The sequence below is a fragment of the Labrus mixtus genome, chromosome 6, assembly GCF_963584025.1.
Source record: "Labrus mixtus chromosome 6, fLabMix1.1, whole genome shotgun sequence".
Lineage (NCBI taxonomy): Eukaryota > Metazoa > Chordata > Actinopteri > Labriformes > Labridae > Labrus > Labrus mixtus.
This window is the reverse complement of record NC_083617.1, coordinates 25,878,875-25,937,049: the sequence shown is the minus strand read 5'-3', so window position 1 is coordinate 25,937,049 and position 58,175 is coordinate 25,878,875. Positions and strand designations below refer to the sequence as shown.

General features: G+C 41.8%; 1 protein-coding gene across 1 annotated transcript; it reads right to left on the bottom strand.

Moving 5' to 3' along the window:
• Positions 1–27,201: 27,201 nt before the first annotated feature.
• Positions 27,202–54,611, bottom strand: valopa (vertebrate ancient long opsin a). Its single transcript, XM_061040694.1, has 5 exons — positions 53,702–54,611; positions 46,050–46,260; positions 38,482–38,599; positions 35,341–35,574; positions 27,202–28,061 (listed from the first exon to the last, which is right to left on the bottom strand). The coding sequence occupies exons 1-5, from the start codon at positions 54,063–54,065 to the stop codon at positions 27,825–27,827; spliced, it is 1,164 nt and encodes a 387-aa protein (XP_060896677.1). The 5' UTR covers positions 54,066–54,611; the 3' UTR covers positions 27,202–27,824.
• Positions 54,612–58,175: the final 3,564 nt, after the last annotated feature.

Sequence of the window (58,175 nt, the reverse complement as noted above, 5' to 3'; positions counted from 1 at the left end):
CTTATTGTGAGTGGGAGAATATTCCAATATTTAGTTCCTTTGACTGACAGAATAGTTTTCCGAATGTAGTGCGTCTGTATGGGACCTCCTCGGGCTGTGGCCCCTGGTGCCGATCCCACTGGCAGACTTCAGCTTTATAAAGTCCTTCAAAGGAGGAGGAGCAAGTCCGTGCAAAATTTTATATATAAAACATGTATTTTTAAAATGAACAAAATTATGAAAATTTAGTAAATTATGTTTATCTAAAACAGTGCAATGGTGAAACGAAAATGGCTTTTTGTCAAAGATTTTTATGGCCTTTTTAAAAAGAGATGTGTTGTGCCAGCAGCAAGTGACCGTGTGGTTATACAGTATTCAATATGTGAAAAAATCATGGAGTGTAAAAACATTCGAGCAGCATTGATAGTCAGGAAGGATCTTACCTGTCTACAATTGTTTATATTAAAATTTACCGTCTTTGTTAATAGTTTGATGTGTTTTTTAAATGTTAATGTTGGGTCCAATGTTAGGCCTAAATATTTAAACTCATTAGCTAGACTAAGCTCTACACCTTCCAGGTAAACGCCGGACTGCTGAAGGCTGGTTGGCTGTTTAGTGAACATCATGCAGACCGTTTTCTTTGCGTTTAATTGAAGACATGAATCTTTGACCCAGCTTTTCACTTGGGTCATGGCTGTTGTTAAAATTTGTGAGACTTCTTGAGTATTTCTGCCCTGTTTAAAAACAACGGCATCGTCAGCATACATTTGAATGTTTACATTTTTACACACTTCCAGAAGGTCATTTATATAAATAGTAAATAAAATAGGTCCCAAAATACTGCCTTGTGGGACCCCTGTTGGACAGTCAAGGTAAAAGGATTTGGTGCCAGAGATGGACACGCATTGTTTTCTAATTGATAAGTATGATTGAAACCAGAGTAGTGCTTCCTGTGAAAAATTGTTACAGCCTAGCCATTTGAGTTTACTAACCTTGAAAAACTTCAACTTCAACCTTGAAAACAAAATATGTACCGTCTCAGATAATCCTTGAACACTATTTGACCAAAGCCTTTTGAACTTTGGCCCAGTTTTCTATGGTGATACTAAAGACGATGCAGATAAGCAGATTGCTTTCTACTTCACTCTGACCCGGAGGGGAAAACAGTCAGTTATCTGGCATCATGTCATCACCAATGATTCACCCAACAGTTTCATAGCCTGCAGATTTGTGCTCCTTACATCTGCACGTACACTCATCATATTGTCCAAGCTAGAAATATGCAATTAACCGCAGTAATCATAAGAGAACAGCATGGAGGGTCGCTCCCTCCGAACACTCCTCCTTTTAATGGTTTTATGATCGAGTGTGTTTAGATACTGTGCACAGAGTCACTTTTCTGATGACACTTAAGTGACTTTTTAACTTTATGTGTAAGGCCAAATGAAAGGTCATTAAAGGACCGTCCGGGAGAGTTTAAGATGCCGGGAGGAGCAGAGTGAAGAGTCTTATCATTTCATGCTTCATAAAGTCAGAAATCTTCCACTGACAGCAGATCCACAGGGACGTGTTGGCAGGACGGCGATACAGAGACTAGAAAATACCATGACTAGCGCTCAATGGTGTAATTAAATAGTACAGTAATCTCAGTCTGTTTACACCTCACCTCTCTGTAGAAGAAGGAGTATGTTAATATGCGTGTTACTTGTTATTTTTGCAGGTCTGTGCGTGAGGAGGTTGTTATCAAAATGTTGTCATGCAGACATTTTTTTTTTTGAAAAAAAGAAGAATCATTTTTTGTGATTTTTTTTGTAAATGTGTCCTTTATACATGATAACTTGTTGTACATGGAATTAACTGGTGCACATAATGAAATGATCTAAAATGATCTGTGTCCACATTTAGGGCTTCAAGGGCTTTATGTTTTTATCATCCTGATTACATGAAAATGAAATGCAGGGACACAACTGTGTGTGCTTTGTGATTTGATTCATGCATTCTTGAATCATTCAGTTATTCTCACAGTTAGTTTTTTTTAAACCCTGGCCATAAATATGGATGTTGCTGCTTTGCCTAGCAGATTGCACATTTCTCTTCAATTTTTTCTGAACACATTGGGCGCTTATCAAGTGGTTTATACAGTAGTACGGTAGCCTACTGTAAATAGCACAGCGCACATAGAAGGACATATTGGCAGTCTTGGAAGTCGTTTTATGCTACCTACTGGCTACATCAAAATTATCAAAAAGTTGGCCATCGTTACCACAAGCATGTATCATCAACAAACGATGGGTTCTGAGATTTGGAGAAATTAATGAAAACTAATGTCATTAGTGCAGCTCAAACCATTATCTTCTTATGAAACTAGATGCACAATAACGAACAATAGTGATGCTGTTTGATGGCGTCTGACACCACTCAGCAAGTCAATCCCAGTACTCCCACCAAAAGAAACTCGCTCATTTACATTACTGTCATGCCCAGGTTATTCAGGGCAGTGCATGGTGTCTGTCGCTTGCTATTCAGGAAAAAAAAGCGGCTAATGGCTCAAATGGACTTTCATATTTATCCTGATATTTTCAAGGTTGAACTTACGGGTCTTCCTGTTTTGTTTTTCAACATGGTTAGGGCCTCAAGGTTACATATGTGACGCATGTTCAAATGAATACAAAGACTCCGATTAGATAGAAGCAACTACTCGTTCTGCAGTATTTGTTGAGTTGTATTGATCTGTATTCACGCTCTGGGAGCCGTCAGGCAGGAAGACAGACGGGAAAGTTTACTGTTGTGTTGGGAACAGTAAGAGTGAAACAATAATAGGGCTGTTGGCCATGTTTGCCATGTACGTTCTGAAAGTCAACAAGATCTTCCTACAGAGCAGCATCATAAGAAACACAGCTTTGGACATGTCTGTGAAGTACAAGTACAAGATACACGGTGCTTCACTGCACATCCCCTCTTTGCAACGGGAGAAGCACATTCATTCTGTATGTGAGATTTTCATGTTTTTATGACGTCATGTGTTAGGTCAAGAATGAGTCAACAATTTAATTTATGTATCGACCGTTCAAACTCTGAGAGAAGCCTGTATACAGCCGACGAATTAAAGGAATAATCTAGACACACCTCTAATTCTAGATAAATGTGACGAGAAACATGGAATATGCAGAACTCCATACACTTGAACTCTTACTTCTAGAATGATATCTGCATGTTAATGCATCTATCAATCAGTTCTCTTTAAACACTTCTTCAGTTGCTAGTCAGACTATGAACAATGGAAATGCACAAACAAGGAAGTCATCGCTGGGAGTCTTTTTTATGCTAACTGCTGAAGACACCCAGAAAAGTTGGCCGACACTACAAAAAGTCTTTATCCTCATTGGATGAAGCTGAATGGTATCATAATTGCCAAGCATTAATTGCAGATTGAGATTAAATGTGACTTCCTGGAGAAGCATTTATTTTAAGCCGGGCATACACTGTTTGATTTCAGGCCGATTTAAAACAGATTTTTTAACTGTGCAAATAATTTTGTAATTTGGCCATTCTCAGCCCAATGGCGCGTTCTTGTTGTGAAGTGCACAGGAGGGCACAACCACCAATCATGGCCCGATCTGCTGCTCCCGACTGGTCAGATACGTTTCTGACATGAAATTTTGGTCGGAGGGCTGCAAACTGTTCTCTTGCACATTTTTTCCTTGTTGAGCCTTTGCAGACTCTCAGACAGCGTCTGAACACACTGCTGTTGCCTTGGATGCCTGATGCGTCTTCCCCTCCAATCACTAAAGATAAGAACGAGAGAAACGTGGTTAGAAAATATCTGCAGACCAGCTGTTTGGGAATATCTGTTATGATTTAGCTGCTAGTCTGCTTGTGTTTATTGGTCACCCCGAGTGTGTGTGCATGTGAGAGCGAGAGCATTTCGGATAGTGTTTGTACAACTGGATCATAAATCATGAGCTTTGGTTGTGCATCCTAAATGATTCAGTCGCAGTGTGAGCTGACATTCCAGCACATTTATACAATCGTGTGGTGTAAGCCTGGCTTTAGATACTTAAACAGACCAAAATACCACTTAAAGCACTATACATATTGAACTTCCTTGACTTACGACTCTGCATGCAATCCAAAAATCAAGCTGTGAGAGAAAATTGAGACCATGAGAGTGGAGAGGATTTTCTGCAGTTAGCGATAAGCTAATTAGAGGTGTGTCTAGTGTTTATGGCATTGCCATGGAGTGGAGTCTTTGAGAACTGTCTTCCTGTGTAGCAGTCAATAATAATACAGCAGCAGGAGCAGTATTGGATGAAACCATGGGGCAGAGTAATGCTCATTTCCCAACCTTCACTTGCTTGTTTTTGCTTTCCTTGGCCATCAAACACAAATTTATACATTTCAGCATCTAATCCCCCCGCTGCCTTAATCCAGGCGAGGCTTGGACTTCCCTTTACTCGTCTTCAGTTTCCCCATTCAGTAAAACTTTGTATGCTGCTGAGCGCCCATGGAGGTAAATGTGAGGCAGTTAACACGTCCGTCCTCCAAGCAAGGCATTAGCGTTAGGAGAGCTCATATATAAGACATGACACTAACATCCTCTCCACCCTCGGCTTCATATAGGAGCACATGATCAGAGGATAAGGATGGTAAATAATCATGGCAGCCAGATATGAGAACTGTAACACATAAACAAAATGCTTCCTGCTGGAGATGAACACAATATCCTCAAATATTACATTTCCATCTAACCTCCAGAATGAACCAACAGCACCGTGATGCATTTGTTCATCTTCAGCAGGAGGAGTACATTCATACAACACATGACGCTATAGCAGCCAATATATCCTGCTAATCCACACCAGGGAAGCTCATCTTCATTCTCCCTGTGGGCCTGTACATTAAATGAACCATTTCATTAGCACAGATGCTTTAATACGTTAGCCTGGAGGCTGTTGTCCCATGCAGTCACCTCAGATGAAATGAAGCCTCTCCTGATTGCCTCCATCGGTGACCTTCAGATTGCTCACCTCGTGTTTCTGCCGGCTCTCTCTGGGCGTGTTTAGGGAATTATGATTCTGAATGAGAGGGCCACGCTCGAGACAATCTCCTCTCATTAGAAGAGTAAAATAGCTACTTAGTCAAGAAGAAGAAATGTATTTACCGACCACCGACTGTGTTTCTGTGCACACAGCGGTGATTGCTTTCTTATTTTGTTAACTGCTTCCTATTGGCTGTAAGGGTCTGCTGCGTTTCTTCCTCCCTTTTATCCATTTGAGTTCTTAAATTGCTGGTAAGCCTGTGAATCCTAACTGTTCTGTGTGACATGTGTGTCTCTTTCCTGATTGTACTTCCTTTAAAGGTCCCATATTATGCTTTTTCTGGTTTTATATGCTCTTTAGTGTGTTTTCCAAGTGTCCTGTGCATGTTTAGGCACATCTATATGCAAAAATTCAAAGTCCGCGGAAACGCGGCTTCTCCTACCTCCTCCTGTTAGCTGTAGCATTAGCCGCATGTAACGCTCGGTTCTAGCCCCCCTCAATAAAAATTTGTCAGTCCGACGTCATTGTCAGTGTGATATCACTGATCTAAGCCCATTGGCTCGTTGTGGCAAGCCCAGCAGCTCATGTTGCACACTCGTTAACTTCTGTAGCACGCCCACGATATGCCGTAGCCTGAGATAGCACAGTAGTGTTAAGGTGCTAATGTTTTTGCTCCCCTAGGACGGAGCCAGTGGCTGCATTCCCAATATGGTAAAAGAGGCGGGACATTTCCGAGAACCGTGCTGAGCAACTGACCAATTACAGCAGAGCCGACAGGCCGACCAATCAGATCAGACTTGGCACATGTGGGGACTCTGAACGTGGGCACTTCAGAGCCTTAGAGAGAGAGTCAGAAGCGAGCCGGTGCATGGAGCGGCAGTACATGAAAACAGACACTTTTTTCAAAGTTTACCTATTGTGAACATACTTTAGTAGGTACATAGATTAAATATATTAACCCCAAAAAGTGCATAATATGACCTCTTTAACAAGAAAGCCATTTAAAAGAAAGATTCAGCTTCACTTTGAAAGTCTGGATTCTCTCTGCACTGGTTTATCTCGGCCAGTTGAACATGGCCCAAACCAAAGCAGTGACCAAAAATGTGCAAATTTTGCAATGACAGTAGGAAACCCACCTAAGGGGGCCCCATCTGACAGCACTCTTTCTTGTTTCCATGCTAAGCTGCAAATTAATTATTGCTGTGAAAACCAAAGTTTGTAAATGACAGTCAACAAATAATAATGAAGAGGAATTATCCGTCTATAGGAGAGAAAACAGAAACAGGAAAAAAGAGAAAGAGTAGTCACCGTCGGGACACTGGCAGACATGATGGTGATGAACGCTGGTTGGAGGGCCTCCCTATTGATTCTTGCCAAGGGCCCAAACGGACTTCAGAATGGCCAGTGGCTCCATGGACAGAGACAAACTCCTGGGAATCACTGGTTACTGGTTCTGTTGGCCAAGCTGCGACCTCTGGTTTTAAAAAATGGACCCTATAATACAGAGGTGCTAAACACTCAGATTCCTCAAAGATGTCCACTTGAGGCTGGCTGCAAAAGCCAAAGAATCCCAATAAGGTACCATATTAAATTTAGAAGCGTCTCTCATAACATCCAGATATCCTGTCACGTCAATCCTCCATTCAATTAAAAGATAAAGTTGAAGAAACCTGGACATGACTTGAAACATAAAAAAAGTAATGATGTCGAGCCTGTTATCTTAACACAACATTATAGAGGAATACAATTCTTTGAGCTTTGGCGCCTACCGAAGGTCTCTGCGTGTAACTGCATAGTTGTAAAACACAGAAGTGTATATAGCCGTCGGACTTGCAGGCTACTGTTTCGCCAAGCTCTCTAATATTTCCTCTAGTCCAGCTTGCTTGGTTGCTTTCTCTCTTGTCACCGTCCTCTTCCATCTTTCAGCCTCAGCCATCGTATCAGACAGTGCAGAGACAGGCTAACTGGTTCCTTTTTAGCTGAATGCTGTGTGACTTGTGCCATAAAGGTGTACACACTTCTCGCAAGAGAATTCACAGCCCCTGACCAAAGTTACATGCATCCTACATGTAGGGCTGAAAGCAGGCAACTGGGACGCTCTGTGGAAAGGGGAGTGACGTCATTCTCCCCTGTTGAAAGTTATTGTGCCATTAGATCCACTTTGAAACTTCATTCTTTGAATTGTAAAAGGTTACGTATTGTATTGTTAAACTGCAGACCGATTGGCTGACGGGCTGTTCAGCTTCAAGACACATTGCAGCTTAAAAGACGAGGAGGAAGGAGGCAGAGATCGTCAAGCACAGTAAGAGTTGGAGTGCCTGTGGACCAAACTGAGATGTCAGCCAAGACTCCCACATCAGAGGAAAGGCCACCCCTTTTCCAACCATCACCACGTGAGTCTCTGACATTTAGGTTTTTGGATTGCACGTTTTTTACAATGCAGTGACCAGTGAAAAATGAACCGGCCATTTGGAGACACACTTCAGTCAACATACAGTAATACAAGCTTTACGGGACGCAGTTATTCATGTCTGTTTACCCTCTTAGGGTCGTTTCACATTAGGGACTGGGCCTGGATCCGAGTATGCTTGACCCCAAAGTCCTGTTCATTTGATCTTTGTGAACATAAACGTACTGTTCTTGTACTGTACTCGGTGCCCGAGTCTGCTTGAAGAGGTGGTCTCAGGCAACGCCCTCATTTTTAAGCAGTGTTTCAGTCCCCTTTGTTAAGAACGTTAGATAACCTCAAAACCACAAACAGTGGACAGTTAATAGAGACGATAGAGATAGAGAGATAAACTCCAATGCTTCCCTGAAGGAAAGTCAGTAAGGTATTAAAGGTCCAGGACTTTCTCTGCCTCACAGTAAAGAGACATTTCTTTAAATCACTTCTTAAAGGAAACCAACAGAAATCTGCTGAAAGAAAGACGACTAATGTTGACGAGTATGTAGAGATTATTTACATGTTTTAAACTCACATGATACAGACTTACAGATTTCCAGCTCCAAAATAAGAAGAACAATAATAGGAACAACCAAAAACACCTGATGAGCAGGTAAAATGTCAGTCAGGCTTTACACAGTGAGTAAACATTCACATTTTTTAACCAGCCATTACAGTCGATGTAAGGCCTCTTGAACTCTGCAACCGTGCAGCATCTTTTATTCCTGGTGCTGCTCAAGCTCCCTTTGCTTTTTCACTTCTCTGCAGCGTTGTGCAGTAAAATGTAAATCAAGACCCATCCAAACATGCAGAAAACTGATCCTACAGACTAGTGTTGTAGTCAAGACCACACTAACCGAGACCAAGACCCACCCGAGACCAGGGTGCTCCGAGGCCAAGACAAGACCAAGACATTTAGGGATCGATACTTTGTCAAGACCAAGACCAGGGCATAACCGAGACTAGACCGAGACCTTCAAAAAGTGGTCTCTGATTTCGAGTACTCCAAAACTACTACAGTCCAATGAAACACCACCCTGTGACACCGGTCCAATCAAAAAGGAAAATATTCTGTTACAGTTTTTATGTGATAATTGGTTCAAGACAAACACATGTGTCTTTTATATGGAGAAGTTAAACATGTTGTCAGTGTAATAACCTGTACGATTTGTGACTTTAAATCTGTTATTTTCTACACTGACATCTAGTTCCTCTCTAAGTCAAGAAATGGAGTGATGGACATTTGAGCATGACATGGATGGTGAGGAGAAAAATCTAAATTTAGTCACATCGGCAATTATTTCAACTATTCTGTAGAACTCAAGAGAAACAGTAAGGTTGTCATTGCATCAGCGTGGTGATGAGGCCTCCAGGCAGCGCTGACTGACAGCTGGGTCAGTCTCACTGATTATCCAGCCAGCAGCTCGTCACTCGTGGCTGATGGATACGGTCCGCACGCTGTACCTGTGGAGGAGTGGCCCTCAGGCAGGAGGCTCCCCCTCTGGGGATTTAGGCTTCAGGCTCTGGAAAGCAGGCCACCTCCTTCTTCCCCCCTGCTGTCTCACCCCATCTCTCCTCTGCAAGGGCATGGTGAGTCATGAGAAAGCCATGGCTGGACATGCATTTTAAAACAGCTGGGACTCAGTGATGCCTCTGTGAGGCAAACTATCCCAATGAGTGTGTAATGAACCTAAAAGATCATCCTGTCGGGGAAGAGATCCATTAGGAGAGCGGTTTACAAATTATTCAAAATACATTAAAATAAGTCTGCATAATGCATCCACCATGTTATATAAATCCATGCAATAATAACTGAATACATGCTATTGAATGACAGCTAGCAGTCTTACGTAATCCATTTAAAGGTTGTGCCTTATTGTGGTAATTGACGCTTTTTGTGCCGTGATCTTTTGAGTCAGGCTCTAGCTTTAAAATCATGAAGTGTCATCATCTACAACCTTTTGTAATGGTGTCACAAAACAGTGAGTTCTGGATTCATTCGGCCTTAACGAAAGTTTACAAGCTGCACAGTGAAAAATGAATCCAGGCGAGAGCGGTGCGTCAAGGTCAATGTCGGCCTGTTTAAATGCTTACACAGACAATAACGCGCTGTCGTTTACAAGGTATTCTGTTTGCAAATTTAGGTTTACAATATTTGTGAAATATTGATCAACAAAGCAGATGCAGGAGAGAGAGTGAGAGACATGGAATGATTGGATTGTATTAAACATAGATGAAGTCTCAGTGAGGTCACCGACAGGTTTCTGCAGAGGCGTCATGAAGCCCAGTGTCGACGGTGGGTTGCCCCTCATCGTTGTTCAAAAGGTTTTGAATTTGGTAATCCACTTTTTTTCTACCATCAGGTACTCCAGCTCACTTGTCAAAGAAAAACTGGAGGGGCTCAACCTGATGGCTTCTATGATGCAGAGAGTCACTGGGGGGTGGGGTGTCGCTTCTGGGTGTTCATGAGTAAGACAGCTCTGTGGTAGAAACTGTTTCGGAGTATGGTCGTGTGTGTGTACTCTATGATCAGACAGTAAAGAAACATTGAAGTGATGGCTTCTCTGACAACAATGCAGCAGCCAGTATGTCCTCCTTCTAACTTTAGATTCTGCTCCTGAATGCTTTGGATTTGTTTGGACCAGAGAAAGGTAGGCGGTTTTAAGGCACTCCCACGCCGCCGTTTTGGACACCCCTCGGTTTGCCAGATATGAGACCAGTTATCAGGTCAACAGGTGTTGCAGTGATGGAAGCGGGCAAGAGAAGTGGTTCAGATAGAAGTGATTGTACCCGACCTAAAAAGCCTCTACATGTTTCTAATAAGCTCCACGAGCAGAAACGTGCTCAAACTAGGATCAATATTGGAGATGCTTTTGAAAAATGGAGAGAGGTTAGAACACAGAGAGGTTTACAGACCGATGCAGAGCTGGATAAACACTGAAGCTTCAGTGACCAAGACATGGCAACCTGCATGAGCATTGACTCTAGAGAGGAGGGGGAGAGGAGAGTCATCTCTCTAATAATGTTTTGAATTTGACCTGCAGTACCCATTTTAAACACTAGGGCTCAGAGTTACATATTGCCTCATTTTAGGATTACCAGGTACTACAGACTTTGTCCACAGGGAAATATATGTATATGGAAAATTATTTACTGTTTCAAAACCCTCATTTTGGCCCCATACTCTTTTTTCATTGAAGGATAACAGCATTATAGTGCTAAACATGATGTCAAAAAAATCTCATAAAAATGTTTTGTTAGTAATTTAAAAGTTTTTTTTTTTTGTTTGTTCCCATCCTCGGCCCTTTGTTGCATGACATCCCCGACTCTCTCCTCCTAACATGTCATGTCTCTCTTCAGCTGTCCTATCTAATAAAAAAATCTTCTCTGAAAGCAGCTTTGGTAAAAAGTTGCAGGTCTGAGTTAGAGGCTGTATAAGAAAAGAGACAGACTGACTACACGGCCCTGAGCAGGAAAGACAAAGACAGAAGGAAAACTAGGAGGTCCATATGGAAATAAAGGGAGCCCTGATGAACCATTTATTTTGTAGAACCACGACCTTTGACCTCCATCTTTGCTTGTTGTAAGTCAGAAAATAAATGCAGGGAGACTCATTTTTTGCCTCAGTTAACCGTTCACACCTCCTCCAGTGAGCACCACCAGTCTGAGTACAATAACACAAAATATATTCAGACAGCCGCAGGCATCAATTCAAGGTTCCTCAATTAGCCGTAGCACTGCATGCAGCCAGACACTTGAGAAATGCACACCTTGAAATGAAGAGTGACCTGACAGATGGAGAGTGAAACCAAACTTACAGCTACACTTGAGCCCCCCGCGCCCTTGATTTAGTAATCTGAGCAGCAGGATCATTCCCTCTGAGAGCCAGCTGAGCTGTTACCTGTTTACATTTACATGAACACTCAGATATTCATGGGCTCCTGGTGGACGAGAAGTGGGTCATTTTGGAGGCAATCATTTCCAAAACGCCACACACGATAATGAGGTCGAGGTTTCTTCTCAGATGGTTACCACATGGACAACGGTCGGAGCGTACTGTGGCGACTGAAGTCATGATTTTTTTATGTAGTGGTGTCGTGTGTGACTCAAGGAGGAGTTGGTATAGCTCTGCAAATAGAGGACAAACAGCGGTGTCCTCCTTTGTCCCATTTATACATAGAGGTTTAATTAATCACCTGATGGCCTATTTGGCTGCCGTGCTGATAGAAAACCCCAGTCACACTGTTACAGGAGGCTTTAAACATATTGGATTTAAATGTTTGCCTCCAGCCTACAGTCTTCTGCCAACTTTTGAAGTCTTTTGGTTTTCATGTGAAGTTTGTGAACATATCTGAGTGCAGAAAATCATTGTGTGTTCCTTGACCTCTTAATGCAAATTTAAAGGTCACATATTATATAAAATCCTCTTCAACATGTTTCTTTAACACTAATATGTGTCTCTAGTCTGTCTACAAACCCCCCAATGATGAGAAAAGTCCATCCTCTCCGTCTTTTGCCTGCTCCACTTTTCAGAAAATGTGTGCTCAAACAGGCTGTTTGGAGATTTTCCCTTCATGACATCACAAAGGGCAGTAGCTCCTCCCCCAGGTGGGTGACACTCCCACAGCTAGATGTTTGTTCTGCCCTCTGAGTCTGCCTTCTCACCGTAAACAATAGGACATGGAGCGAGAAAACCCGAGCCACCCAAGCCCTTCCAGAGAGGGGGCGTGGTCAGACACATCTCATTTACATATTTAAAGGTACAGACACAGAAACAGCCTGTTCTGAGCAGGGCTGAAATAGAGGAGTTTATAGACATGATCAAATACAGGCTAAGAAGAAGAAAAAATGGCCTGACTTTGAAAATGCCCACAGCTGAAAGGCAGAATTTTGGGTCAGAGGTAAAGGTGTGGGCAATCCTCATGCAAATGAAAGCAAGTCAATGGAATGTGCTCAAGTGATCAAAGTTACATTGTGTGAGTGTTTGTGTGTGTTTGTGTGTGTGAGGGAGAAAATGTACATTCTTCATGTTCTCTCAAGCGTATAAAGTTGTGTCGGATTTAGGGAAATAATCAAGTCCATCATATGTGTGAGACCATCCAGGTCTTGTGATCATGGCAAAGACATTCCAGTGATCAGCAGACTGTGTTTAAATATTTCAAGCTGCACTAATCTATATTTATATAGAATAATTAAAAGCCAAATGTTTTAACCCTGGACGGCAAACGTTGTTCAGAGCGGTTCAGAGTTTTTAAAATCAATCTTATGAAACCTTAAATCACAGGAAAATCTGGTACGATAATCTTTAACCATCAGAAAAAAAAAACTGAACTTTTCTTTTTGTTAGAAGGAGAAAATCAAGCCCGAAATCAGCCGGATCATCTTCTTGTGTGTACCCGCTTTACCTTGTGTATTTGAGTTGGGAGTTGGAGCATGGTGACTTCTGTCTTTATTTCCTGCTTTACAAAATAAGATTCCCTCTCTAAAGACCCCTTAATTAACTCATCAACAACATAAACTGAAGGATTCTATCATGCCTCAAGCCTCCACAATCATGGTGTTTCTGTTCGTTTTGGTATGCAAACTGTGTTTTAGTTCACTGAAAACGCACCAGAAAACCTCTTTCAGGGTGAAGATTTTCAGAAACTGTCTATAAGGTGTTTCTGTGTAGACGAGGAAAATAGAGTTTTGTTCTTGTAATGTCACGCTGTGCGCCGGTTTCTCCTCCTGTTGACGTCATTGTGAGACGCTGTTACTTTTGTTTGATTAGTGCGATGGCAGACGTAGCCAAACTAGTGCTGGTGCTAACGTTGCTAACTGGACTTTCCACATGCTCACACATACACACACAGTTACTCTCCCACTATGTTGACGAGCAGAGATGCCTGAATGGACAACTTTGTTTATGAAATGGTCGTTGCAGAGGAATGGCGAGGAAATGTCCGCATGTGAAGGAAATCGTTTTTGATTTGGCGTGCTCATGACAGCCGTAACCATAAGCCATGTGGATGAAGATGTTTTTTAAGAACTGAGTGTGTGCGGCAGGATTCTTTTTTAAGACAGAGGATGAGAAAATAAGCGCCTACGTGTGGACTCGGCCTGAGTAATTAATGGATGGATGAGTGCGGCCTTAAGCCCGTCATGTGAAGGTGTCATGGTTCACAGTCAGAGTCCCGCCTCTCTTTGGTGATGAAGAATGAACTCGGTGAGCGGCGGCAGCGTCTCGCCTCTCTGGCTGACTGTTTTCTGTCATCTCGTGCCGGCTTCCCCACGATCGCCATCTGTCTGGGTTCTGTTTGAGGTCTCGTAACGGTGTGACGCACTGACTGAGGTCTGTCAGAGATCACGCTCCACAGCCGGCAGCACTAAGAGAGGCCATCAAACACGCTGTGGTTAACAGTCTTCAGGACTCACAGTGTGTCTGATGGGTTTCTTTATTCTGTAAAGTTTGTCTGATTTATTCTACTTTTTCAACTTTTATTTTGCATATGTGTGACTGTACACAACATATTTAAACAGAGTCATGTAATAATTATTGTCCCCTGCAAGTTGGTACTTGTGGTCAGATTTTCCTTGTCTCATCTTCTTTTTGCAGGGTTTTTTGGGTTTCCTCTGCTTTTTGTTCTGCTGCTCTCTGGTTCAAGAATCTTTTTGTCTCCACTGGAAGTTGTAAAGAATAGTTTTGATAGCATTTTAAGTCCAATAATCCTCCTCTAAGCAGAGCAATGGAGAATACTTTGGTTTGTTGTGATGGCCCTTTTTGTTACATATTTAAAGATGATTTTTTTCCTCTAAATGTTCATCACTTTCTGTCATATTTGTAGTCATGCATTGTAACACCTGACTCAATATTTGAAGCCCATGTGAAACATTTTCTTTGCCTTTTTGTTGATTTGGCGCCCCCTGTGGACAGAGTGGTACCTCTTATCTCTCTGTTGATTTTGTCCTGTTCATGTGTAAGCTGTGTTATTACCACAAATCTCCTCCTAAACATACACAGATATCCCTTAATGCAAATTGTAACTGAAGTCTGATTTGGCAGCATGCTTTAAAATCTTTTTCGGACACCTTCTCAGCTGCAGCTGCAACAAACATCACTTGGTAGAAAAAGTCTTATTGATTATGATCTTGTTAGCTTTTAACTGTCAAATAGAAACATCTGTATACATTTAATTATTTGTCATAAATTGTGGAAAACTCCTCTCAGGAGCTTTAAATAGTTTCTTCATTCTCACAATCTCCAATCACACACATCCTCACATCATGCAATGTGACGGGCTCATTTGGAATATATTAATTGAATAACCATTCAAATATAAATCTAAAGAGCTGAGAAATGACACCGGCCGATCTCTGAGGTCGACCTTCCAGCAGGAGAACAATAATTTCCATATCGTTGCTTAAGACTAATTATTTTAGAGCCCCATTAAGCCTGTACTTAAATCCATGACTATCCCAGCCTAAATCAATCACTGACACTTGGATTTATTTTTTCCATCTGAATCACCCAAAGGTACCAACAACACCTCTCCATTAGGAGCGTTTCATCACAATTTCTCTGCCTTCTCTTTTTCCCCCGCTCTCCATCAGATCAAATATTAACGCTGGAGCGGTGACAAAGTGGTGACATCTTATCAATTAATGATGAGTTGAAAAGTGCGGGGGGAAATAGAAAGCTCTAATGTCCTTTTTCATCTGCAGGAAAAAAAAAAAGAAAGAAAAAAGACTGATGTGGAATATTTATACACTAGCAATTAGACCTGACCTTTTGAAGAGAACCAGCTCGGACAAATCAAGTTGAGAAAAACCACATGTGCGTGTTGTGATGTTAAGCTGAGCGGCCTCCTTTAAGACATTTGAGGAGCTAGCATGGCTTTCTATTAGTGACACTGACTAAGCTAACATGACAGTTTTGACTCTTTACATTATTAATTGCATGAGATGATAATTTGCCCGTGTTGTTGTCAACTTGTTGCACTTCACAGTACCTGGTCTTCTGGAAAGAAAAGGTTCAGTTACGTCTTTATAACTGATGGTTCTTCTGTTGTGAAGGCAGTTTATCAACAAGGCCAGAAGGTTTCAAGACTCTTTTTAAAAGTCATAAACAGGACAGTACTTACTTACAACATGTGACGCGAGCGAGTGTCAGCGATCAAATCAGCTCAATTCTTTTGTTTCCTATCGGCTTGTCCCAACTGTTTTCAACCTGGAGCCCTGTTTCCATTTCCCTCTTTTTTGTCGAATAGACGGGCGAGGAAGGAAGAAGGAGGAGGCTCTACGACGCACTCCCTTCTCTCACTCAACATAGCTTGTTAGCTTTTTATACATAGTGGAGATAGTAGTGCATTTATAATAATCCACATCCATGTTGAAATGTACAATGAGTTGTAAGTCATGCTCTTTTGTATTTCCACCTCTTTGAGCTGTGGAGACCCAGATTTCCTTTTGGAGGCTGGTGTGGAGCTGTGCCAGCTCATTTAATGGCTGTTAGTCGTATTAACAGAAACACTGCTGACATGTCGACACAGAAACATAAACCTGAGTTAATTAAACCAGATGTATAGTTTCCTTTTAACCTTTAATCCTTTCCCCCCACATCAGAGACTATTTCAAAAGTACAACCTCTGTATGTATGGGTATTATGAATGATGCTAATGATTAGATTGCGGTCCACTAATGACTCCAAATGTTTTGCTTCATTGCTCACTTTAAATCTGCTCCGTCTCAAGATCTGATTTAGAAGCATAAAGCGCAAATGATTCTCAGCTGCAAACACTCCTAATATTGTTGTCCTGCTCGGTGCAGTACGCTCCTGTTTTGTGTCTGAATATAGAGACAAGCTGCCTGTACCTTTTAGACAATGTATTGTAAAAAGTGAAGGGGCACAATTTAAACAAAGGAAGTGCATGTAAATTGTGTAAAATGACTCAAATCAAAATCCTCAGTGTAAAATGTAAAAAACAAAAAAAAGGGTCCCATTCTTAAAAGCTTTACTTTCATTCCGATGGAGCTCTTTGGTCCACATACAGAAGATATGGGAGGGGAGAGGAGGGGAACATTTTTCAGGGTTTATTTTTGATGCAAAGTGGGTAATAAGAGTTTCACTGTTTTGTCTTTTTTTAAATGAATTTGCACACATTTTTGCAGGCACAAGAGTCTCTTTGTGAATCAGGCCCCAAGAGTCGAAGTGAAGACCTCAATAAAATGTTTTTTAAGTATGGCTTATGTCAGGGTGGATGCAGTCAATCGACACACCATTAGACTACCATATGTACGTCAATGAAAATAAAAGTGTTTCTATACGTCATACACATCACATTTAGACTTTGTGATTTCAGTTTTATTCCTCACATGGAGACTTACGCACGAAGGCTTTTACAAGAATCATGGGAAATTATAAAGTTATGACTATATATCATTCATGCGTTTGACGGGGTAAAAAATTGCTGTCGCCATGGCAAACTTTGTTGTCACTTTGGGATGAAATTAATTTCAGCTGGGGATGATGTGACATTGATTTTTTTTCTTTATGTTGCTGGATTCCGCTCTTGAAGACGACAGCACCTTGGACAAAATGGAAGACGTTTGACACCCGAAGAGATGACGATGGCACTTATTTCCACACAAGACACTTCCAACCTTTGATGTAGAACGACACATATGAAAGATTTTTCTTTACAGCCCCCTGCCTCTCACAATAAGATGTATATGCAATTCAAACACAGATTAGGGGCATACTATTTTGCCATTCCTGATGCCACTTGCAGCCACACTTTCACACTCACCATAAAGCTGCTACTTACACGCACTTAGACATCTTTATGCAACACATTTGCACAAAGTACTGGCAGTGAAAGCCTCTCATGTCAGTACTGTGCTTAAAGCAGGGATCTGTGTTGTTGGATTGCACCGCTGTGTGAATGATGCTCCCCTTGACACGTGTGCAGCATTCTGTCGACGACAGGATGCAGCTTCATTTGGCTGTCAGTGAAGGATCTGTATAGCGCAGGGCTGAGCTGTGAGACCTACATTTATCAGGAGGGGAATAACCACACAGCGTCCCAGCTCCACAAGGCGACCAAACAGCTGTTGAGTTTGATAGGTACCCTCGTAAAATAAGTTTCCAACAATTCAGCTCGCAGCCGACTGAGAATTCCCTTTTGGCATCGAGGTGATGCCTTGCAGGGAAAAGAGAAGTGCTTTCACAGCTATAGAAGAGGAAATAAAGTTTCTCCACTTTCTTTTAGTGGGTGATTCTGAAGTAAAGAGGAGCATAGGGATCCTAAATCACCTGTGAACTGCACACTTGCAAGAAAGGCAATGCATGCAGCTCAGAGTTCAATTGCTCAGTTAGATCTTTGGGGCCCCCGCTGAGAGCTTAATGACACCCATAAAGTCTTTAAATGCAGTTATCAGTCCATTGTTACACGGGAGTCCTGTTATTAGAGGGTCAGTAAAGGACAAATTGCCTCTGATATTTCCCTCCCCTCAGCTTACTGATTGATTTTATTTATTGGCATCTTGGTTTTACTACATCATGTTCCTGTCATGTCTGGATTTTTGTGTCCTTAATTACCCCGTCATGTCCAACTGGGTTCTTGAGGTCAAGCTCTGGTGCTGGACGATCAATCACAAAGTAGATGGTCGCCTGTTCACAGCGGGAGTCCTATTGATTTTGTGATTTGACAGCACCAAGGGTGTATCTGAGGCAGGCTGGGATGAAGGATGGGATGGCCGCTTGTTTGTTAGAAATGAGAAGAGTAGGTTGTCACTGGTTTGGGCAGTCTGGATGAGTTCCAAATATTAAAACATACTTAAAGTTTAGATGGTAGAAATTGATAGTGTTGTTTGGAGAGACAATGAAGTAATGAAATTCTAGTCGTGCAAACATTTAGCCGCATCGTGCCTCACTATACCGTGCCGTCTGTTGGGTAAATATGAACAAGTGCTTAAATCCATATTTAGTACAAGCATTCATTCCTTTCAAATCGCAGACACACTCTGTACTTTTAAGAATACTATAGACCAGCTCCTTATTCTCAAAACTGGCACCTTGAGCTCGTATCTCTCTCTCTCTCTCTCTCTCTCTCTCTCTCACTCACTCTCACATCATATTACTGCAAATCTTAGTTACTAACCACATGGTTTCCAGGGAGCTCCTGAGCTCTCGTAGGTTCCTCAGGATTGATTGTGGACGGCCTGCCTGAACAACCAACCTCCCCCCTCCATTGTTCCCAATCCTTCTTCCTGCATCTTATCCCATCTCCTCCTATCCCAAACCCCGCGCAGTTTCAGTAGATGGCTGTTCGTCATGAGCCTGGATTTGCCCAAGATTTCTGCCTCTTAAAAGAATGTTTTTTCTTGCCACTGTAACTTTTGCTAAAATGATGCTAAGTGCTCATGATGGATTAAGCCGGGTCTTTGTAATATAGTAATGAGAAAGGCCTTTTACATGCTTTTTGTAAAGTGTCTCCAGATGACAATTGTTATGAATTGGCTCTATACAAATAAAGATTGATTGATTGATTGATTCATCTCAAGACCACCATGAGGTTTCTGTCTTTTTTAGCTAATTCTCTCGACTAAAGGAATCAACACTTTCTTCCTTCCAAATCATCTGATTCAAGAGGCTGCCATGTGAGAGGATTTGCCAAGCTCCGTCATGGACGTACTTGTTGAGATTCAGTGCCCTGCTCGTTGATCTCTGTTGATCAGCATCTCGTCTCTCCTCTCCTCTACTCAAGATTTCAATCCATCCTTTGAGGCAGTGCTGACACCAGGGACACCACGTCCATCATACAGAGGAAGCAGTAAATATTTAGAGAGATCGTCAAACCACAAGCCATGAAAGTGTTGGGGCAGACAAAGACGAAGATAAAGAAGAGGATGACACAGTAGACACGGTGTAGAATGTGGACATAGAGATAGAGACCGGAGTCAAAGCTACAGTAACAAGCACACTTTCAAACGTCCACAACACATGCGCTAGAGTTTAAATGCCCTTAAAAGAAGAGCTTTGTGACATGCTGAAAAGACTTGGATGATGCAATTATCCTCTGTAAGGGAAACCTTTCAGCACCAAACCATTTAGTAAAAAAATGTCTCCCCCCCCCCTCCTCGATGCTCACACAGGTTGCCATGTGGTGGATACTGAAGCTTCAGTGTTTATCCAGCTCTGCATCTGTCTGTAAACCTTTCTGTGTTCTAACCTCTCTCCATTTTTCAAAAGCATCTCCAATATTGATCCTAGTTTGAGCACGTTTCTGCTCGTGGAGCTTATTAGAAACATGCAGAGGCTTTTTAGGTCGAGTACAATCACTTCTATCTGAACCACTTCTCTTGCCCGCGTCCATCGCTGCAACACCTGTTGACCTGATAACTGCTCTCATATCTGGCAAACCGAGGGGTGTCCAAAACCACCGTGTGGGGGTGCCTTAAAACCTCCTACCTTCTCTGGTCCAAACAAATCCAGAGCATTCAGGACCAGAATCTAAAGTTAGAAGGAGGACATACTGGCTGCTGCATTGTTGTCAGAGAAGCCAGCACTTCAACATAGCATGTTTCATTAATGTCTGATCATATAGTAAGGTCACTTTATCATTTCAGTCAGCAGATATCTTAATGATTGGTCCTTCCTAATTCAAAATATCTTTTAAGTTTCAGATGCACTGTGTGAAGAACGTGATATTTGAGTCTTTTGCAAGGTGCCTTTTTTTCCACTAAAGCTTGAAATTACAGCAACACTGATCAGAAATTAACTTTATCCAAACTTAATTTTAAATAAAGTTACAAAGTTTTGAACGATCCTTTAACCCCGAATAAAAGACACGAAAAAGCATGAATGCTGACCTTTTGATAAATCTGAATCATAATGTTTCATCATCATCATAAACCAGATAAAGCAGTTAAAACTGATCATAGCTTTGTAAACAGATTGCAGCCGATGTGTGACTTGTTAGATACAGTGAAAGAATCTGTCACTCAGCGGAGACAGATGGACAGGAGCTCCACAGCAGAAACAGAATGTCGGCAATTGGTGTCCATCAGAGAACTCCTGGTTCTGATCCGAGCTAACAGGTCATCAAGCTGGGACCTGGTCAGCCTCGTGAAGCTGGAAGCAGCAGGACAGTCCTGAGTTTTTTGCCCCCAGATGAAAGGAGCACCAGACAACAAGACATGAGGGTTTTCTAACATGTCTGCAAGAGTGAAGGAGGATGAGTGTAACCAGAGGGATTAAACATGTGATCCAGTAGGCAAACTTCAGTTCTCTTTAGCTCCTAAGGCACCTTTATTGTTGTACCGCAGGATTAAAGATAAGGACATTACAGACAACATCACCCAGAAGTTTCCTAGATTGAATTTACTTCTTGAAGGCCTTTCATTAAGTACATTATGGCGAGAAGGTCACACCAGTTGCTGCTGACTGCTGGCTTAGATTTTGCTGGAGAAGATAGGATGGAGGAGTCGAAGAAGAACATCTCAGCGTGCACATCTGTATCAGATATTACACTCTTTACAACAATCTGCACACATTTCCTCATAGTGTCACTTTAATATAGGCCATGTAATGGAGGTTTCTGCTCCCTGATAGCTGCTGTATTAAAGGCTCTGCTCAAACTGTTCATGATATGTGGCACCAACATGCTTGTGGTCAGACATCCATCATCCCAAGTATAGGTTGCGAGTATTGATCGCTTTGTGTGTGAGCAGGAGAGGACCTTGAATGCGTCGATTCAGGAGAGGAGTGATCCTGGGAGAGAATGAAGAAACTTCAAAATACATATTACACACATACATTCTCACACACAGCCCTTAGGACACCGTGAAAAACTCTGATCCTCGACTGCCTGTATGTGAGTGAAAATTGTCTTTTGAGGTGCAGTTTAAGCTTCTCCCTGCTGTGAGTGAGACACTGCAGGTCAACATGTTTTTGCTGATTTCCAACAGGTTTTAGAGAATAAAAAGAAGCATTGATGTCCTCAAATTTACAATAAATAATATGTATATCAATGCAGGTTTTTTCTTGCGATAAACCTTTGAACACATTCTGAATGAAACCTCATTTATGTTCACTTGATGCACGCTGCATGCTTCTTCATACAATATATCACTTGGCCTGCGTTTGATTCCCACCTGTGGCTCCTTTCCCGCAGGTCATTCTCCACTCTCTCTGTCCCAGATTTCTGACTCTATCCACTGACCTACATATCAAATAAATGCATAAAAAAGCCCCCCCAAAAAATGAAAATACAAACGAAAAAAAACCTGACTCTTCTTCTCTGTCGCCCCCCAGTGGTGGAACGAACTTCAAAACTCCATTAGATCTGCAGAGTCCCTTTGCACCTTTAAGAAAAAGCTAAAGACCCAGCTCTTTTATGAACACAATCACACTTCAGAATTATTTTGATGATGATGATGCTGGCAGCGTCAAAGGCGGCATCAAAACAACCATGACCGATGATGACGATGACTATATTGAGCATGGTTTTGATGCTTATTCGCTGATTTGAAGTTGTTTTTGTTGTTGATGACATCTTAACTTTATATATCTTTTAAAATTTAAAATAAATGTGCTCTGCATATCAGCAATAGTGTACATCACTTTGGAAAAAGTGTCTGCTAAAGAAATGTAGAATTGTAGAATAAAAACAACTTTAAAAAAAAACATAATTAAACAATATCCTTAACCCAAAACATAAGTCCGATATTCACAATATACTTTTGTGTGTTTTCTGCCATTGACAAGGTTCATATCTCAAAGATATCCTCCAAGGATTTTATTCCTATCTTACCAGAATTTGGTTACTCTTTAAAATTAACCACTAACAATAAACACTCTGGATTTAATGGACCATGGGGTGACGGCAGCGTGGCAAATCAATGCTCACATTGATAGAAGAGGTTCTTCAACTCAAATTGGTAGAATTTGCTTAAAAAACTTTCATGAATCTTATTAGGATGAAGATTAAGAAATAGCTTACTTTATTAACCCTTCGAGGGTAAATTACATTTTACACTCTTTGTTAAACGTGCTGCAGACACATAGCTGGAGTACACACACATGCACAAACAGGATCCTATGGACATGGACAAATGGAGAGATGTCAGAGTGCGGGGGCTGCACACAGCGGGCGCTTCTGGGCTGGTGGGGGGATGGGTCGCCAAGCCTTGCTCAAGGGCACCTCGACGGTGCTCAGAAAGTGAACTGGCACCTCTCCACCTACCAGACCAATTTCCTGACTTAATGCAGTGGATACTGATTTATGATGCATGCAGGTCATTGGATAATACTTTCCATGCAAACAGTTATTATTTCAATTATCTCCTCTCCATTTGATTTTAAGTTTTGTTGTTGACGACTGAAACCTGTTATCATTGCAAAAAGTTAATTTATGAGATCAAAGCTTGAGTGACAATTTTTTTTCTGTCAAAGTCTTCAGTAAAATAAACTCTGGCTTCACTTTCTGTCCTTACCACTTAAAAAATCATCAGCTCCTGTGTGTAGAATCTAAATCTTTTTTCTGGGCTTCCTCTGCCAAGTCTGTTCGGATTGTCGACTGTGCATGAAAATCTGGTGAACACACGATCCGCAGTGGGACAGCTGTGATCCTCCAGAGATTTAGTGTGAAATGAGGCATCGGTCCACCTGTGCTGGTGCTTAATGGAGCACAGGAAGAGGTGGAGAGAGCCCTCTCTGACCACCCCATCAATCAAATACTCCCAGCCTTCATCATTGTTTTTAGGAAAAAGAAACAGAAGTGCACAATTGCTTTTCAGAAAATATACTTTAATACAGACATTTTCATAACCAGCGTGCATCTATGACTTGCATGTCAATCAAACTCCAGACAAAAGTACTCGTGACACAAAAAACATTGAACAGAACAAGCCTGGACATGCCTCTGTAAGAACAACACAACAAACACGTGGATCAGTTTTATATTCAGGGCTGTTGTCAAAAGAAAAGTCAGAAGCTTTAACTCATTTCTACATGTGCAAAATGTTTCCTCCCTCATCAGCATGCAGTGCAGTCCGTTATCTGTGCACCAAAATGTAACAGTGGCAGCTGTGTTTGATTTATATCCTGTCTCATCTTCAAGGTGAAGTCACTACTTCCAAAAGCTGCAACACACCTACTGTACCCACACCTGACAACGGGTCTGTGTGGGTGTGTGAGTGTGTGTTTCAGAGCGTGAATGTGTTCCTGCACTTCGGAGGGAGTGTGGTAAAAAAAAGAAAAAAAAGTAAAATGAATTGATGCTGACGGGAGAAGATGTGTGTGTGGACACTTCAGCTGAAAGTTTGGATTTTGTTGACACACTGCTGGATAGTTTATGAGATGCTGACCAGCTGTGATATTGATGCATGGATATTATCTCAGGTAGGCCTCGCTGTGGCTGCAGATTTTCCAGTGAGACATCCAGAAACGAGCATCCGAAAAAAACTCAACCAACAACTTCACAAAAAAACTGGAACATCTTTTGTTGATTTTGGCAGCTGTATTTTTCTCATAAGGTGTGTAAGTTTTTTTTTTACACATGTTGTATCTTACTGCAGCATCAAGGGATGCTCATGGGGGATAAATCTTTAGGTTTCAATATTTAACTTTTCTTTTCAGGCTTGGTGAAATGACATTTTAGAAATAGTCAATCAAGTGGTTGTCTCCCATTTTCTGTCCCTTGAGGCTGCTGTAAAGATGCTTTTGCTTAGAGATTGATTGTAATAATGATTTTTCCCTCACACAGAAATGTATAATTAAGACCTCAAGAGAATATGACAAACAGGAAACACTCCCACACAATTTGACCTGAATGAAATTTAGCACTAATGCAATAAAGGCTAAAGTGCTCTCTTCCAAATAAAGATTGAACAGACCTGTGGATTGGACATTTAAACATCAATAAATAAAGAACACATTACACAGGATGTCAAAAGACAAAAAAGGAAACTTTAGACTGCATTAATCCTTAAGTGTCTGCTTGAGACAAAGACTGATTACGCAACAAGTGGACGTAGCCCATCAGATTCAAATGTGAAGCCAATTATGCTGAAGTGACTTCGGCCTGTATTTTCACAGGTGGCCAGTAGGGGGTTGTCTTATTGTTTCGTATTGATGGTTTAGAGTATTCTTCAGTTAAGTTCATTTTGTATTACACAAAGTCTGAGTCAAATAAACTAATTCAGGTACACTCTCGGCATGGCTACACAGTGAACACATTGCTGCTGTAGAAACCTTCTTAAAGTTTAGTTTATAGTTTTGTGGAGGAGTTCAAAGATACTTTTTGTTTTTGAGTTTGTTTGTTTTAAAGCCTGTTTTCTGCTTTAGCTAGCTAAATTAGCGATCCAGTACATGTTAAAGTTGGGCTGCCATGACAGAAAATAATACCTTGGTAGCAAAGCTAGCAGTATGATTAGCTGATAATGTAGCATTTGATAGCTAACGCTCGGCTCCATCTTCACCTTCTTGTCCAGCGTAATTTCTGCTCCAAAAGAAAACATTTCTACAGCTTGGAAAACAGTGTACGACTTATGGGTTAACCAAAACAAGCAACAACTTTGTTAAACAGTTGTGGCAAACATATTAGCTAACCACAGCATCTTTGTGAAATATTGTGTCTGTTAGCCTCATAACCAGGGATGTTCCTAGCGCCTAATTTCCCTGCTGATTAAATGCGATAAATTGACTAGTCTAAGGATTAGAAAACGCTCTGAAATATGTCAAAAGTCAGCAGAACTTATTCTAACATGGCTTCATACGCAGATAGGCCTAGACCTCAACTGGTGGGCCGGGACCCAAAAGTGGGTCACAGAGCCATGTTTAGTGGGCTTATGTGTGTCTGGGAATGGAAATGTTGAAAATTGTTGACACAATCTGTTCCATCTGCCAACCGAACTGCACTATTTTTCTCATAGAGGTTTGTGGTGGGTCCTGAGTCTAGACCAGTTGAGAACCACTGGCCTAAACAATGTCCAATTGGTTTAACTTTAGCAATGCTAGCACCACCCGCCTGCGGTCATACTTGCAGGTTACCATCCAAATGCCACATGTCCACAGTGCTTAATCATCAGTTCAACTGACTAGTGATTCTGGAGCCAACTAGCAAGGGGGTCGTTTAATCGTTTAGTCGGCTGTAATTGCACACATCCCTTTTTATCACTGTGCCCAATGCACTTATGTAGTTCTGAGAGAAATTATCATGTATTCAGAAAGTGTTCATGTTTCTTTGTTAGCTAGTTGCGAGCAAAGTGTGACTGATCAGATAACGGCTAACGATGAAAGTATTGATCAATGCAGGATGAAGATCCATCTGTGTTAAACTCAGAGCTGTTGAGAACAAAGGAACAAAGGAACAAAGGAACAAAGGAACAAAGCTAATGACATTAGATTTCCTTGGGAAACACTTAGGGGAAAAGCTAACTTGCCAGTTGTCTACTCTGCGGCCTTGTGCTGTTATGCTAATCACATCGAGGCTTCACGGGTTATTTGGCACAGGTGCACTGATGCTTTAAAGTGTTACTCCAAGAAAAACCGGCCGAACATGAACACACACTCTGTACACTGCAAACAGACACCATACGGTCACTTTTTAAACACTGTGCAGCATAGTGAACACAACAGTGTTTGACAAATATCTGATAATAGTGAACAAACATGCACCACAAAGTGGAGTAGAATACATTTTAACACTCAGTGCTACAGGTTGCTGTAGCTAACACAGACGTGTTTGACTGTGCGACAGAATGAAGCTTTAATATTGCTGCTGACCTGTGCTTAAAGATGGCATTGCTTTTGTACATGGCTGTTCAGCTAGGCCACTGTTGTGCTGTGATTTTTATTGGTGCATCTTCACAGTGCCTATAGAGAGCTTATTGTTGTATAGGCAGTGAACTGCAATCAAGTGTGCGTGTGTGTGTAGTAAGGTGTGTATTTGTTGGTCTCCTGCCAGCCTTCATGAATATGTTGTCCTCCAACTGAAGCAACAGGAGACTTGGCATCTCTGAGTCATACTGACCATCTCCGCTAAAAGATGAAAGCCTATCCCCGGGAAGTAGTCCACGCGGGATAAACTAAAAGTTAAAGTATCCAAATTCAGAAGACTTCTCCGTCCTCCTGACGAGGCGAGATGAATGAAGAATGCGCTGCCAGAGCAAAGTAGTGAAACAGAATAGGAAAACAATTCTTTCTCTACAGGCGTCATCACAGGGCTTCAAAGGAGATGGCGAGGACGAGATGAAAGGCCGGATGCATTGTTGTTTTTGAAAAAAAAGAAAAAAAAAAAAAGATGGATGGTCCTCGTCTTCCTGATGTCAAGGCTTGCGTTTCCAGCAGTCTCTTTTATCACTCGGATATGAAGGCAGAAAAGAAGAGGTTGAATTAAAGGAGACTTTTAATATTCTTAAACCTGGGCTCGCTAGTTTTCATATCTTGAAGTCAAAACTACAAAGAGGAACACAACGTTTTTGGAATTGCTCCGGTAGATTGCTGCAGCGAAAACAAACTGTGAGTACCTGACAACATTTCAGAAAGGATCCCCACAGAGAGAGAGAGAGAGAGAGAGAGAGAGGACAATCACTTTTTTTAAACATTAAACAGCCGTCAATGTTTTTAAAGCCACCAAACTCAATTGTCAAAAACAGCAATTTAACATTAAAAACATACAGTTTGTCCATGCTTTCAAGTGACTTTTAAGACAAAGAAAGCAACTCTTCAAAAAAAAGAGAAAAGAAAAAAGAGAATCCTTTCTGTTATGTTGTCTGACACTTACTGCCAATTTCCACATAATCCACGCACGCTTCATGGTTTTGCTCCATCGGACGACGCATCTGTTTCTGTTCCTGGAGCGCAGCGATACACACGACTAATGAGTTTTATTTTGAGATTGACCAGTGCGTTGTTTCCTTGTCTGACTTCCTGTCCAGCTCGGTCTATTCTGTCTAGCTTGACGCGTGCTTGCAATGAGCTCCGTCGAAAATAGCGGTATTTGAAACGGAGCAGTGGTGCTGCTGGCTGGTACGAGTGACAGATAGCGGCGCTCGCTGTCCAAACAGGAGCATTGACTAGAGTGGCAGCGTGCGGCGGCGTGGTGCACGGAGCTGATGGACCACAGCGCACCATGAGTATGTGGAAATTGGATCTGAGCCTGGCAGTGATGAAAACAAGACGTTTTAGTGGACGTACCAATCAGGTGCGTTTCCTCACAGGGATTATTTTGTCGCCGTTTAAAGACTTTTCAATGGCTGCCAGCTGAAGCAACATACTGCAGCAATTCAACAGTTTTTGTGACTCTTAGTTTTGACACCAACGTCTGCCCTGGTTTAAAAAATACCAAAAAGAGGGTCAGAGGTCAGGGAAAAGTGTACGGCTACATGGGGCACACTTTGTTCTCAGGGATGGGTAGCTGTGCGAATGAGCCGCAGTCGGTTGGAGAATCGTCAGACCTGGCCGATCCAGTGCCACTCACGGGGATTCTCGCTGCGATGGTGGACATTTCTCCTGTTTGACTCTCTGCGGTGATTCCAGGGCGCTCTGAGGTCTGGTTCAGGTTGCCGTCGTGGATGTTCCCCATGCCACCGAAGAGCTGGATGAGGCACTTCCTGAACTGGATAGAAAATGAGAATTAAAAGTGTGATTAGTAGCCATGTTTACATCGTTAAAACCACTCTGTCTTAGGCTTGAGCTTGAGGAAAAAGTGGGAAACAGAAAGTCTTTCTTTAACACCTTTAACTTTGGGAACACTGTGCACAAACAAATAAGTGTGGATAAGTTCAGGCAGCACGGTACTGTACGGTGTCTCACTAAACTTTCCCTTCAAGGTTCAAAGACTTATAGTCTCATTCAACCTTGCTCTCAGAAAGTAACAATTCAGACAGTTGTAAAGCACATTTTATATCACAGTAAAAGAAACCCTAGTGCTTCAGCCAATCCACAGATTGAGGTCGGTGTTCCCAGAGAAGAATCTAAGATGTCAAAAAATTATTCAGAGGACTCCTTTACACAGGCAGAATCCGAAGAAAATACCGCTAATTACAGCAAATGTATTGAGGTGCAAAGGACTAACGTGTTGACGCGTTGCATCTTCCTCAGAGTCAAAGTGACTCCAGTACAATAACTGCTCTGTGTAAATCATTCATGTGTCATCACTTGAAAGTTAAACGATCCTTATGAGTCTGAACATGTAAACCATTTCAAAATTGAAAACCAACACAGCAGTCTCAATCTACAATCTACATCCTGCTGCATCAGAAAGGATCCCCCCCAATCCAAATCCATTACATACATGAAGATCCACTGATTGATTCAAAATTTCCTCCACTGTTCAACTGTGTTCTCTGCACTAATTCATGCATTCTGAGCTTTCGACTGACACTTCATGTGACCAATCGGGACCTTCTATTCACTGCTCCAGGCTACTATAACTGAAGAGACCCTGAGTACAAACAGGACTCTTTCTCTCCCATCCATGGCGGGCATAACACATGATACAGATGTGTGAGTTAAAAAAAAAAGACGGGGTCGGCAGTCTCTTCTCTTTGGAGACTCAGGAGCAAATGAGGTTAGCTGACTTTGTAAAAATGAATTCAAGTGTCTTCAAAGTAAGTTAAAAAGGGGGCGCCAGTAGCCATAGCAGTTAGTGTGCGTGTCCATGTATGGTGGCTGTAGTCCTCCAAGGCGGCCTGGGCTCAAATTCGACCTGTGGCTCCTTTCCCAAATTACCTGACCCACTCTCTCTCTCTCTCTCTCCTTTCTGACTCTATCCACTGTCCTGTCACTAAAATAAAGGCACAAGCCCAAAATAAACTTTTTAAAAGTAAGTAAAATTAACTTCTTAAATAATAAAAATTAAAAAGAAAAGACAAGATAGCTTTGTCTGCACTAGAATCAGGGACATCCAGGTTTTCTCACTGTGTCTGCATTGCCCTCTATGACACATACACACTCACACATACTGGGCATACCTGTGGATTGATGGTCTTAGAAAAGCATCACCCCATCCCCACTTATATCATTAAAATCCCTGTTTTCCACATTACTCTAAATTTAAAACCCTAATTGACCTTGTTTAAGTTTCCCCTTCGTGAAGCCTCAGGGGTGAAACCATGATCCCTGACCCTTAAAGACCTAAAGATCTAATTTAACACACAAACCTCCTAAAGGCTCCCCTTTAAACCAGTAAAGATTTCTAAGAACTGCAACGACACCTCCGCTCCCCTCTAATGTCGGGAAAAGCAAAAGGCTGTGATGTTGCAGTGTCTTTGTTCAATCTGAGACCGTAAATATGCAGATAAATCCTGCAGAACCACAACGTGTTTAACATTTTCCTCTAGCTTTAAAAAATAAATAAAGCTGTTGCATCACTGCTACACAGAGAATAAGGTCATAAAATGTCAAAAAGAAGAGCCTGAAACACATTTTCATGCTTATTTGATGCAGTTTGAATTCAGAAGATTCTCAAAGGGAGGTTTTAGTTAGCACATAAAATACACTATGTGACACCTGATGGAGACACTAAAATGACAACACTACCTTGAACGAACCCCTTCCACTTCCAGGATGTTTTTGCCGTTGTTGTTTGTTGCAGCATGTAAACACAAGATTCAAATTGTGCACCGCCTCCTGGGCTCATCGTCCCCAGAAGCACAAGCCCACTGCAGGACTAACGTGTACATTTACTGCTTGTAGCTACACTGCAAGCTACCTGAGAATATTACATGTTGTAATAGAAAAGCTGATCATTTAGCAAGCTAGCACAAGCTTGTCATTTGTGTTTGGCACCTGACTGCTCAACAGAAAGCTGGCAAACTATGTGTGGCTCTTCATCTCAAGCCGCTCCATTAGTGCCTAAAGTAGGAGGAAGCCAATCGAAGGTTCACCCTCGTTTTGTAACGAGCTTTATCCACCTGATTGTAGCACCACAAATTAAGATCAGTCATCCCACAGCTGTCTCTTAAAGTCAGCTCAACAATGATCTTTTCTGTGAATCTGGAGCTCTTTGTCCATTTTTGACCCTAAAGGTTAAACTGTTTATAACCTAAATGACCTGACAGAAGAATGTATGGAAAGAATACAGTATGTTGTTTTTCTGCCTGAATGCTTCTATGTATGGAGTTGTAAAAACTCATCTGTGGCAGCAGAATGAGGAGAACAAAGAATTACTCAAAACGGATCAATAAAGTTTTCCACTCCCAGTGGGGCCAAACGTCAATTTGTTACTTTAAATTAAAAGTATATCTAGTCTGTCAACACAGTCCAGACCTTCTTTTTGAAAAGCGTTATTTTTAGATCTCTGCTTCGCCTTCTATTGATCAAGCTGTTTGATATGTAGAGATCAAAACGATAAAGCCTCGTGTGAAACAGATGTTAAATAGAACTAACAGAAGGGATTGATGCATGTTTCTACGAGGCTTTCTCTCTTCGACCTTTTGTCCTGAGGGATCCCAGGAGACAGTTTCAGCTCACTTTGTTTGGTAAAGCCCGGCACACACTTAAAAGATTTTAAAAATCTGAACACATGTGGACAATGTGAGAGAGCACACACGACGACAGATAATGATAACAATAAAACAGCACACCTTACACTCACAGAGTCCTGACTCTACAGTTAACAAACATGGCTGACGACTAGCAGCCAGAATTGGTGGTGATGGTTTACGACACCTTTTGACTGAAAATTCACAAAGAAAAAATTAAAACTATGGATGACGTTGTTGACACGGTGGGAACTAGAGCTGCACGTTACAGTGCGAGCTGGTTGAGTAAAATAAGATTTGCTGCAGATGTTTTGCTCCCTTCTTTAGTCAGCTTGCTTCCTAATAGGCTATCGTTTATTTCATTAGACAATCCACAGAAAGCGTGCTAGGCTGTCCTCGGGGTTCCCCCGGCACGACAGCCATCTCTTAATTCAGGAGAAGCATCCTTCGGAGGACGCAGATCAAGATTGATTATGCCTCGAAAGGCGATCCCATTTGGAAGGTCCCTTCAAATGCGGCCAACGAATGTGTCCAATTTTTCCTGGATCACAAAGGATGCGTCCTATATCCAAGGATTTACTGGTAACTAATTCAAACAAAATGGCGGACTCTTTAGCATCCAATGACTACAGTGAAGTGATTGGTTTTATCTCAATCAAAAAGCCATCGATACAAATGTTGAAAAAAACTAAACAGGACTTTTAGGAATTTTAAATGACTTTCAAAATAATAGGTTAAGTTTTGTGACGTTGGTTTTGTTAGCTGGTTCTGGTGCAACTGTTGAGGTTGCTAGGTGACAGAAGCTGCGCTTAGTAACCAAAGCATACTGGTGATGCAAACATTCCTGTTTGTCAGACTAGAAGAATCGGGTAGTGTGTACCCGGCTGAACTCAAATAGAGAAATCACAGTCATGCAGCAGAAGTCAGCTAACTTCTAAAAGTTGTGTGTGTGTTTCTGAGATTAGTCTGTGTCCTCACTCCCATCCAGTCGATGTGTTTGTGCGGACTGTGGATGACCTATTTAAACAGTGAGAGCAGCCGAGAATTGGGCCAATCAGAAGGACATGCAGACCTCATGCAGCTCCCTGGCACATGTAGAACTGGACTACTGTTCTGAGGTCTAAAAATAGATTGCTTTAAATTCTATCATAGGATGCACGTCTCCCTGTTTGTCTTATAACCAGGCCTGACAGCTTTCATGTTCACTGCAGGCCGGACTCTAAGAGTGGTACTGGTCAGAGAAAGGAAACCTGTCTCGTGCAATAAAAACTTGCAACAGATCATCAGCAGTAGAGAGGAACATGCTGACAATTTTAAATAACTTTTATATGGGATGTAACCAGAGCTTTTCAGGACAACCCTACCATGCCCCACCATCTCTAAAGAGGTTTCACACCATTAAAACCCAGACTGACAGACTGAGGAGCTGCTTCTTTCCCCGAGCTGTAGGCTCGGTCACCCCCCACCCCCCAATGGAAACATGCTCCCAGCTGCTAGGCAGTGTTTCTAAATAATGTAGCACTACTGCACTTTAGACTCACTGCAATACGGTCACTCAGTAACACAGTAACGATTATTCATGTATCTTTCATATATATTGTGTGTTGCTTACTCTAGTCTTTAATCTGTTGTTTTTATATATTGTTTATGTTTTATCTTGTCTGTTGCTGCTGAGCTGCCTGTCACCACTGAAATGTCGTTGCATTGCACAGAATGACAATAAAGTATATTTTCTTATCTAACTTTCCACAGTGATGTTTCCAAACTGCAGCCAGTCTTTACCTCGAGTCTAACTGACGAGTCAATTTAATACGCTGTGTTTGTGTTTAGCAGAAAGAAAACATCAACTTTAAAGGGGACATACCATAAAAAAATTCACTTCTACAGTGTTTTTAAACATTTATTTGGGTAACCTGAGTGTCTACTGACCCACAAAATGTGAAATAAACCCATCCAGTCCTTTGTTTGTGGTCTGCATAAGTCTTACAACACAGAGAAAAATTCTCCATTTCAAATTTGCTCTCCTTGTGATGTCACAGTGGGATTCTGGTAAAAAAAAAAAAAAAAAAACCCTCCCCTCCCCTGGTTTCTCCATCCATGGACTCCACCCCCAGCCTAAACTTCTGTGCAGGTCGGCCATTTTTATTCTCTCTACAGAGGAGTGATGTCTACTGGGAAAACTTGGGGGGGGGGGGGGGGGTGTGATTGCATTTAAAGAGACACACACACCAAAACGAAGCGTTCTGAGAGAGCTGGTTTATACAGGGTCACAAACCTCCTCTAGGTGCTTGATTCATGTTATATTTTGACCAAAGCACAGCACAGATGTTTCATTTAGACCACAGGGGACTGTTTAAAGGGGACCCATGCATACAAAGCAAAGAGGATTCAAAAAATGTATTCCACCTCAATGTCTTCTCATACTGCTTAACTGCAGATACAGTTGAAATCCACTCAGTGGTGATTCTAGAGTCTGTGGGGCCCCAGGCAAAAATTAATTTGGGGGCCTTCCGACTAGTGTTCATAACGTTTATGTCTGCCAGTATCCCGACGCAAACTCCCTTAATCAAGTCTCTCCTGATTGAAGTATAAATGGCCTCGTGTGGAAACAAGGCGTAGGCTCCAGCAGCAGATTTGTCTTACAGTCAGTAATAACACCTCATGACCCCGTTAATCACCGCTGCCTTAAATAAATAAAGCAATTACAAGCCCTGTTTGACTGTCACATTCTCCAATTAATAGCTCCTTCAATCCTCTTATGTAGATCTTATGTGGAACACAATCACTTAGTAGTCAGCAAATGTCAGTATGCAATTAAAAAAAACTGCAAGCTGTTACTTTAAATTAAATCAAAGAGAGTTTGTTACAGTAAAAAATGCAAAAATGATTTGAAAACTAAGGCAATCCTGGTGTTTGTTTAAAGCCTGGGCTCTACAATTACATATCTAAGTGTCTCAATGACTACGAAGGGTCGGTTGTGGATGACTGTGAGACCATGCTGAAGTGCAACATCCTGCAGTTCATCGAGTGTCCACTAGATGCTGGCTGCAGAAGCACAGGAAGTCACACACCCATTCGAAAGAGCAGAGGTTAACATGTTTACAGCCCGGTTAAAAAAAACAAATAGGTCTGATTAGCTCATGTCTCGATCGACACACACTGTACGGGGGGATTTTCTGATAACTCATCTGTTTTGATTTGATGAACGATAAGAGTTAATCACAATAAGTCATATAGTTTATTTTTGTTAACCTCAACATAAGTGTTTGAATTACTTAATGCAGGTCCATATTTGCTTTAGTTGCAATAACTTGAAAATGAAAATAATCTGGGCAGCATAAGGGTCTTTATATGAGCCATGAAACAGCATTTTCTTGTTTAAAAAATATGTCCCTCTTTTACAGGAAGATCTATATCTTTAGGGATCTTGATGTAATGTTGTCAGACACTTAGAATAACAATCTGGGGACGCCGGATAGCCTAGCGGTTATGTCGCGCCCCATGTACTTATACAGAGGCTATATCCCTCTTTGCAGCGGCCATGGGTTTCAATCCGACCTCGGCTCTTTGGAGCTCAAGCAGTGGAGAACATGTGACAGAACAAAGAAATGGAAAAAAACTAAAATGTTTAAAAAGGTCTTCATAGACTTTTTAACACAATTTTTCCAGGCACACATTCGCAACCCACAGAAAGCTTATATGTGATCCACTTTTGGGTCCTGACCCACCAGTTGAGAACCACTGATTTAGACCTAAGAATTTGAGAATAGGGCTCAGGTTAAAACCCATCATAAATCCCTGTTAAATCTGGGTATTTGGGTCTTTTGGGAAATACTTCAAATACTGAACTCGTCAGCACGGGAGGTAAATGTCAGAGTGCAACGAAAAACAGACTTTTAGAGTCTGTTTTAGAGAGACTGCAATCGTGGCTCAAACTATTGAATCTCCTGTGTTAAAGAACTGCTCATAATCACTCTTTGGTAATGTCTGCTGTCAAATAGTCAATAGACATCATATCGTCATTGAGAGTGTGTCTCACTTACACTGACAAATGGTTGGACAGCACAATGTAAAATTGAACGGGTAAATGGCATGAAATGTCAGCATTGGCCCTTTGAAATTCATACAAAAGATGGCTAATGTATTTTTTAACAGATCCACGCACCGACAATTGTACTCTCTGGATTTCACCTTTCTTTTATTCATATAGCATACATTATTGAGTGACAGGCTAACACCCGACAACAACAGAAATAATATCTGCAGTCATCTGCTGCACACAGTGATGAGTTTCAGCTACATGTACCCTCCAAACTGATGCAGAATCTTACTGGCAATTACACATAGTGCATGAATACACTAAGCAAACATGATCAAAATGGTTAAATCCACACAAGGAAACTCAGTTACCTGTTTGTTCATGAAGACGTATATGACGGGGTTGTACACAGTAGCTGTTTTGGAGAAGAAGGCGGGGATGGAGGCCATTCGAGGGTCCAGTTCGATGGTTGGATGAGCTGTGACCAGTATGGAGAAGGCTGCATATGGCGTCCAACCCACCATGAACGCTACAATCATCACCACCACCATGCGGGTCACTTGACGGTCTGGCTTCCTGGCTGTGGCCAGACGACCATGAGACACCTTGAGGAGTCAGAGGACCAAATCTAAAGTCAGTTAACACACAGTTGACATTTTAGGATGTCTACATTCCATCGCCTTGCATCACTTGCTTAAAATTCATGTCGGTTAACATAACATGTGAACATTAGCACCTTCAGATACCCCGTTAAACAGAACCTTGACAGGTATGTGCTCATAACATCACCTGGACTCTCACACATAGCTGCGGTTTGGTCTTAAACAAAAGAAAATCTTTGTTCAATAAACTCAATATAGTTGTTAATGTTTACTTGAATAGGTAAAAAAACATTTTAGCTGCTAATGCTGGCCTTACATCAAACAACATTTCAGTCAATTTCAAAGTCACAGTAAGCGTTGAGAGTTTTGTTAGAGTTGGGGGGGTGCTCCTGTGATCTCAGTCATTTGGTGTTAGGTGGTCATAAAACTTTTTAAGAGCTGTTTTAAGGCAGTCTTGGTGTTAAGATAAAACCAAACAGGTTTAATATTATCACAAATCTTTAGTCTTGTCTTATGAAAAAAGTGTTGTTCAATGACGTGACCATCGTCGACGACCTATAGAGTGGTCTCCCGAGCACCAAACAGGAAGCTAACCACGAGTAAACATGGCATTGAGGCAAAGGCATGTGAGGTACTCTTGAACTGATGAAAAGGAGGAGGAAGAGGTGGAGAAACCGAGAATGCCTCTTTGACATGACCTCTTCTTTGTACCACGATAGAGAGGAGGAGAAAAAAAGATGGACAGAAATTGTTGCAGTCCCTGAAAACCCTGCTGAGTATTGTTGGGGTTGTATCAAGTCAACTTTGGTTATATTCTTTAATAATTATTTCTAATTATTAATAATATAAATAAAATATCATTATGTTTAATCTCGTTTTGGGGCACCACCCTGTACTCAGGGAAATATAACCAAAATATCACTCAAATCAGTCTCAAATTAGTTATTTAATTACTAATATTATTAATAATCTAATAAAACTATATTTAATAAATTGAAGGCGTGAAATCCGTACACAAAGCCTTCGCACCCAGCTTATATCACAATGCAAATACACCAGTAATCACAAACAACTGCTCTCTTAAATTATAACAGAATTTATTTAAACAAAGCAACATCAATCCAAAATCAATGAACTTAATCAAACAAATAACTATTAAAAACTAATCTAAGCAACAAACATTATCAAGCAAGGCTTGTGAAAGGGGTGTGTGTGTGTGAGAGAGAGAGAGAGGGGGGGGGAGAAGAAAAGGGGGAGATGGCTTCGTCCCACGTGGTCGCCCTTCCGATGGCACACACCTAACAAAGACCTTATGTGGCCTTAATGTCTAAAAGAGACCGAATTCAAGTTAATACGGCTTACACTGGCCTTTCTGATCAGAAGAATAATACCCAGTTATAACACTGTTACGTTAAACACATATAGGACGCAGCAGTCCGAAACGGAAACAACAAGAGTTTTAAACAGGTAAAACTCACGACGCGACGGTCCAACAAAGATAAAAATTACAGTTTCTGCTTCAATCAAACAATTATTAAAAACACTCTCTAAAGCTAATTCTGCCCAGACCTAATTAAGCCTCACTTGTGAATCGCTTTGCCTGCGATCGGTGAAGGAAAAAGGAGTCCGGGCGATAAAACAGATCTTCTGTCCGTCCTGGTGTAGAGGTGTCTGATGGCGGCGAGGGTTCCTTACAGCAAGAGCGGCTTCGTTGGTTCTCCGTCGAGGGGAAAGATGTCCGTTGATGTCCTTTTGTTGCAGGACGGAATAAGACCGTTATCTTTCTGATAATCTGTTATAGCCTAACGCTCTCCGAGAAACTGAGATGTGTTCACTGGACAATCCGAGCTCGGAATTTGGAACACTGCCGGCCGCGGATTACCTGCGCGCCAAAACTTAAAACAAAGGAAGATTGTTGCAGGAAACAGGAGGTGAGCTTGGGTCTCCGAGCACTTCAAGTCAGCGCGTGGAAAGAGGTAGAACGAGGGGAGTCTCAGAGTTTTGTCACCTGGCCGCCTTCCTGTGGGGTCTCCCTCAGGTTCCGGTCCCCCCTTTACGTCACACGTAGGTGTGAAGTACCACAGGGGATTCTGGGATAAAGAGTCCTTTTAGGCCACTTTGTGATCTCAGTAAATAACTCAAAGGCCCAAGTCCATGGTTTGACTGTCCTAAGCCTGCATGGCCCAACACTATGCTATAGCTAGATACAGTAGTGTTATCATATTTATGCAAAAGTAAAACCTTTCCTCCGGTAACAGACATATACTGAGTTGCATAAAGTGAATGTCATAAAGGTGGAGTCAGTAGCATTGTCTGTTGTAGCTTGTGTAGTTGTCTTGGGCTCATCGTCCCTGGAAGAGCAACACTCACTGCAGTGTTAGCATGTCCGTTTACTGCTCGTATACTGCAAGCTACCGCACGCTAGCACAAGCTACTGGGACCACTGTTTTTTGTCACCTTACTCTCAGAACAGAAAGCAGACCAACTCTGCATCCAAGGGTGAAAGCCGACCCAAGGTTCACCCTCGTTTAGGAAGCACTTTGTGTTTCCCCTCACTATGATAATATCTTCTCTTCTTTGCGGCCACGTCCCCCTCAGTCAAATTTGTCAGTCTGAATGGCATCCAATCACTGAATTGTATCCCCTCCTAAACTCACCTGCTCGCTTTTCATTGGCTGGAGGAAACACACCAGCTCTCCGCCCGAGTCAACCAAAACAAACCAAAACATGAAAATCCCATCAGAGGACAGAGTCTGTGCAGACACAGTCACCACCATTCATCTATGGAGGCCCATAAGTGATGACTGAGCGCCATTACTTTGGTATAAGTCTATTGTTTTAATGCAGGAAAAAGCTGCTGACTCTGCCTTTAAATATTTCCATGTTTGTTGTTTAAGAACACATACTGACCTTCCTGAGCTTCCGTAGGAGTTTTCCATAGCAGAAGAATATTAACCCGAGAGGAAAAATGAAACAGGTGGTGAAGAAGGTGATGATGTAGCTGTGATCCTTCATGTTGGTTGAATACCTGTACAGAGGTGGACAACAAACAAGTTCACATTTTAAGAGCTTTACACTTGGTCACAACCAAACAAGAAAGCCTGGCCAAACCTGACCATGGAAAACATCATTTGTAAGTATTAAACGTGATAATTTATCAACAACACTTGTGCCTTTTAGAACAGACTGGTTAATAATCCCATAATTGCCTAGCTCGGAGCTGTCGTGAAATGTCATTCTGACATTCAGAGGCTTTTATCTCGCTGGAGAAAAGGATGAAAGTGTTACTCATCATTTGAGGTTCAGTTAAAAGGAACATTTCACAGCTGGGACAAATATCTGTGACACAATTAGAGGCGCGCAGGCCTCTAATTTAAGCTCATTTTGGTAATTTTCATTAGAATACCTTCCACAGTCAAATAAAACAAGCATCTGATTAATAAGCACGGAGGTACCTGACAGACACAGCATGTATTTGTATTCATGAACCTTCCACATGTTGTTTTCATCAGTAAAAACGAGTGGCTGAGAACACGGGTCAGCTCTCACCTGATTCCTCATGAATTTACTGACATGTGACACACATGTAAAATAGAAATTCATAATGCATGAATATTTGTTTGGTTTGTTCATATTGCCCTTCTTACTTAAAATAAATCTTTCAGGCATCTGGTCTGTACCATAAGACAGCTTGTGTTGTGAAGGATTTATACGGTTTATCCGCACAAAGCCACTCTGAAATTCACAAAAACCTGATGTGTTGTATGACATGTCATTTTAAATGTCTCCCATGTTGTAAGCCACTGTGGGCAGAAAACGTAAAGGTTTTTATCTAACACTAATATGTGTCTCTCCATCTACAAACCCCCCAATTATGAGAAAAGTCCATCCGCTCCGTCTTTTGCCTGCTCCACTTTTCAGAAAATGTGTGCTCAAACAGGCCGTTTGGAGATGTTTCCTTCATGACATCACAAAGGGCAGTAACCCCTCCCCCAGGTGGGTGACACTCCCACAGCTAGGTGTTTGTTCTGCCCTCTGAGTCTGCCTTCTCACCGTAAACAATAGGACATGGAGCGAGAAAGCCCGAGTACACCCAAGCCCTTCCAGAGAGGGGGCGTGGTCAGACACAGCTCATTTACATATTTAAAGGTACAGACACAGAAACAGCCTGTTCTGAGCAGGGCTGAAATAGAGGGGTTTATAGGCATGATTAAATACAGGATCAGAGTGGATTTAGAACAAGAAACTTCACAGACATGTTTTGGGGAGCAGGTGGAAGAAAAGCACTGCTAAAACAAGCAAAGTAATGTGCTGAAAATAATCTAAAAGCAACTGAAACTATCCAGAACTATCCCTTAATTACTGAAGTAAATACGATCTGTCATTCTATTGAAGTACCTGAACAAAAAAGGCATTCAGTTTCTCTATTAGCAGTAATATTTGGTCAGCTGGGTCCACAAAATGTGTCCCCCATCTCCTTACTGAGCTCGTCTGTATATTAGCCCGACAGAGCTGTCACCAGACAAACTGTTGTCTTTGATGAGGTGAATCATTTGCACCAGTCGAGCTGCTTCTATCAAATAATCCCACAACAATCGAATTACTGAAAAGAGTCAGTCTTCCCACCGCTGTCCTCCGTCTCTGTCAGTCTCCTCATTTTCAACTGAGGACTCAGTCTGACTTCACATTTGACAGTAAAGTTTTTGTGCAGGTGATTTTTATACCACAGGATGACAGCTAAATATTACAATCCTACAAAGAAATATGACAGGGTTTACTTTTTTTTCAGGTGAAGATCCTTGTATTTAATCTTGTTCATTTCTCAAAGTGCTGCAGAAAATCAAAGTGCTGCAGAAAATCTCAAACCTGTCACCATCTCACGAGAAGCAAACGTTTAACACAGAGATGTTAGTTATGTTCAACAAAAATCCTGATAACAACACAATATATGCATGTTTTACACTCTGATATTGAGCGACATTCTACTCACACACAAAATACACACACATGCAAAAACTGGACCTATGGACTGAGCTGGTGGGGGATCGGTGCTTTGCCCAAAGGCACCTCTGCTCTACACTGGAAGTGACCTGACATCTCTCCAGCCACCAGACCAACTCCCCTACTTTAGTCTGGTCCGTGACTTGAACCAGAAACCCTCTAGTTCCTAACTCTAGTCCTTAAAGATGAGCTTCTGCCGCCCCCTTTTATAAGAAATAATTCAGTAATTGAAAATTGCCTGCTGGATCAAAAGTCGGATTTGAAGTTTTTGGGATCTAAAGTTTCTGGGACTATTTTTCCAGCATTGTTAGACAAGAAATGTTGTAAATATGTAAATGATGATTCAGGGCTATGTGTTAGAGCATGTCTTACTGCTTGGTCTAAAAAATAAAGTGTTGGAAAACTTTCAATAGTGTTAATTTGGCTAAAACGTATTAAAAGTAACAAACAAGCATTGTTGAATTCTAACCTGTGCATTTCAGCTCCATGAACAACTCTGCATAACATGACTTGTAACTTTACAAAGTCAGTTTGAAAGGACATTTTTGGATTTAAATATCTGATATTTAGCATGCAGTGCATTCTTGCTTTCTCTTTCATGGTCACTCACTTTCGATAGAGTTGAACAGCGCTGTATATGTGTGCCTGTGAAGCTCCAGCTGTCTGTTCACACAACTGTCACTTCCTGTCATGCTTCTGCAACGCCATCTGTAAAGTAACTCACCTGGACATCCAGGTCCCATTAACATGTCTTCATTGTAATATTTTATAACTGTTTATCATTTGTAAATAAGGCATTATTCGGGGCATGTTTGATGTTACTGACAGGCGTTGTAGCTGTTTGTCAGGACGCTCAAGGCCCGCCTTAGCTCGACCTGTTAGCCTGTTTCTAGGTTGACAGAAAGTGAGGTTGAGACAGAGTTTCCAATATGGCGACTGCCATCGTTGGGCTTCAAAAGGCTGCTGCAGAAAATGATGGATTGCATCACTTAGGCTGCGTCCATGTTTTGTACAGTCCATGTGTAAAACAGTCTTATGATGACTTGATGTCGCTGAGGGGACGAGGTCAAAGTTAAGAACTTTGTTGGAGTGTTTAAGGGGGCAGGGCAGAGAGAGGCCCGTTTGACGATAGCGCTGAAGAAGGGCTGGAGTGATTTAGTCCAGCTCTGACCGGGAATCTTACTCAAGGGACAAATGAGACAGCCTTTTCTCCCCCTGTAAAGTGAAAATCCTCAGCTTCTATATATTTTACAGTGACTGTCTGCTAGATGCCATGGTACTAGATAAAGTCAGACTTTAAACACACCCACAATTTCTGTTTTTGAAGGAACATCTCAAAACACTGAGAGACTGGCTGTTGCAAAGTCAAGTCATTCTCCATCCAAACACTGACAATGAATGCATGATAGCAGGTAATCTATCTGCTGCATGTGTGCACATTTCCCCAGTAAGGGGAAGACCGGAGTCCTGAAAGGGATTTTTAAAACAATATATTGTCTTTAGATTATATCCAAACCCTTACCAAGGCCATAGGCCCCTACAGACAATCCACTGACAGACCTCTCCTGCACAATCACTCTTGACCTCTGCATGTGTGCTACTTTACATTCAGGTGGAGTCCTGTGTTGAATATCTACATGCATCTGAAGATAAAAAGATGCACTGAATGAGGCTTTTAAAATGCATCCGGCTGTACATGTGGCAGCTTTCTGCACCTGTAACAGCTGTGCCGCTTCAGGTCCCACTGTTCACCGAATGTTTACTGACAGATCTCACGCTGTGTGCAGTTAGAGGAGGATCAGGTCATCTACGCAACAGGTTTTTCCAGAAGGTGATGTCTTAATTGTATTGTCTGAATCATTCATTCCCCCTGTGCTTCATCTGAGCAGTGGTTCCCACACACGGCTCCGGACCAACACTCCCCTCCTACCTGCACGCCTTTGATCAAAGCAGCTAAATAGCATTACCCAGATGGCACCCTGAGGGCCAAGGTCAAAGCCGCCATGCTTTCTGATGTTCTCTGAGACGACTTTACACAGTGTGAGTCTTTAGTTGAAGCTGCGCTGCATATCTGAGCCGCAGGGCTGAGTGTAGACTGTCTGTTACCTTTATCTGTTTGTGTGCAAGGTGGGTGGTAAGAAAAGTATTGTTGTGTATTATTAAAATGTTATTTCTGGGTTACAGCTTTAGTTAAATCACTTCATTTGCTGATGGCTAAAGTCTGGTTTAAGAGGTTAGTTGGGGGTTAGCTTAAAGCTGCTACAGATCAAATGTACAGCTGTGTTCAGACCATTTTGCTGCTTTTAATCACAACAAATTGGTCAAAAAGATGATGAAAAAATAACAAAATGTAGATCTGTAAAAAATAGAATTCAAACTTTGTCAAAAGAAAACAACTAATGGAGCTCAGTATAAGTTCAAGCAGGAAGACTGCTTATATTCTCTTACACATTTATTCAATGTCTTCATTCAGCTTAGCCCCTCCCTCTCTACCTCTTCCTCCGTCTCCCTGCTCTGGTGATCAGCTGATTTGGGGCGTTGACTCTTTAAGTAATAATCAAGCCTGACTCTGCCACAACCTCTCTCAAACAATCATCCTGCTGCGGTCAGATTTTAAAACCTGTTTTTTCTCTTCCACAGTCAGGTTATCATTTCAGTTCGATCTCTGTGACCCTCCTCCGCCCCGGTCACCTCCAGTCCAGCTCAGCAGAGTTCAGATCCAGCCTCAGAAACCCACTCGTCATCACATCCTGCTTTCTTCTATCACCACCACCACCAGGGTCTAGACTCCATAGGGGGGTATCACCACCACCACCACCAGGGTCTAGACTCCATAGGGGGGTATCACCACTACCACCAGGGTCTAGACTCCATAGGGGGGTATCACCACCACCACCACCACCACCGGGGTCTAGACTCCATAGGGGGGTATCACCACTACCACCAGGGTCTAGACTCCATAGGGGGATATCACCAACACCACCAGGATCTAGACTCCATAGGGGGGTATCACCACCACCACCAGGGTCTAGACTCCATAGGGGGATATCACCAACACCACCAGGATCTAGACTCCATAGGGGGGTATCCCATCCTGCTGTCGTCCTCATTACCCCTCTGAGTACATGAAGTCGTCATGATGGAGTCTAAGACTTTGCACATTTATTTCCTAAATTGTTAAATAAATAATAGTTAATCCGGTTAATTAATTAAGTCTCTCCTGATTTAAATATAATTCTTGTGTTTGTGGATGAAGTTTGGATTGACCATTTTTGATATTTTAACTGGTCCAAAAACTGGTCTGAACACGACTTACAGTAAGGTAGAACAGTGGTTTAATGACTTTGTGTGATCCAAGTGGGCCTCCCATTGTGATGAACCGTCAGAGAATTTGGTTTTAAAGCTCACACCTTTACTATTTTGTTCCAGCTTCACCACTTTAAAGGCTTTATATGTGGTTTTTTGATCCAGCAGATGTCGCCCTTGAGCACCAGCATGAAACCAAAACAACTCGCGCAGCATTGTTGTGTTAGCATGCTAATGCTAGCGATCTTTATTATGCTCGTATCTTCACACTGCATGTAAATTTACACGAAATTACCGTGATCTAGAAACGCTAACGTGACATTCAATTAATCAGTGAGTACAGTATGTTATTCTTTTTTTCTCTAGTCCCTCAATTAAAAAACTTTTATACGCGAGGGGAGGAGTCAGCCGGCCGGCCGGCAATGTAACCTAACTGAAGCTACAGCTAGGAAAGCTTGGAAAACATCACAGACACCCTTTTCACACATATGGAAATCTCCTGAAAAACTCTTTAGGCTATATGAGAATGCAAACAGCCGCATTTTTGGCGCAGACTTTACCCGGAGTTTATCCGGCCAGACCCCTAGTATTTTTTCCGCAGAAAGTCTGAGTGAGCTGATGTCTGAACGCGGCAGCATATACTCCGTAGATTTCAACTCGAGCCAATAGAAAGAGAATGACGTTTATATAGTGACCGGCTAAAGTGTCTGCACACGACCACTACGATCTCCGTGCACGTAATTAAACATCTGCATTATGTTTTCTGTTCGTCAGTATGTTGTTCTCCTCTCTTTTGTGGATGTTGTCATTCCATTGGATTACACATAGCATTGATATAAAGGCAAATATTCTCATTATAGCGTCATGTAGTGGTCTCTGTTTTTTTACGTCACGTCTTACCTCGGGAAATCCCCCGACCCCCCGACCCCCTGACAGGGAGAGCCCCCCGCTGTGAGGAGCATATGTGAACGGCTAGGTCGGGAGAATCTCCGGAGTGGTCCTCCTGTAATTATCTAGATATTATCAGGAGTGCATATGTGAAAAACGGCTAGACAGTGGGACTCGGGTGTTACACTCATTGTAGACAGTCATGACTCACAGAGTTATTTTCAGAGGATATATTTGATTTCTATTACATTTAAGTGTGAAAACCCGCATATTAAGCCTATAAATGACCTTGTTGCATTGTTTAAAAAAATGCTGGTTAATAATAATAAACCCCATGTGTGCTTTCTTTGAGAGAATAAAGACAAACAACTGAAGAACAAAGTCAAGTGTCGCTCAGCTAAAGAGCCAGATCTTTCCCTGGTGATTTGGTGGTAACCAAACAGAGCTGAAAAGAGCGTGATCCTTGAACATGTATTGATAGAGTGAAAAGAAACACGACAAACGACAGCTCTCTACAAATCGATGTAATAGAAGCTGCAGCACAGACTTCTGGAACTGTCAATAAACTGCACAGCAACACAGATTATTTGATTGATCTTTATACGATATTTCATAGCCAAGTGGTTAAGTGCAGTGACTTAATGAGCGGAGGTGACACCTAGCAGCTCCCACCTGTCACTCTAAGAGGTCACGCCCCCTGATTCTACATCACTTAAAGCTTTAATATAATGTAAACAGAAGAGTTGGATAAAGATTCCGCCTTCACTGTTGTCATGAAGAGAGAAATGAACTCTACAGACCAAAATTGTATTTTATACCAGGCTGTAAACATGTTTATTTCTGCTGTAAAGATGGACACTTTAACATGGATCTCTATGGGGACTGACTCACTTTTGGAGCCAGCCTCAAGTGGACACTAGAGGAACTGCGGTTTTTGACACTTTGACCCTGGTCTAATTCTTCAGACCCAATGTTTTCTGTCTGATTCTTCAAAGTATTATCTACATATTTTCAAATATTGCTGTATTGTTAGTACATTTGTTTCTGTATCTGGAGCATAGAAGGTGAAACCTGTCATTTTACAATGACAGTAAAGTCGATCCTTGGATAAGTTTAGCGCCTTGTGCCTACAAACCTCAGTGTCAGCCTTTTTTTTTCAAGACTGCAACAAAACTGGCAAAAGCATGAAGTGTGTTGACCTTTGAGGATAAACATGTCTCTGTTGTCTAACATTATAAAGAATCAAAGTTCTTTATTGAGATCATAAATTGCTCGTCTCTCACCAGTCGGGCTCGCAGGTGGTCCCGATCTTGCTCACAGTGTATCTGTTCCAGCCCAGCACCGGGGGGAAGGTCCAGATGAAGGAAAAGGTCCAGACGAACAGCAGACCCAGGATGGCGTGCTTGGCCTGCAGTCGGATGTTCCCCAGAGGTCGGCAGATCACGAAGAATCGCTCAAAGGAGAGGACGGCCAGAGACCACAGAGCCACGATCCCTGAAGCAAACAGCAGGAGGTCAGAAACACCAGACACCAAAACCTGAGATTTGTTTTTAATATCGATGAGGATCTCCAGTCTGTGGGTTTCATCTGTTATCAATGCAGTGACGACACGAGAATAAAGTCGTAAATTGACGAAATTAAACTCGTAAATTTACGGCTTTATTCTTGTAAATTTACTATTCAAAAATTTTAGATTTTTTTTGCTTTAATGTGGCCCTAATCCTCCGTCATATTCCATGTATATAAAACAAAGAAGAACATCCGTTTATTGAAGACGCTTGGACTAGAACATGTTTAACATTTTTGTAGAAAAATCAGATACGATTCTTTGATAATTATTATTATTATTATTTTTGCAATAATTATGCTATGTATCAGTTATCATTGCAGCTCTTGTTTTATGAATTGTTGTTGATTAATTTTGTTCTGTTTTAATTGTTGCTGTGAAGCTATTTTTGGCTCTAAGTTTGTCTGAAAAGTGCTGAAATAATAAAGTTATGGCGTGGTTCTTTTTTTTGCTACATGCAACAAGGAGTCTGTTGACAACATCTCCCTCTAGTGTGATCATGTTTCTAACTTCCTGACAAAGTACTTCAGCTCTGCTCTGTGCACAGGTAAAAGTGGCGGCACTGTTCCTTGAAATAGTTTCATGATCGGGGGGTGGGGGATGTAGGTGCATTAGGCTGCCTCCTAATGGGCTAAAAAAAGCCAGCTTTAATTATAGTAATAAGTCACTCTCTCAGAGCGGTTAATTACCTATCTCTCTCCACAGCCAGCACTACAGCCGGCTCACAGGAGAGGACAAAGGAGAGAAAGGAGGAAACCAGGCCGTTCAATTATGTCACACTCATTTACGACAAGAGTCTCTGAAGAGGTTCACTGAAACAATTAACGCCCAAACTACATCGATGTTTATGTAGCTTACCATCAAGAGTGTGTTTTTAATAGAAAAGCGTCCATGCTGTTCAGTTCGTTTTTTAAAGAATTTATCTGTACAGCCCAGGTGTGACTAAAAATAGACACAGAAAATATTCTCCCCCTGAGCAGCATATTAAGTGGAGCATCCATCCTGCTCACTGAGAGGACCAGCTCAGCTAAATCAGCCTCTCATTTACACACACACACACACACACACACACACACACACACACACACACACACACACACACACACACACAGGTGACACCTCTGCAACACACCTGTCAATCCCTGAAACTGCTGTCAAATCTAGAAGTAGAGTGGCCTCCTGAAGATAGACGCCACACTTCAGCGTGTTATTGATTAAACATCAGCATGGCTTCAACAGGACGATTTATTTGTCAAATTGTTTCTTATTGCGTCACTCAGCTCCGCCCTCTCCTCCAGTCTTTGGACGGCTCTACAAATACTGAAACACTGCCAAAATATTTGTGCAATTCAGACATTGCACTTCAAGTTTTAGTAATTTAAAAAAAGAAATTGCCCACTGTTGGGTGTCTTGTTTTGTTGGGGGAACACTCACCAACACAGCCATCCCAGTAAACTAGCGTCAAACCCAGTGAATAAGACACACGTTTAGTGTCTATTTTCCCCCTAAAAAGTGGTCGCCGTCCTGTATACAGGTGCGACCAGTTTAAAATGCTGACACATGCACCTTCAAGACTGCAAGTGCAGCTGCCACCATGACACATTGTACAGGACCTGATGTGATTAAGCAGTGCAAAGCATGCTGGGATATGGCACCACTTTCAAACAGCTTTTCTTACATTATCAGGTCCTGCATTTAAAGAAACGGTGTAATCAAGTGTAAATAAACCTTGTGGAGAAGTGATTTGATTGGAAAGCTAGCAGGATAGCAAACTCCACACATTTAAAACGAAAAACTACACAGCTGCACAGAAAGCGCATGTTGTGGACTTTGCTGAACATAATAGAAATGTTTACACAGGAACCTCTTTAACATCTGGAAGTCCCCCTTGAAAACAGACTGTGTCTTACATACCAGTGTGTCTCATATTCTGGATTTAATGGAAACTGGTTTTTAGTGTTAAGAGGTTTTTTCAATAATTCTGAACTTGATTGGGCAGCACTATCAATCAAGTGTTATCTCGAGACACTTTACAAAAAGCAAGTAAAAGACCTTACTTATTGCTATATTACAAAGATCCGGCCTATCCATCATGAGCACTTTAGCAAAGCAGCAAAAGTTACAGTGGTAAGAAAAAACTGCCTTATTAAAAGGCAGAAATCTTCGCCTGGATCCCTGGCTCATGATGAAACAGCCTTCACAGGCCTAGACTGCACCGGGCTTGGAAGGGGATAAGGAGAGAGATGGGATAAGATGCAGGAAGAGGGATAGGGAGCAAGGGGGTGGGGGGAGGCAAGCCGTCCATCAACAATTCGGTGGGGAGGGGGGTTGTTCTGGCAAGCTGTCCATCAACAATCCGGTGGGGAGGGGGTAGTGGTGGGGTGGGGGTTGTTCTGGCAGGCCGTCAACCAACGATCTCGAGGAGCCTAAGAGAGCTCAAGAACTCGCAGGAAAGTAGGTGGTTAGTGACTGAGATTTACAGATAGATACATGCAGTAATATGATGTACTGTATATGCACAGAGAGAGAGAGCGAGAGAGGAGCTCAAGGTGCCAGTTCCCCCGGTAGTCTAAGCCTATAGCAGCATAACTAAGAGCTGGTCTACACCAGCACCAGCCCTAACTATAAGATTTATCAAAAAGGAAAGTTTTAAGTCTATTCTTAAAAATACAGACTGTGTCTGCCTCCCGGACCCCGGCTGGAAGACGATTCTAGAGGAGAGGAGCCTGATAACTGAAGGCTTTACCTCCCATAGTACATTTAGAGACTGTAGGTACCACTAGCAGGCCTGCATTCTGGGACCGTAATGTTCTCGAGGGGTAGTACGGCACTAGTAGCTCCTTAAGATAAGATGGTGCCTGGCCATTTAGAGCTTTGTAGGTGAGAAGAAGGATCTTGAATTCTATTCTAGACTGTATAGGGAGCCAGTGCAGAGAAGCCAACACAGGAGTAATGTGGTCCCTTTTCCTAGTTCTAGTCAGTACACGAGCTGCAGCGTTCTGGACTAGTTGAAGAGTCTTTAGAGACTTACCAGAGCACCCTGACAAAAGAGAGTTACAATAATCCAGTCTGGAGGTAACAAATGCATGAACTAGTTTTTCTGCATCATTTTGCGACAGGATATACCTGATCTTGGATATATTACAAAGGTGAAAATAGACTGTTTGCCTGATGTGAAGTTTGCCTGATGTGAAATTTTCCAGATGTGAGAGCTAAAAGACATATCTTGATCAAAAATAACTCCTAGATTCCTAACAGTGGTGCTAGATGCCAGGCTGATGTCATTAAGGACAGTCACATCACTAGAAAAAGTCTCTCTGAGGTTTTTAGGGCCTAGCACAATAACTTCAGTCTTGTCTGAGTTAAGTAGCAAAACATTTCTGGTCATCCAGGTCCTAACGTCCTTAAGGATACATAAAGCTGAGTATCATCTGCATAACAATGAAACTGTATGGAGTGTTTCCTCATAATATTTCCCAGAGGAAGCATATATAATGTAAAGAGAATTGTTCCAAGAACTGAACCTTGTGGCACTCCATGGCAAACTTTGGTGTGCATAGAGGACTTATCATTAACATGTACAAACTGAGATCGGTCTGATAAGTAGGATTCAAACCAACTTAAAGCAGTCCCTGTAATTCCAAGTAAATGTTCTAGTCTGTATAATAGGATCTGATGGTCAATAGTGTCAAAAGCAGCACTAAGATCTAACAAGACGAGCACAGACAGAAGTCCCCTGTCTGAGGCTAGAAGTAGATCGTTTGTAACTTTAACTAGTGCAGTCTCAGTGCTATGGTGGACTCTAAATCCTGACTGAAACTCCTCAAATAAACTGTTGTCATGGAGAAAGTCACACAGCTGATTAGCTACCACATTCTCCAGGATCTTTGAGATAAAGGAAGGTTGGATATAGGTCTGTAGTTAGCTAGAGTTCCTGAATCTAGAGTAGGTTTTTTGAGTAGAGGTTTGATTACCGCTACTTTAAATGACTGTGGTACATAGCCTGCCAGTTATGGAAGCGATTAGTGATCAGAATTCAAATGATGAGCTAATTTGAAAATTCAAATGCATTAACATAAATGCTTTTTAATTTTCAGAATATGAGTGTATTATTTGACTCAAAAATAAAATGATGATTAATTTATCTAATTTGAATTTTAGTTTTCAACTTCTAAAATGCACATTCTTTGACTAAATTAAAATGAAGAAGAAAATGACATTTGCTTTATTATTTTCCAAAAATGCCCCGCTAAATTTGTATGTGTGTGACACTTTCTCATCAAGTAGATGTCTCATTTAAGCACCAGCATGAAACCAAAACAAACTGCTGTTTGGCCACACCTCCTCCATACTGAAGCCTCCGCTCTCCTCCAGCGACACACCTCCAACCCCTCTCTGCTCCTGTTCACACAAAGGAATAATGCACATGCGGTTGACATATTTGTCTCTGATGGCTAGAATTTTGTTGTTAAAAAAGCTCAGGAAATCATTACTGCTGAGGGCTAAAGGAATACAAGGCTCAATGGAGCTATGACTCTCAGTGCTGAAAAGGTATCTAGGATTGCTTTTGTTTTCCTCGATTAGAGAGGAGTAGTAGGCAGCTCGGGCGTGACGTAGAGCCTTCATATATTTATTATGACTATCCTGCCAGAACAAACAAGATTCTACCGTTTTGGTCGAGCGCCATATTCTTAAAAAGATTTGCGACGATTGCGTTAGAGTACGGGTTTCTGAGTTGAACCATGGAGCTAGTCTCTGCCGTTTGATAACCTTCTGTTTTAGGGGAGCAATCGAATCAAGAGTAACTCTCAGCGAATCCACTGCACTATCAACAAACTGATCTAGCTGAGAGGGACTAAAGCTATCGTAAGAGTTTCCAACTTGGTTGAAACACAGTACTGAATCAAAGGCAGCTGAAATAGCTTCCTTAAATCTAGCTACAGCACTATCAGATAAACTTCTAGAGAGTACATTTTTATTAAGCAGAGATAATTCTGGTAGGACAAAGTTGAAATTTAGTTTAATAAGGAAATGGTCTGATAGAAGAGGATTTTCTAGGAAAACTGTAAGGTTTTGGATTTCAATTCCATAAGCTAAAAAAAGATGAAACCAATAGAGTCTAATAGTGACATGAAAGCTGTGCTCAGGCTATCATTATCAACATCCACATGGATATTGAAGTCACCTACAACAATTATTCTATCACTGCTAAGGACTAAATCTGATAAAAAATTCTGTAAATTCAGATAGAAATTCAGAATATGGGCCAGGAGGACGGTAAACTACAACAACTAGAACTGGCTGAAAGGTTCTTGAGACTGGATGTGGAAGACTAAGAACAAGGCTTTCAAAAGAAGAAAAATTCAGCTTTGGTTGAGGTTTAACTATTAATTAAAAATAGCTGCTACTCCACCACCTCGTCCGGTGTCTTGAGGTATGAGTATTAAAATGACTGGGAGGAGTGGATTCATTCAAACCAACATATTCATCTCGACACAGCCAGGGTCAGTCAAACAAAGTAAATCAATATGCTGATCTGATATCAGAGCATTCGCTAAAAGAGATTTGGATGCTAAGGACCTAATGTTCAAAAGTCTGCAGTGAATTTTCAGATTTTTTGCAAAATCGTATTCGTAGTTTTGATTCTAATGAGATTTTGATGATTTACGCCTTTTTTTTCTACGTTTGGATGACTTATAAAAACGGGTCTGGGCCGGAGGACAGACACAGTACCTATAGTATAACTACAGTTTGATTCAGAATTACAGCTATAGTGACTGGGAGACAGATCTAAGGGAGGCGCAGAGAAGCGTGTAAGACTGCAGCTCTGCACTAGGCTGTGCCAACTTCAAGATGCTTTTATTTGTCGACCATTCTTTGACTGAAAGTATCTGTTAGAGGGATTTTAGAGGCAGTAAACTCCACAACACACTAATTTACAGATGCTCTAAATACAGCTGATACTCTGGGATGATGACCGTTTCCAGATCCACCTTCTTTTCTGAAACAAAGAGATGGCCACAAAAGGATCAACTCAACGCTTCATCATACTGTAGCCCGCTCAGCATGGACGATATTTCGGTGCGTGGATCCCCTTCTTATCTACATCAGCGGATTTGTCAACACCCTATGAAGCAGCAGGTCATAGCAAAGAGCTAACATGAGAACTCCCAATGAGGACCAAATCTGTCTCATTACAGCACCTCCTGCAAAACTATTTCACAAGAAAGTTATTTGAAAACAGAAATGAGGGTGATGGTTTCCTCCTCAGCATCAATATAAATGACTCTTTTCTTGCAGTTTGGCGGCATGTACCAGAGACATCCTGTGACTCTCCAACTCTCTGAGCTGCCAGAACAGGACCTCACAAACCTTGTTACAGAATCCAATAAGCAAGTCTTTGCCTGAGTTAGTCCGGTATTTCCTTCACCCCTTGATTTCCAGTTCTGCATGCTCCTCAGCAGACAACCAGAGTCCCACCTAACCACCCAGTGACTTAGGTAAATGTTATTGGTGGTCACGGTACACTGTGAAACTACTTATGACCAGTCATGCTCTGCACTGTGAGAGGCAGCTGGGGAGCGTGGCTTTGAATTCCGCCCTAAACACTCACAACATCAGGTTACTGTTCTTACAGTCTATTTATATTCACACCTCACAGCAGAGCAGCGAATTCAATGAAGGTTTTTATTTTATCTTGATAATTCAGAATACAAACCAGAATATGATCACTCTTACGTTTTGTTTTTGACACCAGAATAAGGCTGAGAAACATACATTTTCATTCTTGAGCATATTTACATCTTGTTTTTGTTTTTCTAAACAAGCCCCCGAACCTTTCAACCTATCAAATGTTTGCACACACTGATGCTCCTTATCCCAGTCCTGCATGCTCTTGTTAGATTCATTCAAGCTTCATGTGGAACATTTTTACTCAAATTAATTCTGAAGCTGATAAAAGAAGAACTTTCTAATTGTATAATCACATATTAGCAGTAAGAAACTCTAAACTCTTTGATGATGTCTTTGCTGCAGTCTTTCAGTATAACTTCGTTCACATAAATCTTTGGAGAAGCTGGGGAATAAAACAGGTGCCAACACTGTAATCATCAATTTAATTTTGGCAGTGGCTTTAATGGAACTGATTTGTCTTCTTTATTTCACCTTTCCTCCAGATGTTCTAACTTCTGAACAGATGTTGAAGTGAGAGCTGACGATGCGCCATGTGGAGCTGTTTGACACACATCTCTGCAACATGTGCGTTATGAGCTCCAACACTGACACCTACAGTTATCCTGGAAGTTGCTTTTTTTTTATCATCCCTACATTTATAACACCGTTGAACAGAGAAAAGTGAGGTTAACCTACCGAAAAAAGTAACAGCAAACCCCTCCAGGACGCACGCCCACCTCCCCAGGAAGAAGTAACCTCTGGCGTTCGTCAGGAAACTTATTAGTCCGCCGGTGAGCGAGACCAGAAAGTCCGCGATGGCCAGGTTCACTATGATGTAGTTCAGAGGCTGCCGGAGCTGTTTGAACTTGAAAGTGACGAACATGACGAGGAAGTTTTCGCTCAGAGACAACGAGGTGACAACGAACATGAGCACGGCCAGGACCGTGAAGTTCCATGGAGCGATGTCCCTGATGGGTCCGTTGAACGGATCATCAGTGGGGGCGACATCTGCCGCCACAGTGTAGGAGACCGCGTTCACTGAGAGGCTTAAAGTATCCATTGTCCATGCCCGGGGTGCGCAAAAAAATCCGGTTTGTTATTTTCTCAAAACTTCACGTGGAGTGTCTAGTGAAAAGTCGCGCTCACTTCTCTGCGCTGTGGAGCTTCTTTGACAAAGTTTCTGGATTTAAACCCTTGTTGACGGACGCGCATGGTTCGAGCTCGCTGGAGAAAAAATCCGACAGAACTGTGGCGTGAAGCCTTTGGACAGCGTGGCTCTGAAAGTGTGAGTGAGCGGAGGCAATGTCCCGCTGGCAGCAAGTGCCTGAATGACCGATCAGTGGCATCTTGAGGGCTCTTATATAGGCGCTCCGACATCACTGCTGCCCTGCAGGAGAGGCGAGAGGACCCACATGTGCACTCCTTTTGCGCGCTGCGGACACTCAGCAGCGTTCAGCTGTATCGCCTCCAATCTGCCCTCTCCACAGACCCACACTCACACCCAGGATTAATGAAACAAGCGACTCTTTGTTCTAGTGCTAGAATTACACACCAGGCTCAGCGGCGTTCCAGTGCGTAATTCATTAATCATGCGTAATTAGGCACCCACCAGGCTGATTGTGGACTTTGCTTCATTCATAATTTCACGTGACCCTGTTTTACACGTTATGTGTCACAGGACAATGTTCTGCTTTTAGGCTGCTTAATTGATATGTTTCAAGCATCTGCGTGCTCGGTCCAGGCGGATCGATTCCATCAGGGCTCCTAATCAACTTGTCTGCCATTCTGTGCTGCTTTGGTTATGACATACTACGAGTCTGAAATGTCCAGTGTTCCTGCTGCATGATCATTACAATCAATGGCACTCTTTGCTGCAGCTAAATGTGGCATCAAGAGGTCAACTCACACAACAGGCTGGGCGTTCATTAGGTTACCCCGCGCACCCCCCCCCCCCCCCCCTCCCTTTACACAAACACACACACAAAAACACTTTCACCAGAACCACCTGCTCACTAATCATGTTATGAGATTTAAGAAACACTGAGAGCATCTGAATTGTCCCTCCTTTCACTATCCACTTTACCTTAACCCCAGGGAAAACGTCATGAGGTTAAGGAAAGATGTTAGGAGAATTCATAAAGGACTTAGGGAAAGGCGATGGCGTTGCTCTGACAATCCGACCACATTTTAATGTGAACAGGTTAATGACGTGGGTCCACCATGTTGAAACTACAATGTTACGAAAATGGACTACTAAAATCGCATCTAAAAAACTTTCCCCTGTGCCTTCTTACCGGTGAAATAATCCTAATCACCACAAGGTTGGGATTGAAATAAAAGCAATATAGACTACCAGGCTACAACTAACAAAAGTGAAACCATCAGCTTCCTGTCCACTCAGAAATCAACATCAACATAAATATGATTGAATGAAATCAATTATTACATTTATGTAAGATAGCCTACACATAATGTTTTAAGAATACAAATGTACAACTGCACAAAGCATTCTTAAGTGAATTAAATATGTTGAATAAAACATCTTCTTGAGAAAAATGTCTCTTATCCCTTCATCCCTTACTTGATCTGTGTCACTTTACGATCATCGTTCATTTCGGTCGGATGCGCGACTCGCTTTAAATGTTGCGGCCGCAAGGAATTGTGGGGCGTCATATCTCATCTCCTTTGGTAAAGGATGATCCAGTGTATCCTAAGTTAAAGGAGGTTATAAAAGAAGCATTGACCCACCTTTCCTTAGCTTTTAGAGAATTCGAACAGCTCTTATCATGGCCGCCTCTTAAATGCTTCTGGGTCATTTCACTCAGTTAGTGAAACATTTTAAAATGACAATTCGAACGCACACGCTGTCATTCATCCATTTCAGTCCTGTGTCCAAAAATATAAAATGTTAATTTGTTAATTTGATGCAGACTGACTCAGACTGACAAATACTTAATTAAACTGTGATATCGCCCAAAAACAAGCATGAGCATCTACTGTATTACAGAGGAGGCACTGACACATGCAACTTCAAGATTTGACTCTCTGTTGTCAAAGTACTCTGGGAATAATTTCCCTGGGAGTTCATTGTCTTCTTTGGGCCTCTCTCACACCAGTAGAAGGTGCCGACATTAGCGTGGCTTTGGCATTCCTGCAGAGCAGCTTTACAGTGCAGTTTTACTCAGAGCAAAAAGAGGCCAGTTAGACATTTGATGGCACAGATGCAACTTTACTAAAGCCAATGTTGGAAACATATTGAGAAGCTTCTCCCGGGATACATTAAACAGGGCTTCTCTTTCTTGTGAGGGGAGCAACATTTTAACTTGCTATAGGCTTCATGCTGTCAGGAACTGAAACTTTGAGGCACAGCGCAGACTGGACTCATCATGTTTTCTCATCTTTACTACATCTTTACCAGTAGTTTCACAAAGTAGGTCACAATTTGCTAGAAGCGTGGAACTGTGTGTTTTTGTAAAGCCAATGCCACGCCCCACCTGTCATAACTCCCTAAATAACTCCCTACTAAAAGACCACACCTCAAACATCATATAACCTTTCAGTTTCATAATTATTTAAGCACACCTTACTCTGTAAGGCTTACAACATCCCTCACTCCTAAGCTGACAAAGGAAGAACTTTGTAATTGTAAAATCATATATTAGCTTTAAAGGAAGAGTGTGTGACACTTTCTCATCAAGTAGATGTCTCATTTAAGCACCAGCATGAAACCAAAACAAACTGCTGTTTGGCCACACCTCCTCCATACTGAAGCCTCCGCTCTCCTCCAGCGACACACCTCCAACCCCTCTCTGCTCCTGTTCACACAAAGGAATAATGCACATGCGGTTGACATATTTGTCTTTGGCACGAGCTGAAATTGCATGTTAGCTACCTTGTTGTGTTCGCAGGCTAATGTTAGCACACTTTGGTTAGCTCAAAGCTTCATATTGCACAGAAATTAGCACAGAATGACTGTGATCTAAAGTGCTGGTAGCACAGTGTCCACAGGTCCAGGGTGGGTGTTACATCAGGTTATGGTCACTTCTAAAGTAGCGAGCATTGTCAGGGCCTTTAGAGGTTGAAAGAAAATGAGGCCATGATACATCAGCGTTTCCACCAGAAAGTTATTTGTTCTGGACAACATCTTATTTATTATAAGAGAATAGGGAGAAGAAGGAGAAACATAGAACCTGAGAACATGTCTTTATGTTTGTGCAGACCATGAGATTGTCATCAGACCCTTAGCAAACAAAGATTGCAAAGCTCTCTCGGACAGTAAAGATAATAAAAAATGGAACCAGCTCCCCTCAGGTGTTGCAAAGAGGTCTCGTGTTGACCAAAACATTGTGAGAACAATCGTAACAAACTGTTTTTCTAGGTCACTATGAAGTCTGTTGATCTTGAACCATTTGGTGTGAAAAAAGTCATTACATCAGCATTTTCTAACATGTTTGTGTAGTTGTAAATTCATGTTTGAGGTATGGCCAAAAAGTGGGTTTGGAGATCACATGGATTAAGAGAGTTAGATAGATAGATACTTTATTGATCCCGAGGGAAATTCAAAGTGTTTTTCAATCCCTAAATTCTAACCAGTTCAATTTTGGGTCCACATGGACATGGGAGTTAAATGTAAATGTATTCCTTTAAGGTGTGTTTGCTGTCAAAGAGTAAGAAGTACAGACAACATCAAGTATTCAGTCCAAACTGTCACCAGATGGGAGGAATAAGAAAAATCTTTTACTTTTACGGACTAAAATTGTTTTTTCATTTCAGATTTTAGCTACAAAAAAGGGTAAACAAGAAAAATAGTTCAAATTAAAGTGGCAGTGGCATGCAACAAACGGATGTCTGCAACCGAAACATTCTCCTCGCAGAGTTGCTGTGATTGGCTGGCTCCATCTACTAAGCTTGATGTTGTTTTTTTTAAGTAGATACAAAGCAGGTTGCCCACATATATATATTTTTTTTTAAGATTTATTTTTGGGCTTTTTGTGCCTTTAATGGAGAGATAGGACAGTGGATAGAGTTGGAAATCAGAGAGAGTGGGGAACGACATGCAGGAAAGAGGCCACAGGTGGGAAGCGAACCTGGACCGCCTGCTTGAGATGACAGCCTCCATGCATGGGGCGCGCGCACTAACCGCTGCGCCACCAGCGCCCCAACACCAAAC

Excerpts from the sequence above, each read along its gene's own strand:
- valopa (XM_061040694.1), bottom strand. The coding sequence starts at position 54,065 with ATGGATACTTTAAGCCTCTCAGTGAACGCGGTCTCCTACACTGTGGCG. Across the intron at positions 46,261-53,701 it reads GTTTGCTGTTACTTTTTTCG|GGATCGTGGCTCTGTGGTCT; the intron begins GTAGGTTAACCT and ends TGTTTGCTTCAG. Across the intron at positions 35,575-38,481 it reads TCCTACGGAAGCTCAGGAAG|GTGTCTCATGGTCGTCTGGC; the intron begins GTCAGTATGTGT and ends TGACTCCTCAAG.